The sequence below is a fragment of the Phoenix dactylifera genome, chromosome 3, assembly GCF_009389715.1.
Source record: "Phoenix dactylifera cultivar Barhee BC4 chromosome 3, palm_55x_up_171113_PBpolish2nd_filt_p, whole genome shotgun sequence".
In the NCBI taxonomy this organism is placed as follows: Eukaryota; Viridiplantae; Streptophyta; class Magnoliopsida; order Arecales; family Arecaceae; genus Phoenix; species Phoenix dactylifera.
Window position 1 is genome coordinate 12632396 of NC_052394.1, and position 72089 is coordinate 12704484.

General features: G+C 43.6%; 1 protein-coding gene, 1 long non-coding RNA gene and 1 other non-coding gene across 3 annotated transcripts; 1 reads left to right on the plus strand and 2 right to left on the minus strand.

The window, feature by feature from the left end:
- Positions 1-6082: 6082 nt before the first annotated feature.
- On the minus strand, positions 6083-7379 carry LOC120110081. Its single transcript, XR_005510837.1, has 3 exons — positions 6674-7379; positions 6279-6542; positions 6083-6172 (listed from the first exon to the last, which is right to left on the minus strand). It is a non-coding gene; the product is annotated as an uncharacterized LOC120110081 (long non-coding RNA).
- A 2685-nt stretch (positions 7380-10064) lies between these two features.
- On the plus strand, positions 10065-44092 carry LOC120110105 (serine carboxypeptidase-like 31). Its single transcript, XM_039124042.1, has 10 exons — positions 10065-10361; positions 10416-10523; positions 13957-14068; positions 28859-28951; positions 29031-29113; positions 39453-39743; positions 40300-40430; positions 40522-40617; positions 40714-40819; positions 40971-44092. Exons 1-10 carry the CDS (start codon positions 10065-10067, stop codon positions 41115-41117), a joined length of 1464 nt encoding a protein of 487 aa, XP_038979970.1. The 3' UTR covers positions 41118-44092.
- A 4231-nt stretch (positions 44093-48323) lies between these two features.
- Positions 48324-48433, minus strand: LOC120110346. Its single transcript, XR_005511288.1, has one exon. It is a non-coding gene; the product is annotated as a small nucleolar RNA R71 (small nucleolar RNA).
- Positions 48434-72089: the final 23656 nt, after the last annotated feature.

The window sequence follows — 72089 nt, forward strand, 5'->3', positions numbered from 1 at the left end:
GAAGATGAAGAGAAAAAAGAAGATGATCATAATCCACCACAATCTCAAGACTTGCCAAAGGAATGGAGGTATGCATATGGGCATCCTAAAGATTTAATTATTAGTGATCCATCACAAGGGGTAAGAACTCGGTCCTCTCTAAGAAATTGGAATAATTATCTTGTTTTTGTTGCACAAATAGAACCTAAAACTTATGAAGAAGCAGAACATAACATACATTGGATTAATGCCATGCAAAAAGAATTAAATCAATTGAAAAGAAGCAATGTATGGATACTAACTGAAAGACCAAAGCACAATACAATAATTGGAACCAAATGGGTCTTTAGGAATAAGTTAGATGAAAATGGAGTAGTTACAAGAAATAAAGTTAGACTTGTAGCTAAGGGATACAATCAGAAAGAAGGGATAGATTTTGAAGAAACGTTTGCTCCCGTAGCTAGATTAGAAGCTATTAGACTACTACTAGTATTTGCATGCTTTATTGATTTCAAACTATATCAAATGGATGTAAAAAGTGTCTTTCTAAATGATTATATAGAAGAGAAAGTTTATATAGAGTAACCTCCTAGTTTTGAAAGCTATGAATTTTCTGATCATGTATTTAGATTACATAAGGCACTACATGGGTTGAAACAAGCACCTAGGGCATGGTATGATCGACTAAGTAAATTTCTGTTAAATAATGATTTTAGTAGAGGAAATGTAGATAAAACACTTTTCATTAAAAGAAAAGATAAAAATCTGCTAGTGGTACAAATATACGTAAATGACATCATATTTGGTGCCACTAATGATATTCTTTGTAAAGAATTTGCTAAATTAATGCAAGAAGAATTCGAGATGAGTATGATGGGAGAACTCAATTTTTTTCTCGGATTACAAATCAAGCAAACTAAGGAAAAAAATTCCATCCATCAAACTAAGTATACAAAGGAAACACTAAAGAAGTTTGGAAATGAAAATCACAAGAAAATAGGCACTCCGATGAGCCCCACTAGTAAGCTAAACAAAGATAAAAAAGGGAAGAGCATAGACATGAAACTCTATAGAAGCTTAATTGGATCTTTGCTCTACCTTACTGCTAGTAGGCCTGACATAGTATTTAGTGTAGGGATCTGTGCTAGATATCAGTCAGACCCTAAGGAATCACATCTAGGTGCTGTCAAAAGAATTCTTAGATACCTAAGAGGGACTTCAAATATAGTATTATGGTATCCTAGAGATTCTTGTCTTGATTTGCTTGCATTTTTAGATGCAGATTTTGCTTGATGCAAGTTAGATAGGAAGAGCACTAGTGGGACATGTCAATTCTTAGGAGACAATTTAGTGTTATGGTTTAGTAAAAAGCAGAATTCAGTGACATTGTCGACGGCTGAGACCGAATACATCACAGCCGGAAGTTGTTGTGCCCAAGTACTATGGCTCAAGCAACAACTAGAGGACTATGGAATTAAGCTTGATAAAATTTCTATAAAATGTGATAACACTAGCACAATCAATCTCACTAAAAATTCGGTTCAGCACTCTAAGGCAAAGCACATTAAAATTAGGTATCACTTCATTAGAGATCATGTGTAAAATGGGAATGTAAGTATTGAGCATATGTGTACCGAGAAACAATTAGCTGATATATTTACAAAACCTCTTAGTGAAGATAGATTTTGCATGCTTAGGAAAGAATTAGGCATATATGACCCCTTTGCTTAGAATAGGAAAATTGTCTCTCGATACGCTCCTCTTATTTCGTAAATCCTATGAAACATTGATCAAATTATTGATTTATAAATTCTTCACATGTATATCAAGGTCTCATAAAAATTTGGTAAGGATCAGAAAGAAGAAAGATTAAAAAAAAAAATGGGAACCTGAACTGGGGCCGACCCGAGCCCAGAGTGGGGTCAACCCCACCTTGAGTCGACCCAAGCACAAGCTGGGGTCGACCCGACGGCGGGACCCCCATTTTTAAGGGGGGAGCCGTGAGCGCTTTTATCACTTCTAACCTCCAAAAACCCTATTTCCTCCTCTCCAATCCCCTCTAATCACTTCCAAACAATAGTAGATCCCTCTCCCAAGCCATTAGATCAAGTTCTAGGAAAGGGTTTGGTGAAAATGGGACCCAAACAAGTAGTGGCCAAGCATGCTAAGAGAGTGACACACCCATCTACTGTAGAGGAGCATCCTAGAGAGTCATCTTCAGTGCCTCCACAAGCTGAGCCACATGTAGAGCCTCCTCCACCTCCTTCCCCTTTAGTTCTACTTGCTAGGTATGCGGGGAGACCGGTTACTACAGGTAGAAGAATTCATTCTGAATTTTTGGATCAAGAGGGGTTCAGGTTGGGTGGTTGGATCCGACAATAGGGATAGGAGTATCTTTACTCCCTAGATTTACAGACCTACCCGGGATTAGTTCGTGAGTTTTATGCTTTCCTACGGGTCGGTCCAGGAGGGCTTGTGTTCAAGGTTCGTGAAGTTCGAATCCGTGTTTCTGAGGAGAACCTAGGATAGTTACTTCATCTCCCATGTGAGGGTGCCATATCAGACAGACCAGAGCACAAGATTAGAGCTCTACAGCTGATTATGGAGAGAGATGAGCTAGATTATTCAAATAATTTGGTAGCTAGCTCTTTTCCTGCTGAGATGAGTCTGCTTCATAACTTCACAGGTCGGATATTGTTTCCGAAGAGCGGAAGATTCGACTATATGTCTAAGCATGATCAGGCGATTATGGAGCATGTTATTCAGGCCATGATGATCAGACAGATGTATGAGGCCGTATCTAGAGCGAGAGCCTCTTTACCATATGGTATGGTACTCACACTGATATTTAGACATCATGACATATGTCTGGTTGGAGAGATCTCCAGAGATTTATTATAAACCGACACCTACACTGCACGATCACTTATTCGCATGGGCTACGAGAAGGTAGACGGTCACTGGGTGCGGGGAGGTACAAGGGTACAGGCACCAGAGCCTGGAGACTCTATTCTCGAGCCTGAGGTACCTGTCGACCATCCTTCGGCACATGCAAAGGCAGGACTTTCATCATCCACACCTACTAGATATACAGAGGAGTATTGGAGTAGGATGACTGAATTGTATCAGCTCAGGTGATGAGTCTCTTCGATAGGATGACGAGTCTCTCCGATAGTATGATGAGTCGGATGGACAGTATCACGGCTGAGGTCAGGGGAGTTTCTGCTCAGGTGACGAGTCTCAAGGACCGGATGACAGCTTTAGAGAGAGAGTTTCATGGTCCTCAGGGAGCTCGAGCAGCTGAGTCAGAGGTCTCGGCATAGAGCCAGCCAGTTCATAGGGCTCACAGACCCTCACAGTCATATCAGCCCAGACCTCCTCTCGCCACCTATACTAAGAGATCTAGAGCCAGATCCCAGCCTTTGGATGCCTCTAGGCCTACTGATAGCACTGCAGGAGCTCGTTTAGACTAGTGCATAGAGTTACTCTAGCTATCTATGTATTTTGCTTTTTGTTGATTGTAAATGATGTTATCTTATATGGCATCTTGGCTTATTAGAACATTGTAATTTTGGCTCCTATGAAATGTGATGTCTTATCCTGTTTTATAATCTTTGTCATTGAAATACTTTTCACCCATGCATTACATATCTTTTTGATGATGACAAAAAGGGGGAGAAGTAAGAGAAGGGAGAAGTTGCAATATAGGGGGAGAAGTAAGAGAAGTAGAATAAGTTATAAGAGAAGTTAGAGCAATTCTTCATACCTAAGATATAAAAGGGGAGTATATATATACATCCTTAAGCAAAGCTAAGTTGGAAGAAAATATAAGAAAGCAATTGTATAGAGATATGTGTAACAATAAAAAATTCTGCACTCTAAAACTTCAAAACAAGAAAATCTGGAGTTTAATCAAAAATTCTGAATGTGGCACATACTTCTCCTGTCTTGATACATAACTTGAAACTCTTATTGTGACACAAATTTTTGGAGTCTTATCTTCAATAAAACACAAGAATAAGGGGGAGCAAAACTAGAGTTCAATTGGCATAAATTTAGATTAGATCGAGGAAGATTTTGGTTGGCACACCCTTTAATTTAAAAAATTCTGAATTTTCAGCTTTTAAAGCATTTTCTAAACTTTAAACCTCAATTCAAATATAAACGCCAACTTCGGTATACTCAATGTTTTGTAATCATCAAAAGAGGAAGATTGAGGATGATAATGTTATTTTGATGATTAACACAACCATTGAGGCCATATCAAATTAGAAATGCAAATTAACTCGATACATCATTAAGGAATGGCACACCCTCGATACATTCACGATACATTAGGAAAATACAGTCAAAACAACTCTCAAAGATTAACAACGAGATAAAATTTGTAGTAGAGAATGATAGAAAGCTTTTAAATTCATTTCGGCAAAGTTTCAAGTAGAGTATATTCTAAAGGGCAAAACTATAATTTTCATTATTAAGGGTATGAAACTCTAATGTGCCATATATTCTAATTTACTTGGAATATGTTTTATTGATCCTATATGCTAGTCTAACTCTAATATGCAGACAATCATGATTAGAGTCGACCCCAATTAGTTTCGAGTCAACCCCGATATATTTGGCACGCCTGGGAACGAAGTGGCACGCTTTTGAAACACTTGGCACAAAGTATGAGTCAACCCCAGAAGAGATTGAGTCGACCCGGCACGTTTTGGCACGTTCTGACACATATGGCACAGATGAACAGTAAATGGGGCCGACCCCAAGTTTCCTTGAGCCGACCCCAGATTCAGCCACTGCAAAAAAAATAGCTTTCTGAAAATTACTGAGAGGGTCAACCCTAAGCTTTCTTGAGCCGACCCCAGGTGGAGCCGACCCCAGGAAGCCTTGAGCCAACCCCAGTGGAGCCGACCCCAAGATGAGAACTCAAAATACATGTCTCTGGAATCCCTGAGAGGGCCGACCCCACTGTAGCTTGGGTCGACCCCAAGAAAGCATGAGTCAACCCCAACCTGAAAAGTCGGAAAAACAAGCTTCTTGATTTTCTGAGAGGGCTGACCCCAATATAGCAGGGGCCGACCCTACTGTAACAAGAGCCGACCCCAGAAAAACTTGAGCCGACCTCAGCCTGATGAACAGTGACTTGAGCCGACCCCAGCATGGGTGACAGCCCAACGGCTAGTTCTGCAGAATTATTTTTTAAGTCCCCAAAGGCTATAAATGGCTACTTTCTCCATTCCAACAGTAGGAAAGTGTTCTTTAGAGGTTAGGAAAGTATTTAAGAGGCACTATTCATCAAAGGAAGGCATCTTTTGAAAATCAAGAAGCACATTCAAGAGAAAACCCTAGAAAAGCAAGCCTCATTCAATTGCTTCATCTCAAGAGCCCAAAGAAAGTGGTTGAGCAGTTTTAAAGAGTCATCAATAGCTCCACCAACCCTTGTGAAGTGAAGCAAACTTGACAAAGAAGAGAATAGCTCCTCCAAAGCGATAAACATTCTCTAAACTCTTCTTTGTAGTTTATAATTGCTTTATTTACTTTTTTAGGAGCTTTCATTCTTTGCTTATTACTCACTACAGGAGAACTTACCTTTTCCGATGCTATTTAGGGCCTTTAGCGACGCTTATAAGCGTCGGCTAAACATCCGGCGACGCTAATCAAAGCATCGCAGAAGTGTCGGCGATACCGGAGTGGAAAAATTTTTTGCCGACGCCAATTAAAAGCGTTGGCAAAAATCGGGATTTGCTGACGCTTTTTGCCGACGCTTTAAAGCGTCGGCAAATATTGTTTTCCGACGCTATAAAGCGTCGGAAAAAACCATCATGGCACGCGGGTTACGCCTAGGCCGACGGTTTTTACCGACGCTTTAAAGCGTCGGAAAATGTAATTATTTTAAAAAAAATAAAAATATCAAACTCCATATATTTACATATATCATAAAACACACATTATACAATATGAACCAAACATTCAAATTACATTGATATTGATACAAACATTCAGATCATTCGAAATATTTATATTGTCATATCTGATTAAATTTACATAAAAAGTTATGAATTACAATGTACTTTGAAAATATAAAAAATATATACATATCAAACTCCATAAAAAAATAATCTACAAAGTATCAGGGACGAGATTCAGCTCCATCATCATCATCTCTGCGAGCATTTGAAGTATCAGGAATCTAAAAAAAAAAAAAGAAACCTTAGATATTTGTAAAAATGGGATACATTAACTTATACATCATAATTGATAATATGTAAAGTATTTAAAAATATATAGTTAGTTACCTGAGAAGGGAGAAATCGTTGTAACAAAGATGAAATATTCGTAAGCTGAGACTGCAAATTTTCTTGGTTCGGCACTGGAATTCGACTTATTTATCCAACTTTTGTCCATTCTATTAAAATACTGATTGAGCTGCAACTAATATAAAAAAAAATTGGACAACTGAAAGGAAGAACATGCTCAATAATACATACAATTGCATGTGACCTATACGCAGCCAGCATGCCAACGAAGCTTGGATCAGCATAAGGGTAAGGAACGCAAGCCTGTTACAGAAACACCGCAATAACCATCAAGCATATGCAGAAGCATACACATGAACACAGAAATATGTGGTTACAAATGGTCTAAAGCAGTCAAGACCACTTAAAATTTCAAGAATATGGCATCAACTTACAAAAGGCCGACTATAATCGGGTCTTGGAGGTACAAAGGCAGCTTCTGGAGTCCCCAGAGATAAACCTGAGTTCATGTGACCCTCAACCCGCTTTCCACATGTATTAGCATTACCTAAGTGGGGAAAAAAAAACACCCAACATCAGATGGCTTACATCTGGTGGCACAATGGCAGACCTCATTACATTGCGAAAAAAAGAAAGCCTAAGATATAAGTTTCAAAAAAATATATTTGACAACAATCCACCTTATATATGCACACAAGGTCAAATCAGTGACTTAGAATACCATTCACAATTGAATAAATAATAATGACTGCCAAGCTGCCAGCTTATTGCCAATAAATTGGCCGCAAAACTTCTTTATATCGTGAGAACTCCCCAGATCAAAACTTGAAGAACATATTTTGTACCATTGATCATCTCTAAGATTGCATTAGGCATTTAGTCAGGATTTTGTCAAGTAATGTTCTTCTAAAGTAAGTACATAACAAGAGGAAAAAGTAAAAAATGGTAAAAGAATTGGCTACACAATTATCTACACAATTTGATGCTGAACGGACTAAACTACTCTCTGAATATTTGTTGCTAAAGGGTTGCCTGTCATAAGCCTTTACATTATTAAGAGGCATCTCTCAGTTCCACAGATATTGCAAGTCCTAAGAGATGTTGCACGCTTCTTGCTTTTACTGCAATATCGTTATAATAAAAAACTAAGCTATTTAATAATCATGCACTGAAAGGAACATAAAAAAACTGCAATCCAGAATTTAAATCATCCTAAACCACTGTCACAAAGAACTTGATATACATATTCCAGCACAATTGAATGAATTTTTATAAACAAGAGGGCAGTATCATTGGAAGGCTGAAATAAACATATTAAACCATACATCAAGAGTTACCAAAGTACATTAGCAACTAAATAGAATGGTAAGAAAAGGCCCAATAGATATCAAAGAAAATTTTTGAATTTGAAAGTTAGAATTGAACAAATACACAAAGAGAAACTAATAAATGGCATAAGTACCTAATCTGGGAAAAAACATCAAACTAGATACTAACGATCAAAATCAAAAAAAGAACATATTGCAGGTATTAGTTGTAGTTTTTAAAAGCAGTCCAGTTGGAAGCCTATATAGGCCATATAATTTTTTCTAAAAAAATTAGGAATAAGAATGACTAATACGTTATTTTTTCAAGTTGTATGTTTGAAGCTTTGATATCAAACCTCTTGATTTATTAACTTAGAAATCACATAACAAAAATTAATTATGTGCAAGAGTCCTTTGCTATGAGCAAAAAAAAAATATGGGCTGTATATTCAAAATAAGAGGAAATTAAAGGGGAGTGTGGGCACAAAATATTCATTCATTTAAATCTTAAAGTGTCCCTCTGATGATCAGAGCAACTTAACATCCAACATCCGGACAGAAAAGATTTCAAATAACTTGCAATAAAATCTACAATAAATCTAAACAAATCCAGCGTTGTTCTCCTCGATGAAGCTGATCGTCAAGTTGATCAGAAGCAGAAATGCACCATATGGGTTCCTGCCATATAATTTTTTAATCCCCACGAAATCCTGCCAGTCTGGGGGCTTCGCCTGTTGAACGGAATCAAGAACCCATATGGGTTCGTCACAGAAAAAAAATTAAAAAAGAAGAAGAAATGCACCAGAGAAAACAATCAGATTATCGTGTTTCCAGGACTCACCCCTCCGTTTGCGAGGGCGATGGCCATGATGGCCGCCGCCTCCATCACCCACGACAGCGGATTCCACATGAACCCTAAGAATTTTAGAAACTTGCTCTCCTGCAACCACAAACAAATTCAATAAATAAATAAATAAATCAACAGCTAGATTAAAAAACAAAAAGCACATACAAGAGGGTTGTCTCACAAATCTATATCAGTTGAAGTGGTGTGGGAAAGAACACATCCCCTCCCGCGTGCATCTCAGATTATCAAACACCTCCTTCAAGGGTATGTTGTCGTCGAATCACATCCCGCCCGCCACCACCGCCGTATCCTCAGCTCGGAGGGGTAAAACACCTTTCTCGACGGCATGGGGTCGTCCTCGAAGCTCGAAGGGGGAGGGGAATCCGGAGGGGGAGGGGGATCCGAAGCTCGGTGGGGGGTTTGGGGGGAGATGATCGGGGAGGAAGGAGGGGGGGAATGATGGCGGCTGGGGATGAAAGGGTTAGAGTTTTTTCCTCCGCACGAGAGAGAGAAAGAGACAGAGGGAAAAGGCAGGGGATCGGGAAAAAGGCAGGAGATCCGTGGGTTTGGTGGCCTTTTTCCTCCGACGACGCTTTGAAGCGTCGTCTTATTTTAATTTCATCCAACGCTATAAAAAAGCATCGTAGTATGTCAGCGCTGTTTCGAAATTTGCCGACGCTTTCTGTTAGCGTCGGCAAACAAGAGTCGGCAAAACCCTATTTTGTTGTAGTGACTCTTGTTGTAAGGTTTGTTGGTAAGCCCGTAAAACAACATGTAGGTTGTTCGTGAGCCCGCAAAACCAATATTGAGATTTATTGGTGAGCCCGAAAAACCAATTGTAAAGGTTTTAAATTGTGAGCTCGGAAAACAATCCTACTGTAGTCCGAGGGATTATAGTAAAATTTTCAAGGGGACGGTTGGCGAGTGGACGTAGGTGCCTTGGGGTGCACCGAACCACTATACATCGTGGTGTTTGGGTTGTGGCTTCACTTGTGATAATTCTTGCATTATCTTTCATCTTTGCTATAGTTTAATTCATTAAAGTAATTTAAGAAAGTATCCACCGCACTCAACTAAGAAAGTTTTTTAAAGCACTAAAAATTTAGAAAAATCTAATTCACCTCCCCCCCCCTCTTGGGTTGTCACCTTGGGTAACAGATATGCTCTTTGAATTTATAGTCATATTTCTTTTTAGTTGTAAAAAAGGTAAACAAATATTAATGTTATTTAAAATAGATATGTTATTCAATATTAAAGGTAAATATTTCTTTTCAGTTGCTATTATCTCTCCTGCATGCATTTAACCATGGTGGGCATCAAATTTGGAAAAACTTTATTACCCAATATTTGTGTTATAGTTGCCATCCTCGTCCGTTCAATTTTAGTATACAACATTTATTTATTTTGGCCACCTTAGTTTAGCCATCCTTTCATTGGGAGATAGATCGATAGAGTAACAAACTCAGAGAGAGAGAGAGAGAGAGAGAGAGAGAGAGAGAGAGAGAGAGAGAGAGAAGTCAGACTTGAGATACTGAGCATCCATGTCCAAGACCATTTTCTTGGTATATGTTGAAAGATCTAGTCCCATGCTAAAAGTGCTATAAATACCAGCAGGTTGATGGCAAGTTTCATTTTCATCTCAAGGGTGTTAGTTTGATGCTCTATAAAGAAATGAGATTGTTTAAGGGTTTGGGTCTCTTCATATGGGCTGCTTCAGCCTTTCTTCTTGTTCATGAACTACACCCAGTATCTTGTGGTGGTATAGGAAATAGGTTCGTTGAGAATGGAGACCTTGTCACCGATTTGCCTGGCCAACCAGTAGTCCAGTTCCGGCATTACGCCGGATACGTGACGGTGAACAAGAAGAATGGGAGGGCCCTCTTCTATTGGTTCTTCGAGGCTGCATCTCATGCTGATGAGAAGCCTCTAGTCTTGTGGCTCAATGGAGGTAAGGATCCTTGCTTGTTCGTGATATGATGGGGATCACAACCATCCTACTGAGCTGTTTAAATTTTGGTGTAGGTCCCGGGTGTTCCTCCGTTGGCTATGGTGCAACGCAGGAGATTGGTCCTTTCCTGGTTGAAAAAGATGGGAGTAAGCTCAAGTTCAATCCATTCTTTTGGAACAAAGGTATTGCTTGAAATAAAATGGCATACATATTAATAACATACATATATATACATATATGTAAGAGGTTTTTTGAAATTTAAACTGAAATTTGCCCGTTGAAGAACTTAACGAACGACAATTATAAACTTGAATGATTTGCGTGTTGAAAAAACTTAACGGATGACACAGTTATCAAAACCGTCTTGAATAGGGACCAACGTTTCCTTAGGTGAAGCCTTAAAAAAGGCCGCACCGAGAGGGAGAGAGAGGGTCCTCTCATTTTCATTTCTTTTTTAAAAAAAATACTAAAACGGGCATTTCATACATTACGGGTATGAATATACCCAATAGAATTGGAAAACAAAAGGTTCCGAAGTACTCCGGGTATCTTTCTCTCTCCAGTCCATAAGATACCTCCTGAGTAGCTCGCAACATATGCCGCCACTCAGTCGGCCGCCCCATTGGCATCATGATATGCATACACAACCTGAAATGTGACATCCTCCCTCGCCATCTCCCAAATGTCGCAGAGTAGGGGATGAACTCCTCCATAACTGCTCGAGCCCTTTCGGACCCGGCTGATCACCGTGACCGAATCTCCCTTCAATAGGACTGAACTTGCCTGAAACACTCGCCGCACATAACACATACCCATTCAGGCCGCCCGCAGCTCTGCCCTATGAGCCGAGGTGTCGAAAATCTGACAGCTACCTGCTGCCACCGTACCAGAACTCGGCCCCTTGATAATGAATCTAGCCCCACCTCTCCTACCTCCATCCAATATCACGGTTTTATGCGAAGAAAGAGCCTTTCAAGCCCTGTTTTCTTCCTTTTTTTTTGTTGAAAAAGATGGGAGTAAGCTCAAGTTCAATCCATTCTCTTGGAACACAGGTATTGCTTGAAATAAAATGACATACATATATACATATATGCATGCATGCATATATAATAGTATGCATATGTAATAATTTTGTTCTAACGAGAAGAAAGCAGATTCTTGGTCATAAAGAGAAGTTGATTTGGAGATGAACCAAGATATTGGTTTTTCTAGATACAGAAGGAGGACTACATGAATTCAACGATATATCCTAAGGTCTATTGGCCAAAATATGGTTTAAAAACTAAACATTTATGTCTTGAATTTAATATTTAGTAGTTCTCCATTTTATGTACAGAAAAAGAATATAATAATTAGTGTGTTGAAAATCATTCAGGATGATTTTACAAAAAGAAATCCAAAGGATCTTTGCTACTCTAGCTAGCTTAATTATCTAGTTTTCACAGTAGTTTTCCACTCACCTTGGTTGAGATCTATTTGTATTAACTACCATAAAAAAAGTTTATAGTAGCCAACAACATTTGCTTCTAGGATGAAGTTATAGTATTATACTTATTCAAAACATGTTTAAATTATAACATAAACTTATTCCAATTATATTATGGTATTTTATTTGTTAATAATTAATTGTTCTTGTAAAAATTCAATCCTCTTCCTTTTGGTAAAATAAATAACTCTATTTTCTTCTTTATAATAACTCTATTTTTAAAATATTTAAAAATACTAATAATTTCAATATATTTATATAGTCATTTAATTTTTTTCTAAAGTCCTTTAAAAATAGATAATGCATATGGTTCTTTTTATCCATGTTATAATTAAAAAGTAATGGTATTTAATATAGAATATTTTTAATACGTTATATTACATATTTTATTTAAGTAGTTTTAATTTTTATGTATTTTAATCTGAATTCTTGGTTAGATCGGTCTCCATGCAAGTTTTTAATAATTATATATTGGATCAGTACCCAATTATGGTGCATCATCTGCAATATTGATAGTGAATTTTATACCGAGAACTATTTTTGTCTATTTATTAAACTGACTCGACTCATGTAGTTTGTCCATTAAGTGGTTTTGGTCAAATCAAGTTGCAATAATATATTTAACCCATAAAAAAATTTAGGTGAAAATATAATACATAATCAATTTCTTTAAATTTACTATGCTTCTAATAATCAATAAGCATTAAAGATTACCTATCTTAAAAGTAGGTACATTATGCACCCTCTATATTAATAAATTATTTATAACACATCTTTACTAAATTAATAGTTATGAATGTTTGTAAAATTATTATAAAATAGATTAAAAATCCCAAGCTAAAGCAAACCTACATTTCTCCAACTATTTATCCAACTTGACTGATCATGTAACCCGTTCAGTTAGTAGGTTTGGCCAAATGAAGTTGAAAATAGCATATTTAACCTGCTAAAATTTGTTAAGTACAAATAGAACATATAATAGTTGATCAATATATGTATTTAAAACCTCATTACTTCTAAACATCATTAGGCAAATGTAATATATTTAGTGATGAAATACTATCATCACAAAGAATCCAAATTAGTTTGCAATGATACTAATTTATCATAAAAAATAAATTATAGAAAATTAGCAATCAAAACTATTAGTTATACAATGATGTATGGGGAGCAAAATTTATTTCATCAATAAATAGTCAGTATCGTGCAACAAAATTGTATATAATGCTAATTAAGTTTTATTTAACTAGAAAAAAATTATCCCAACATAAAAAAATTATTGCAATATCTATAAATAGCCATTATAATATTATATAGATCTTTTAAAAAAAAATTATAACTGTTACTATAGAATATGTGCCGATTTTATGGTATATATACCATCATTATATAATAACTTTTCAGTAACACTTCTGACAAACTGCTACAATATTATATATCTTTTGTAATATTTTTTTAAAATCTATTACAAGAAAACTTTCATAGAAACACATTTTGCCGAACATTACTAAAATTCCATCGCTATAGACTATTTTTGGTGTAGCCTCCACTGTTCCGTTAGCTATGCAATGTTTAGCTCTTTGCAATGCATGAAGGTACAAAACATTTGTGGTTGCTCCATAACATAGATCTAATGATTTTAATTCTTGGCCAGCAATCCAATAAAAATATTTTAGGACCACCACTTGCTGTTTGCATCCCATAAGTAGCAGAAGATAAGTGTGTTTTTGTCATCCTTAATTTGAATGACCAACATATCATATAATTCCTAGTTTCCTTCGTTGTTATAAAAAGAGTGGTAAGCCAACTTAATTCTTCAAATTCTAAGAACTTCACATAGGACTTCATTTAAAACATCAATATATAAACTAGATTTGATTACTTTAAATTATGTAATTAACTAATCCAAACCGCTTTTTAACAAAATTACTAACACCATGTAATCTTATACCACCAAAATAAGCATCTACATTCATAAAAATGGATAAAAAGAATGTAAGGATATAAAATATACCAGAATATGTACTTTACCTGCATAACAGTCATTCACATTAACATAACCAAGAGCAGTAACAATTCAATACACATAAACTTTCTTTGGTTAACCAAAATAAATGCGCTAATAATTGTTAACTAATTTTGCAGAGGCCAACTTACTGTTCCTTGAGTCTCCAGTAGGTGTAGGCTTTTCCTACTCAAACACAACCAGCGACTATGAGATTCTTGGAGATTCCTTTACAGGTGAACTATGTGAACTATGCTTATTGAAATACCTACTTAAGCTCTTCTTATACCACAAGCATCTAAGAATTAATACCACTATTCATGTTTGCCTGAGTTTTTTAGTTTGATTTACATATTACTTACATTTTTGTCATGCTTCTTTTATGGAATTTGAAGTATAGCACATTTAGCACCCTTTTTCACAACAAAATATCATCAAATAAAAAAAGTTGCCCACTGAAAGGAAGAGTTATATAATTATAATCTGATGTTGGAGATTGTCATAGGTTGAAGGCGAGAGACAAGCATTGCAGCGAGACAACATGTTCATGCAAATTAGTTTGTGGTTCTATTTAATTTTTGTAGCACTAATGAACTTTTAAAGAAAATGAATGACCTTAGCTTGTTTTACCTTTTACTTAGTAATTTCTTTGATTTTATAGTCATAAATTTTTAATTTTCTGACTTATATCCATATTTATATTCATACTTTTAGTATCGGATTTATATCAGTACCTATATAGAAAAATATTGATACTTTTAGTATCGGATTTATATCAGTACCTATATAGAAAAATATTGATATAAATTTTTGCATCCGACTAACATTCATATTCGTATATGTATTCATCAAATAAAACAAATATGGATATGGATATGCCGGTATCCAATCCGTATCCGATCTGGTTTAGCCTTAGGTCTTAAGTGGAATAGAAAATTTTTCACCTCTAAAAATATAGCAGCCCATTCTTTTGCAGTGATCACCCTCTAGTGGCCATTGTTGTCTAATACCGAAGATGCTTGGTCCTTGAAAATAACAGTCACCTCCCACCAAACCTTCCCATATACAAAGGATATGGCATCAGAAGAGCCCAACATTCAATACTTCAAACAAGGTTACTTCTTTGCATCAACATACCTGTGCAGCGCACGCACATCTCACTGGTTTTTCTAAAAATATTCCACTCTATTTCGAGATTTAAGAAATGATTAAAACATGAGAAATATAGAGAGTAAAATATACTCTTTAATTAAAACATAATATGGGTGTGTAATTTGTCTGATCTATTCATTATAAATATATTCTTAAATAAAACTGTTGGGGGGAATAAAGTTTCCCCCCAAATGACATAAATGCCCCTAAGAAGCCGTACAACCTCCGACCCCGGACAGCCGAAGTCAGCGTCCGACCTCGGAACGATCGGCCACAAGACGACCGACCCCGAAACCTCCGACCTAAGAGAAACTCCGATGTCCGAGGACCATACTCTAACACCCCTCCGGCATTCATTGCACATGGTCGCTGTAATCTTCCGGCACACTCAACAATAAATGCGGATCTCCGGCTTACTCCACCATTAATGCGGATCTCCGGCTTACTCCATAATAAATGCGGATCTCTGGCTTACTCCACAATAAATGTGCATGGCTCCTGACACCTACGGGTCCCCAGCTCTCCACGGCAAATCGACCCAGCAAGGTCTAGTCGACTATGATAAGTCTCTGATCTCAGCCATGCCGCCGACATCAGTGCAATGATTCGCCTGACCGAGCGCCGACCTAAACAACATGCCAAGCCGTACTACGGCCTCGCCCTGTTACATCACAGGTAAACCGACCCCCGCATATAAAAGGGAGCCTTGGCCTCTCAAGAGGGGATGGGAACATTCATACACCTAAAAATCACTGTTTATCTCCTTCTCCCCACTATTTGCCCCCTCCCTGACTTGAGCGTCGGAGGGCCGGCGCCGGAGAACCCGGCCACCGGTTCATGTGCAGGCACCCGGACGGAGGACGCCGCCAGCCAACGGATCGCCGCCCCGCTGCGAGGACCTGCTGTTCCTTCTCTCCGACCGCCCTGGACGGAGGACGCCGCCCGCCGACAGACCGCCGCCCCGCCGTGAGGACTAACAGTCGCTCCCTCTCCTCGATCGAAGATTGCCCCCGGGTCCAATTTCCAGCAACAGTTGGCGCTAGAGGAAGGGCCCGAGTAGCAGTCATGAAGTTGAGAAGTAAGGGAGCCTCTAACGTCTCCCGGCGTCCCCCGCAAAGTCCTGAACACTCCGTCCAGAATTCTCCAACCCCGGCTGACCCAGCTCCTCAGGTCCAGCCGGAACAGTTCAATGCCCTGGTACAGCAAGTCCAGGCCCTGGCCGCCGCCGTTCAGGGCCTGCGGCGCGTGGAGGCTTTACCGGCACTTCCCCCGCAGGCCCAGGCCCCGCCGGAGTGTCTCCCCAACGGCCCGGTTCTCCCCAGCCAAAATTTGCATGGCTCCTCCAGAGCCAACAATGGAGAACGAGCTTCTCCCCGGAGAGAGTTACCGGGAGAAGGTTTCGACCGGAGACCCCAACTTTCTGAGGCGGAGTCAGCCCCGGATCACCGTGAGCTGGCGCAAACCACAGCGACAATCCCACGGGTGGGGGAGCTCGACTGAAAAGTCGAGCATCTGGAGCGCCAGATTGCGGCACTCCACAGCAAGAAGGCAAGACAGGAAGGGGACTTTGAGTTCACTACCAAGTCCCCCTTCTCCCGCCAGATCGAGGACGAGCCAGTTCCCGCGAGGTTCAAAATGCCTCAGGTGGAGCCCTACAGCGGAATCACCGACCCCCTCGACCACTTGGAGAGTTATCGGGCCCTCATGGCCCTACAAGGGTCCTCGGAGGCCATACTCTGCAAGGCCTTCCCAGCAACCCTCCGAGGGACCGCTCGGCTTTGGTTCTCTGGTCTGAAGCCGAAAACGGTGTCCTCTTTTGAGCAGCTCGGCAGGCAGTTCGCCACCAACTTTGCTGCCAGCCGGCGCCAGCAACGGACATCAGACTCCCTCCTAGACGTCAAGCAGAAGGAGGGGGAGCCCCTCAAAGAGTACCTGGACCGCTTTACCGCCGCCACATGGGAGGTTCGCGAGCTAGACCAGTCGATAGCCATGTCGGCTCTGAAGACTGGGGTCCGCTCCTACCGATTCCTCTTCTCCATCGAGAAGAGCTTCCCGGCCGACTTCACCGAAATGCTGGCCCGAGCCCGGAAGTACGCCAAGGCCGAGGAGGCAGTCGCCTCCAGGCGGGGGGCAATCGAGCCCAGCTCGAAGAAGCGGAAGAAGCGCCGCGAGGAGCGCGGTCGACAAAGGAGCCGGTCTCCCCGCCGAGAGAAGAATCTCCCCAGACTGAGGAGCCCGCCCCGTCAGCAGGGGCGACCTCGGCAGAGGACACCTCCTCGTCCGAGGTCTCCACCACGGCCCCGGGCGCACCAGGCGAGGTACGAGAACTATACACCCGTCAATGCTCCTCGGGCCGAGATCCTGATGGAAATTGAGGGCCGGGACTTCTTCCGACCCCCGCCTCCTATGCGAGACACGGGATTTCCCCGAAATTCCAGAAAGTACTGCCGCTTCCACCGAGATCGCGGGCACGACACGGAGGACTGCTTCCAACTCCGGGATGAGATAGAAGCGCTCATCAGACGGGGAGTACTCAACCGGTTCGTGAGGAACCGACATGAGGAAAGGAGGCCGGCGGAGAATGTTGCACCAACCGAAAATCCTGGCGGCAACAGGCCTATCGCCGGCACCATCAACATGATTGGGCGGACCTCGGCAGGAACAGCCGCCCAAGGAGCACCCCCGAAGCGCCCACGCACTGATGAAGTCATCTCGTTCTCAGACGAGGACTTAGAAGGGGTCGAGACCCCTCACGATGACGCTGTGGTCATCTCAATGATTGTAAATAGGTTTGATGTAAAGCGTGTCCTAGTTGACAATGGAAGCTCAGCCAACATTTTGTACTACCATGCCTACCAAAAAATGGGGTTGACAGAAGGACACCTCCGGAGAATCAATGCCCCGCTGGTCGGGTTTACCGGAGATGCGGTCCCGGTTGAAGGTGAGGCTAGCTTCCTTGTCACAGTTGGCCTCGCCCCCCGGGAGAGCACTGTGAGGATGGACTTCCTGGTGGTCCGTCTGCCCTCGGTCTACAACGCCATCCTTGGGCGCCCAGGGTTAAACGCCCTTCGAGCCGTGGTTTCAACTCGCCATTTGCTCATGCGGTTTCCCACCGGCCAAGGAGTGGGCGAGGTCCGCGGAGACCAACTGGTCGCCAAGCAATGCTACATGGCGGCCCACACAGTAAAGCAACCAGCCGAGGCACCAGACCGCCCGATGGGCCCTTCACTGCCCATAGAAACCCTCGATGCGAGGGACACTCTCTAGAAGAAGCAAGTAGAGCCCGGTGAGCTCCTTATTCAAATCCCACTACAAGAAAATTTTCCCGAGCTAACCGTGCAGGTTGGCTCCGGCCTCGGCGCCCATAAGAGAAATCGCCTCGTCAGCTTCCTGCGGGACAACGCTGACGTCTTCGCCTGGTCGCCCGCGGACGTGCCAGGAATTGATCCCGAGGTCATGGTCCACCGACTCCAGGTGAGGCCAACCAGCAGGCCCGTAAAGCAGAAGAAAAGAGGCTCCGCCCCTGAGCGACAACGAGCTGCGGCCGAGGAGGTGGACAAACTCCTCGGAGCCGGCTTCATCCGGGAGGTCTCCTACCCGGATTGGCTCGCCAACGTAGTCCTCGTAAAGAAGGCCAACGGAAAATGGCGTATGTGCGTGGACTACACCGACCTGAACAAGGCCTGTCCAAAAGACAGCTTCCCTCTCCCGAGCATCGACCAGCTCGTCGACTCCACTTCAGGACACCAACTGCTAACTTTTATGGACGCCTTTTCAGGATACAACCAAATCCGAATGGCGCCAGAAGACGGCCTTCATCACCGACAAGGGCACCTACTGCTACAAGGTGATGCCCTTTGGCCTGAAAAACGCTGGGGCCACCTATCAGAGACTGGTCAGCCAAATCTTTAAAGACCAGATCGGCCGGAACATGGAAGTCTATGTGGACGACATGCTGGTAAAGAGCCAAGCGGCGGAACACCACATAGCCGATCTCAACGAGACATTCGCCAAGCTCAGAAAATACCAAATGAAACTCAATCCGGCGAAGTGCGCGTTCGGGGTCACCTCGGGCAAGTTCCTGGGTTTCATAGTGACCCAACGCGGAATTGAAGCCAACCCGGAGAAAATCCGGGCACTGCAAGAGATGTCGCCTCCAAAGACAGTTAAGGAGGTGCAGCGGCTCGCGGGGCGGGTAGCCGCCCTGGGAAGGTTTGTTTCTCGATCAGCCGAGCGTTGCCTCCCCTTCTTCAAGAGCCTCAAACGGCCGAAAAACTTCCGGTGGACAGAAGAATGCCAGCAAGCCTTTGAAGAGCTTCGGAGCCTTCTGGCCTCTCCCCCGCTGCTCACCAAGCCCCAGAAAGGCGAAATTCTTTACTTATATCTGGCCGTCTCCCCAGCTGCAGTAAGCTCGGTCCTCGTCCGGGAAGAAGACAAGCTCCAAAAGCCGGTCTATTACACCAGCCGGGTTCTCAGGGATGCTGAGACCCGATATTCTAAACTTGAGAAGACCATCTTCGCTCTCATCATCTCGGCTCGGAGACTCAGGCCTTACTTTCAAGCCCACACGATAGCTATATTAACCGACCAGCCTATGAAGCAGATATTGCAGAGGTCGGATCGTGCGGGGAGGATCACCAAATGGGCAGTCGAGCTCGGGGAATTCGACCTAGAATATCGGCCCAGGCCGGCTATCAAAGCTCAGATACTCGCTGACTTCATCGTGGAGTGCACCCTTCCGGACGACCCCGAGCCGCCATCTGAGTCCGTGGAGGAGACCCCGAAGCAGCCGTGGGTCCTGCACTCGGATGGGTCTTCGACCCCGGGGGGCAGCGGGGCCGGACTTATCCTCACCAGTCCAGATGGAGTGGTGGCCGAGCAAGCTCTGCGCCTCGAGTTCCCGGCCTCGAACAATGAGGCCGAGTATGAGGCTCTCATCGCCGGGCTCAAGCTGGCGAAAGAACTAAAAGTGGGAGACCTGACGGCCTTCAGCGACTCCCAGCTGGTGGTGAACCAGGTTCAAGGAGATTTTGAAGCTAAAGAGCCATCCATGCAAAAGTATCTCCAAAAGGTGCGGGAATTCACGTCTGCCCTGAATTCTTTCAATATTCAGTATATTCCCAGAGCGGAAAACCTCAGGGCAGACCAGCTATCCAAACTGGCCACCTCCCGCATGAGCGAGCTTCCCAAGGGAACAGCGCTCGAGTATCTTCGGGTCCCCAGCACGGAGGAACCCGAGCCCACTATGTGCATCGACTTCGAGCCAAGCTGGATCGACGGGCTCGTCTGCTATCTTCAGGATGGAACTCTACCTCATGACGAGACGGAGGCTCGCCGAATCAAGCGCCAGGCTCCCCGGTATGTCTTGTACGAGAATAAACTCTATCGACGATCATTTACTTCTCCCCTTCTCAGATGCCTCCGCCCCTCCGAGGCGGACTACGCCCTCCGAGAGGTCCATGAAGGGATCTGCGGAAATCACCTGGGGGGTCGAGCCTTGGCCCATAAGATCCTGCGGCAGGGATACTACTGGCCCACACTCCAGAAGGACGCAACAGATTTCGTCCGCAAGTGCGATCGGTGCCAACGAAACGCCAATATCCAGCGCCGACCTTCAGCTCTGCTGACCTCCATCATCGCCCCCTGGCCGTTTGCCCAATGGGGGATCGACATCCTGGGGCCCTTTTTCCTGGCCACCGGACAGAGAAAGTTCCTGGTCGTCTCCATCGACTACTTCACCAAATGGGTCGAGGCCGAACCTGTTGCCCGGATCACCGAGCAAAAGATGCGGGACTTCGTGTGGAAGTCTATAATCTGCCGATTCGGACTACCCCGTATCCTTATATCTGACAATGGTCGACAATTTGACAATGTTCATTTCAGGGAGTTTTGCTCTGAGCTCGGCATTGATCATCGCTTCACCTCGGTTGCCCATCCCCAGACAAACGGGGAAACTGAGGTAACTAACCGAACTATTTTGCAGGGACTCAAAGCTAGGCTTGATCGGTCCAAAGGACAGTGGGTCGAGGACTTGTACAATGTCCTTTGGGCGTACCGGACCACGTTCCGACTGCCCACGGGAGAGACCCCCTTCAACCTAGCATACGGTACCGAGGCCGTCATCCCATTGGAGATCGGCTTGCCTTCTCCGAGGGTGGAGCATTACGATCCCGATACCAATTCCTCCCAGCTCAGGAGCAATTTGGACCTCGTCGAAGAGACAAGAGAGGTCGCCCGGGTGCGCATGGCGAGATATCAACAGCGAACGGCCCAATACTACAACTCCAGAGTTAAGCCCAAGCTCTTCAAAGTAGGGGACCTCGTCCTCAGGAAAGCCGAGGCTTCTCAACCGACCGAGCAAGGAAAGCTCGCCCCAAACTGGGAAGGACCGTATCAAATCGCCCGGGTACAACGGCCAGGGGCGTACAAATTGAAGTCCCTGGAAGGGACTCTGATCCCACGAAGCTGGAACTCCGAGAATTTACGAATGTACTACCAGTGAAACCCCAAGGGGTTCAAGATAATCAGGATAATGGACTCAGCTCCTTTTTCTGCAAATATTTCTCTCGTTTTGATGACTGTAATCCTCTTCTAATATTGGGTCGTCTGTGATCCTCAGATTCCCCGGCCAAAATCGGGATGCCTCGAGGCTCGACCGTAGAGTCCCAAACTCCCTCGACCTCGGGAAGAATCGCAGGACGGTGAAACGTCGACTGGAGCAAGATTCCTCGACTAAGGTCGAGATGCCCCGAGTGTCGACAGTGCGTGCCCAGACCCCTCGACACTTCGGGAAGACGGGGTAGTACCTTCGCAGTCCCCCGTGGCGCTCAACACCAACAACGGGGTAGTACCTTCGCGGCCCCCCGTAGCGCCTCCTCGACTAAAGGTCGGGATGCCCCGAGGGTCGACCGTAGAGAACCAGACTCCCTCGACCTCGGAAAGGCGCCGTGAGGGGTGGAAAGGGTGGCTCCACCCGGGGCGCCACAAAGTGGACCCCCGGAAGCGGTCGACGATCCCAGATCCCCGAAGCGAGCGATCCCTCGACTAAGGTCGGGATGCCCCGAGAGTCGACCGTAGAGAACCAGACTCCCTCGACCTCGAGAAGCGTCGCCGGTCGGTAGAGCGTGCCCAGACCAGCCGACTTGACGAACGATCCCTCGACTAAGGTCGGGATGCCCCGAGGGTCGACCGTAGAGAACCAGACTCCCTCGACCTCGGGAAGGCGCCGTGAGGGGTGGAAAGGGTGGCTCCACCCGGGGCGCCACAAAGTGGACCTCCGGGAGCGGTCGACGATCCCCGATCTCCGAAGCGAGCGATCCCTCGACTAAGGTCGGGATGCTCCGAGGGTCGACCGTAGAGAACCAGACTCCCTCGACCTCGGAAAGCGTCGCCGGTCGGTAGAGCGTGCCCAGACCAGCCGACCTGACGAACGATCCCTCGACTAAGGTCGGGATGCCCCGAGGGTCGACCGTAGAGAACCAGACTCCCTCGACCTCGGAAAGGCGCCGTGAGGGGTGGAAAGGGTGGCTCCACCCGGGGCGCCACAAAGTGGACCCCCGGGAGCGGTCGACGATCCCCGATCCCCGAAGCGAGCGATCCCTCGACTAAGGTCGGGATGCCCCGAGGGTCGACCGTAGAGAACCAGACTCCCTCGATCTCGGAAAGCGTCGCCGGTCGGTAGAGCGTGCCCAGACCAGCCGACCTGATGAACGATCCCTCGACTAAGGTCGGGATGCCCTGAGGGTCGACCGTAGAGAACCAGACTCCCTCGACCTCGGGAAGGCGCCGTGAGGGGTGGAAAGGGTGGCTCCACCCGGGGCGCCGCAAAGTGGACCCCCGGGAGCGGTCGACGATCCCCGATCCCCAAAGCGAACGACCCCTCGACTAAGGTCGGGATGCCCCGAGGGTCGACCGTAGAGAACCAGACTCCCTCGACCTCGGGAGGTATCACAGGTCAGCAAAGCGTCCACGAACCCGCCGACCTGACGTGAGATCCCTCGACCAAGGTTGAGGCGCTCCGAGGTCCGACCATAGGGTCTTAAGCCCCCTCGATCTCAAAAAGGGCTACAAATCAACAGAGCCTCCCCAGATCCTCTCAACTCCGGCAGGAGTCGCCGGGTCCATGGGAAGCCCGAGCCCCTTTTACAAGTCAAAAATGATGCCGGAGGTCGACGAGGAAGGGAAGCGACCTACTCCACCATGCGAAGCATGACCCCGAGAATGTAAGAGGTACACCCAACTAGACGCCCTCCTTGTCAAATTTTATCTACATATTGCCGAGCGGGATCTTGTCCAATGTTGGAGTCTTATTTTGCCCCAAAGCCGGGCTTCTTCGTTGGGTCGGCTTAAGACCGACCTCCCAACTTCATTATGCCTGCTCTGTTCATCAAGTCTCCGCAATCCGCACTAAGGCCTCATAAAGTAGGGCCCAACTCGGCTCTTCTAAGTAAACTCCGACGTCCAGCTGAGAAAGTGGTCCCGGCCACGAATGTACCAGCCAAGCACAGGTACCAAGGCAATTTTTGGGAATCCCAGCCTTGTTCACCGAAATCTCGGCAGGGTCCGAGAACGATAACTATGAAAACCTTCGGCAATAACTTGTTTATTAGCCCGCGCTCCCTATGAGAGGTTCGGAGTTGAGTTCGGAAACCCGACTAAACTCTCCGAATAGCGGCACGAATAGACCTATTCCGGTCCCACTTGAAGGGCTAAGGCCCGACCTCGGTGCCTTAAGATTTTCCTAAAGGCCAAACGTGGCAACTCCCACGACTCTAAGATCCGAGTTATAGGACTTAGAGAAATTTTCTAGAAACCTAAGCTCGGAGCTCCCTTTGGTCGAGACGGCTGGAATCCGAGAAGGCTAAGATATTGCCAGGGAAAAGGGCAGCTTCGTTAAGCAGCCCAAAGATTAAAATACGAAGTTAGAGGTCGTCGAGGCGGTTAGCTAAGGTTCTAGCCTCATCCACGACAACAGAGGGAAAGATGAACACAGAATGACAAAAACATTTCTTCATTAATAAAGGGCCGGAAGGCCAATTACAAAATTGGAAGTCGGCCACTCAAGGGCCGACCCCGGATACAATGAAAAAGAAAAGAAAAATATGCTAAGTCCTAAGCGGCGGGAGCCACATCTGGGGGGTCATCCGGCATATTGATGACCTCATGATCTTCCTCCGGAACAGGCTCGGGGCCGGGAGCAGGAGCTTCGGGCGCCGCCTCCGGGACAGCGTCGATCTCGGCCGCCGGAGCCGCCTCCATGACACCGCCCGCCTCGGCTACCCCCGTCGAAGGCTCGGCGGGGTCCTGCTCGTATATTCCCGCCTCGGACGTCAGGATGGCAGGAAGGGCTTGCACGTCGGACCCCCAGCCCCGGTCCTCCCTCGGACGGACCGTCGAGAAGTCGTACTGAGGGCAGTACCGGCGCACCTGCTCCCGAAAGTTCTCGAAGCCTCGAAGGAAACCGTCGACCGTCTCCTCCTCCAACATGTCGCGGAACTCTTGCGACTCTTTGAAGAGTTCCACAGCATGCTCGGCTCGTTCGAGGGCCCTCCTCTCCCGGGCCTCAAGTTGCCCGAGTCAGAGGCGCAAGACCCCCTCCTCATACTCGAGGGCCGCGACCCTGGCCTGGACCTCCCCTAAGCGTGCCTCCGTGCCGCGCATGGTTGCCCTGGTCAGGGCATGAGCCGCCTTCTCCTCCTCGAGCGCCCCCACCATGGCAAGGCGCTCAGCCTCGGTGGCTGCCCACCGAGCCTCGGCCGCGGCCAACGCCGCCTCCAGCTCGGCGACTCTTTTCTTGGCCGGCTCCAGTTGCTGGCCGAGCTGTTGAACTTCTTCCCGATACCCATGGGCGATGAACACCATGGTGTCGAGCTCGAGAATATGCTGAAAAGAAAGAAACGAGGGTATTGTGAGTTGAAAAGCACATATGTACGCTAAAAACTCGGGGAAATTAAGAAGAAAGCTTACCCGGGCGGTGTTGCAGTAAGCACTGCCGACGACCTCCTCCAGCGAAATACCCCGGAACACGGCCCGGTCCGCTGGAAGCACCGCACGCCGCAACATGGAGCGTGCGACCTCGGCATCTTGAAAGGCCGAGCGCCCCTCGGGAATAGAAGAGTCCGGCTCGACCGACTCTTCTCGGAAAGCCCGGGAAGAGCTCGGCACGATCGAACCCGAGGTCCCGGAGCCGCTCGCCTCGGTGCCTCGGGTAAGCCCGGGTCCTGGCTGCTGCGGCCGGACCACGGACGGCTCCCCCCGCTGGGCAAGGGGGGTAGGGCAAGGAGAGGCCGACGGGCCCGCATCACCAACAACCCGCTCCCGCCTCGGGTCCGTTGCAGGGGCCCCCGCCTCGGGGCCACTCATCCCGGCCGACGAAGAAGCACCGTCTGTCCTCGCCCTCTTCCGAGGCTGGGGTGCAGCACCCCCGGCCTCGGCCTCTCGCCTCCTCAGGCGAGAGAAAAGTGATGTGTTGCTGGTCGGCATGCGTGGAATATCTGAAATCAAGAATTTTGTTAGGAGTCAGACCAGTGACCGTAAAGACGGAGAACAAGAAATAAATAAATAGAATAATGCAACCGCCCTTACCCTCGGGGCGCGCCGAGCTCAGACCCACGCTCGCCAGGGCGTCCTCCCGCAAGAGCTCGGTCAGGTCGTTGCCCCTCCCGAGGGCTCGCAAAGAGTCCAGGGTCCTCAGCTCCCTCCCCGTGGGCTCGGAGAGTTTGTTGAGGGCCTTCAGCCGAGGGTGTCCCCACCTTGGCTCGAACCCCCAAGGCGCCGCAGACGCCAGAAAGAAAAACTTCCTCTTCCACTCGTGAATCGAGGAAGGGGCGCCCCGGAAGAGTGACATACCGCCCCGAAAGGCGAAATATAACCACCCTACGTCCGCCGGGTTTTTCTTTAACAGAAAATACCGGCGAAAAAGGCCTACCGAAATCGGGATCCCGTGCCCGAGGCACAGGGACAAAAACCCGATTATGGTCCTCCATGAGTTCGGAGCCAACTGCGCCGGGACGAGCTGGTACTCGGCCAGCAAGTTGCTCACGAACTCATGAGCGGGAAAACGCAGGCCCGCCCAAAGTGTCTCGCGGTAAACTGCGATCCGACCTGAGGGCGGCTGCGTCACCCTGTCTTCCGGCCCTGCGGTTTCAAGGCGAAACCCGGGCTGGAAGAAGAAACGGGAGCGGATTAACTCCAGCTCCTCTTCCGACAGACCGACCCAACCTCTTCGGGACCGGAACCCATTCTCACAGAAGAGTGGAGTAAAAGTTAAGAGTAGAAAATGGAAGTTGACGAGGAGGAGAAAAGAGGAAACCCTAGTGAAAACAGGAAGAAAACCTACTGGACATTGCCGGAAATCGCTCCGGGCACCACCAGCAAGATTCAGCTGAGGGAGGAAGCAGGGGGGAAAGACGACGAAAATAAGAGGCAGCCAAACAAGACCTTTAGGGCAGACTCGTGGGGTTTATATAGACCCCCCTGACGGCCCAGATCGACGGGATCGGTTCCCATCCCCCCGACCGGGTTGCGCCGCGTGTCGACCTCGGAAGCCGAGGCACCGTATTCACTCCGGTTTAATAAATCGGCTACGAAATCGAAGCGTTGTCCCATCGGATCTCGGGGCCTCATCATGGGTCCACAGAGTCAAATCGTCTTGAGGAACGAGCGGACATAACCCCCGCTCCCCTCGTTTAATAAGATCTGGGACACGTGGAGCTCCGATAAGGCCTCCACTTCTTCGGAATTATGGTCCAGTAACATGAAATCGAAAGCGTCCGACCTCGGGTCGCGCCGCATGTCCGTTTCAAACCCCGTAACGGCACACTCATTAATGAGCCAGAAACGTCGATTACGGAATCGAGACACCGCCTCGACGAGCTCGAGGTCCCCCATCATTAATCCGCCGTAAAATGATCCTGGTAATTCAAGAAGCATGACGATACGAGCTCCATCATTAGCTCACCGAATAAAGCAGCCTCGAGACGCCAAAGGGCGCATATCTCACCATGAAAGCTCCGGAAAGCACAAGGGGGCGGGCGAGACCTTCCCCCCAACCTTAGTGACAGACTTTACTTCCCACGTCCGAGCCCCACAAGCCGCTCGAACTCGGAAGTCGGGGGGTAGTGTTGGGGGGAATAAAGTTTCCCCCCAAATGACATAAATGCCCCTAAGAAGCCGTACAACCTCCGACCCCGGACAGCCGAAGTCAGCGTCCGACCTCGGAACGATCGGCCACAAGACGACCGACCCCGAAACCTCCGACCTAAGAGAAACCCCGATGTCCGAGGACCATACTCTAACACCCCTCCGGCATTCATTGCACATGGTCGCTGTAATCTTCCGGCACACTCAACAATAAATGCGGATCTCCGGCTTACTCCACCATTAATGCGGATCTCCGGCTTACTCCATAATAAATGCGGATCTCCGGCTTACTCCACAATAAATGCGCATGGCTCCTGACACCTACGGGTCCCCAGCTCTCCACGGCAAATCGACCCAGCAAGGTCTAGTCGACTATGATAAGTCTCTGATCTCAGCCATGCCGCCGACATCAGTGCAATGATTCGCCTGACCGAGCGCCGACCTGAACAACATGCCAAGCCGTACTACGGCCTCGCCCTGTTACATCACAGGTAAACCGACCCCCGCATATAAAAGGGAGCCTTGGCCTCTCAAGAGGGGATGGGAACATTCATACACCCAAAAATCACTGTTTATCTCCTTCTCCCCACTATTTGCCCCCTCCCTGACTTGAGCGTCGGAGGGCCGGCGCCGGAGAACCCGGCCACCGGTTCATGTGCAGGCACCCGGACGGAGGACGCCGCCAGCCAACGGATCGCCGCCCCGCTGCAAGGACCTGCTGTTCCTTCTCTCCGACCGCCCTGGACGGAGAACGCCGCCCGCCGACAGACCGCCGCCCCGCCGTGAGGACTAACAGTCGCTCCCTCTCCTCGACCGAAGATTGCCCCCGGGTCCAATTTCCAGCAACAAAAACATACATATTATTTTAATAATTTTAACAAATTATCATGAAAGCATTATGGAAATACGCTAACATAGTTAATTTCTTTAATGTTTACAAATTTACTAGGCATATGCAGCAATACAGGTGATCTATGATAAATTTTAATTTTTTGTTCTTTGTTAAACTGCAGAAAAATATAGCATGTTTCAAATTTCTTGGGAGTTTCCTTTCTGTGCCAAGATTTGTTGATTTAAACAAAGTTTTGTTTATTTTCTTCGTATCCAATTTTAAAAATGTGCAGTTGTAATTTGAATTCGTACCCATCACATCTTCATTTGCTCTATTATATAGACTTCATCATCCATGTGATGGATGAGGTAGAAGTCTCTATAACTAGGTAACTTTTGCATGCCTTAGAGTCACAAGTTTGGTATAACAACAATTTGGTTTGGGGAAAGATTCAGAATTTGGATGTTAATGTTGTAACTTCAGCAATATCTGGAAGGAATTGGGATACTTAAAGTTTAGAAAAACAAAGTAGAAGAAGACAAGGTACATGTAATATGAACATTAAATGTTTTGCTCGTGCAAGAAAAAAAAAAGGGAGAACTAAGAGTACCAAACAGTTGCAAACAAAATCAGCACTAACAGCAACGAGTAATATCATTAAGTTGTAATCAGTAAGCTTTTAGTGAAAAATATGTACAGAAATCATGAGTAATTCGAGAACATGTCAATAATTACGAGAATATTATTAGTAGTATATGTTGGGTGAGCGTGTGCATGTGTACTCACTAGCTAGAGATGCACTTAATTTGTCAATATGACTTCACCTAGTTATAATCATTTTTAGCTTTTTGGAGTTCTTACCTTGCTTCGTTGTTATTTCTATGGAACCATTGTTGATTAGCAAATGATACATACACTTTTCTGCACAACTGGTTCGAAAAGTTCCCATCCTACAGAAACCGAACCTTTTACATGGCAGGAGAGAGCTATGCAGGTATGCTTCAGCTCTGGACTCTTTTGGTGTTTAATTTGTTGCTTCATAAGTCTAATATTCTCTGGTACTGCACTGCCAGGAAAGTATGTTCCGGAGTTGGCTGAGCTCATCTATGACATGAACAAGAATCCTTCATTGTTTATAGACCTCAAGGGTTTCTTGGTATTCCTCCCTCGTGTTTTATTATCTATAATCTCCAGTCTGATTTCAGCCCATAACAGCAATTAAAATTCCTTTATTTCTTCTATGGATGTTGATTAGTGGACAACATCGGTTTACTGCTTAAATAAGTTAATCATATGTTCAACAAGCATCTGTCATTAGTCCTGCAAGACTGAGCAGTGACATGTCTTGCTTACCAAATTTTTATGAAGCATACATAGCTTGACTGATAAGAGTCAATGGCGCATGTTTCTCATAGTCAAGGATACCGAAACTAACAAGGCTGTAAGGTTTTCTTGATTGTCTCTGTAATGTCCGGGCCCACAACCTACTAGGCCCAATAAGAAATGGGCCCAGTTAAGGGTTTGGGCCCAAATTTCACTGTGGGCAGTGCTGTTATAATGTTTAAAAAAAAAAAAAAACGAAGGGATAAGACCGACAGGGAAGGGTGACCCTCACCCCTGCTGGCAGCCGATGCCGGCGCACCGAAGACAGGGGGCGGCGGCGGCCAGTCCCGGAGAGGGGAGGAATGGAGCGGATGGGACCTCTCAGAGGGGGGTCTCATCCTCTAAACAATTATTAAGCCTCTGCCGGCAACCCCAAGTCACAGACCCCCAAGAACACTGAACGAGAGAGAGAGCCGAAGCCTTGGAGCCGAAGGCAAAGGAGCCTGAAGCCCCAAGAGGAAGGAGGGACTACCAGGAGGAGGTACTGCCCGACTGCAGCTGACCAAGGTAAGGAGTTTTTAGGGTTAGGGTTTAACAGAAGTAAAGAAACCCCTCTGTGGGGTGCTCTCCCCCTCTGTGTCAACAGTGAAACAGAGGGGAGGAGGCCGGCACAGGAGAGGGAGAAAAACCCACAAGCCCCGGGTCGGGCCGGACTCACAGACCGCGTACTCGACGACCACCCGGGCCGAACCCAACCGGGATCGGCCCGCGAACGAACCAGACACCGCGGCCTCGGCCGCAGGTACCCTGGGGTTCGGGGGGCAACCCGGGCCGCCGGATCTGGCCGGGACGGCAACAGAGGCAGCCACAGGGCCGCCAGCCCCGGCCGGACCACCACCTCTTCTCCGGCAAGGGGTGGTGGTGCCGGAAGGAAGGACCAAGGAAAAGAAGAGAAAAGAAAAGAAAAAGAGAAAGAAAGAGAGAGGAAAAATTAGAATGAACTCACCGGAGGAGATCCAGCCGTAACCCCACCTCCCGGCGCTTCTCCCCTTCTCCGGCATCGCTTCGGAGAAGAGGAAGGGCAGACCTTCCTTCCGCCGGCCCTCCGGGGGGGAAACTCCGCCTCGGTCTGTGGATCGGGAGGAGCCTCGCCTCCCCGGCCGCCTGCAAAAGAAAAAAAAAAGGGAGAAGGTGGAGGGTTACGAAAGGGACAAAGGGGTCGGAGGCTAGGGTTTTCGGCGGAAAACAAAGAAGAAAGAAAGATAGAGGGAGAAAGAGAGGAAGAAAGACCGGAGCCGGAGAAAGCCGAGGGCTCGGCCGGAGGCTAGGGTCTCGGCGAAAACAAAGAAGAAAGAAAGAGAAAGAGAGAGAGAAAGAGAGGGAGCGACGGAGGAAGAGAGGCCGTGGATTCGGCCGGAGAAGAAGAAGAAGGCCGAGGAATCGGCCGAAACATCCACGATTCCGGCGAGGGCGAAGAAGAGAAGAGAGAGGAAGAGCGTCGGAGGAGAGAGGGGTCGCGGAAGGTGAAGAGGCGGAAGCCTCTGGAAGGGGGGAGAAGGAAAAACATGAGCACGGGTTCGCGGGTCGGATCCGAACCCGCAACCCGTTAAGCCTAAAAAAAAAAAATTGAAATGGGTTAAGTAAACCCAATTAAACCGGACCCAATCTAGTTGGGTGAACCCGGATGAGGGATTGAGTGGGATCTGAACCCAATTGAACCTGAACCCGAGCCCAATTTAATTGGGCTAAGTCTGGACGAGCCCAAACTGCAAATTGGGTCAAATCCGAACCAAATTAGGCCCAAATTGATTTGGGTCCGAACCCAGTTGAGTGGAGTTAATCCCAGCAGGCCCAATTAATACTAAATTAGGCCCAGTAAATTGACAGAGGACCCAATTGGCTAGAAAAGGTTGGACCCAATTATAAACGAGGCCCAATCTGGTTTCAAACTGAGCCCCAAAGGCTCTAAATTGGGTAAATTGGACTTGGCTAGATCCTTGGATGGGATCCAAGCAAGTAAGTTCATAGTATGATGAACTAAGAGATTTTATAATAAATAAATGGGGAATAATGTAAACCCTATTATGTTGTTTTAGGTGATTAAGGATTTGTCACCTAGGCTTGAGCAATTTGGAAAGCGAATTGAGGTAAGTAATCTATCTTAATCTTATCGTAGATCCTGTATTATGTTTTATAAGATGAACCAGTGCTTTTCATACAACTTGAATTGTATACATGATTGGTGAGAAAGGTAAGTAATCTGCCCTAATCTTTATGGATCATACATGAAATTTAACATGTTATGCATGTACTGTAGGCTAAGAATGATATGTGTACCCGACATGCTCTAGTTACACAAGATGTGATGATATATGTTTTATATTCCGTTATGCCTACAAAATATTGGGATTACGTTACATGCTAAGATATGAGTTATGAAACATGAACATGAGTGGTACATGTCAGTCACATAATTCATAGTTGTGCACATATTATGTTTTCATAGCTCTTGTGATACATGCAAAATGAATGGAGTTCCATGTTATGATTTTTCTTAGCATGAGTGTAAAGAGTAATAATGATTTGCTCTAGCTGCATATTGCTTGTAAGGGGGTACCTAAGAACTACTAATGCTACGGGCCGAATGCAACTGAGCCGGCCTTGCCAGTGGCCGATAATGACTGAGCCAGCCCCGCCAGTGGCCGACTAATAACTGAGCAGGCCCCGCCAGTGACCATTAAAGAATTCGCCGTAGCATCTATGAGGTACTACCTATACGGAGCATTATTTATGAACTCTTAAGAGCTACTGACCCAATGTAACTGAGCCGGCCTTGCCAGTGGCCGAGAATGACTGAGCCAGCCCCGCCAGTGGCCGCCTAATAACTGAGCCGGTCCCGCCAGTGGCCAAGAATGACTTCGCAGTAGCATTTAAGAGCATGACCACGGTATGCCGGGGGCACGGTTTTATGTGCATGTTTTATGAAAATTTTGTGATTTGCAATACTGCTTTGTTTAAATTGCATACTTTATGAAAATGATATTTGAAGCATGATCATGAGGCTCGTTTCAGAGATTGGGTATATGAGGCGGGTGCTTCCAAATCCTGCAGATGTGTTTTTGGGGAGAAGCAAAAATCGGTGAGGGGTGAAGGACGCTTGCGTGAAGCCCCGGAACCGGCCAACATCTGGCAGGGGAGCCCCGTGTTTCCCCCTCATGTGGGCCCGATAGTCACGTGCCCTGCGCAGGCGGGCCGTGACATTTATGAACGTGCTTCGCCAAAGCATATATTGTTTTACAACGGGTTTTTCTTGAATATATCGTTATGAAATGTTGTATTTTGCTATAACCGCTATCTCCTTTAAATTGCATACATATTATGCCATGAAGATGATTAGATAAATATGCATGTCAGCTTCTCAAACCCTGTATAAACATGGTTACCGTTATGTTCGATCCGGTAAGATTATGTATGATTACTTACTGAGCCGTGTAGCTCATATCCGTTCATTTACTTTTCTTTCAGATCTTCACCACTGATAGCTGCCAGAGACACGTTAATTTGGTATCAGGGCTTCTGGGGTAAAGCAAGTATACTTTTGTGTACATAAACTATGTAGAAGCTCTGTATTTGGGTACTGACCAGCATGTTGTACTAAGAATGCTTTCATATGAAAAGATTCGGTTGGTTTGACTACCCTATTACCCAGGTATGAGGCTGCGTGCTATTGCGAGTAGTAGTCGGCAATAGCACGGCCGTGTCACGGATCCGGGTCCGGGGCGTGACAATTCTAGTGGTATCAGAGCAACAAAAAGAGAGAAGTTAGGGCTAATACACAACCATTCTAGGGGCATGATTGTGACTGGTATGGTATTAGAATTCAAGACTTAAGACTACTAAGGATTTTGGTATTTTGAATCAGAATGCTAGCAAGCCATGCCAAAATAAGAATAAGCTAGTTTGGAGATTTCTCGATGGAGTAATTTGTATTTGGATTATGATTAAAGTATATTTTGACGAATATTAAGTGGAGTATTAAAGTACATTGCGTATCAGTATATATGTGATTTTGGAAGTTTAACTTGATACTGAGTACTGTGGATATTATTTCTAGTTTGAAGTTGATTATTTTGATACCAAGATAGTGTTCATTCATAAGTTGTTTAAGGCTTGGACAAGGAAAGATATTTTTATTCTTCGAAGATGAATCTTCGAAATCTGTATGATAATTATGCATGAAACTGTTATATAAGAAGAAAATATATTTGAGGATGAGATTTAAGAGTTTCTCCTTTGTTTACTTGGAATGTGAAATATTAGATCTTTTCAAATTACAATGCAAGATTGGTATTTTGATTGGAAGTCATTTAGTAAATTCTGAGATAATTTTCAATCTTGAAGAATATTTTAGGCTCAAATGTTCTACTATGGATAAAGTGCAGTAGTTTGTGATCCTGTGATAAATCAATTAAACGAATATTAGTTGATGTTTTGACAGAAAAAAAAAAAAAGAGAGAGAATGATGATGACATGGGGTCATTAGGAAATGCAAGTGGAATCAGCAATAGAGTTGATACGGGAACATGCCCAATAGCACATGATGTTGCAGGAGTTTGTATTTAGTGATCATGCTTGTAAGATTTGAAATAAATTATTTTATCTATAATAGAGGGGCAATTATTAAATGCTTTCATTTATCACTAAGAAGCAAGTCTAAATTGTTTTATGAGGAAGGTGAAAAAATTATGGATGATAATTCCACATATCATCGTCTAGTGGAAAGAGTATAATAGAAGAAGATTTTTTTAAATAGAGATCTTACAACAAAAGTATACATCCTTTTCTTTTAACGGAGATGTGAGATCCAGAATCACCTTCTAGCAATGCTAAAGTAGGGCAGATTATTGTTCATGCAATTTAAAGATACCTAATATAAGATTGGGATATTGAGAAATAATTTTCAGAAGTTTACACAATTTCGAGCTTAAAATGTCCTAAGATGACTTGAGAGCTTATCTCGTATTAGGAAAGAAGGCTTATTTTCAATGAATGAAGTTGTTGAAAATGTAAAATTCATTTTAAAGCGTTGTCGCTTATTTAAGAGGATCTTATGTTGGGATACCCTTTCTTTGCTCGCTCATGGAAAAGTAAAAAGAAGTTTTGGCTAAGTAACATTCGATCAAGATGGAGGAAAGATTTGAAATGCAAATACAGATGAGGAATTAAATAGTTCTGTTTGTAGGCAAATAGTATGTTGATCAAAAGTTATTTGTGAATTCAAAGGAATTTGATCAGAATGCGCAGCGAAAACATAGTGGGCTGAATTAGTTCTCTAAGTTGGTCTGTAGTATTATTCCATTGATTCGGAAAGTTGTAATAATAAAAGATTTGATCTGTTTTCTTCTGTAGTAGGATTTTCCTTGATAAATGAAAAGAAAATGATCGGATTTTTTGGGATATCGCTGTGCTACCTTAGATTCTCCAGTTTTATGTCATGCTAAGAAATTCTTAGCATCTCGAGACTAGAATTAACGAATCATCAATTTTGATCTCAGACCTGGAATATGCTGATATAAACCTCCGTCCTCCTAAACTTGAAGCTTGAGCTTCTTTAATTAATATCAACCCTCCATCTGATTGAAAGAAATTGAGGTTGTCAGTAGACTACGAGGAATTTCTATCCAGAGTGGATTAGAGTTGTTTATGATCTAATCTTGTGATAGATCGGTTAATCAAGAGAAGTTGATATTTTGACAAAGAAACTTGATCTTCTTATTCAGAATTAAGATGTTGATTCTATGAATAATCTGGAGAGAGAGAGCTGTATAATTTTCACCAGTGAGTTTTTCTATTATTGGCAACTCCCGGGAGAATCTTGGCATCTTAAATTTAGTATTAACGAATCGATGGTGCCTTGGTTGGGCTTAGACCTGAAATGTTCCCTACTCCTAGCTATGACATCTTCGATCTACCTATCTAAAAGGGGTTTGAAGTTTTGCTAGGATAAAAGTTGATCATAAAATTGTAGGCAGGGTTAAGAGAAGAAAGAAGATTATAGATTATGAAAAGTGTTTCATGTTAATGCTCTCACCTATTTCTATTAACCCGATTACGACCGTTGTGTGGACTTAATCGAGAGCAATTAATTTCTTGGGCCAAGAATCATAGCATTTAAAATCTAAGGTTGGAAGATTAGTCTTCTTTTGGGAGAGATCAAAAGAACTCCTATATCATAAATAGAAGGGATCAAGTTTTGAGATGCCATGATTTTGCCAAAATCTTATCAGCAAGCATTTTAAGAGGGAGACTAACCGAGAACTAGAGGGTGACTCGATGGTTGAATACTTTTAAAGCCTGAACCTTAAGGTATGACTAATTTCGAGGACGAAATTTATTTTAAGGGGGGTAGGATGTAATGTCCGGGCCCACAACCTACTAGGCCCAATAAGAAATGGGCCCAGTTAAGGGTTTGGGCCCAAATTTCACTGTGGGCAGTGCTGTTATAATGTTTAAAAAAAAAAAAAAACGAAGGGATAAGACCGACAGGGAAGGGTGACCCTCACCCCTGCTGGCAGCCGATGCCGGCGCACCGGAGACAGGGGGCGGCGGCGGCCAGTCCCGGAGAGGGGAGGAATGGAGCGGATGGGACCTCTCAGAGGGGGGTCTCATCCTCTAAACAATTATTAAGCCTCTGCCGGCAACCCCAAGTCACAGACCCCCAAGAACACTGAACGAGAGAGAGAGCCGAAGCCTTGGAGCCGAAGGCAAAGGAGCCTGAAGCCCCAAGAGGAAGGAGGGACTACCAGGAGGAGGTACTGCCCGACTGCAGCTGACCAAGGTAAGGAGTTTTTAGGGTTAGGGTTTAACAGAAGTAAAGAAACCCCTCTGTGGGGTGCTCTCCCCCTCTGTGTCAACAGTGAAACAGAGGGGAGGAGGCCGGCACAGGAGAGGGAGAAAAACCCACAAGCCCCGGGTCGGGCCGGACTCACAGACCGCGTACTCGACGACCACCCGGGCCGAACCCAACCGGGATCGGCCCGCGAACGAACCAGACACCGCGGCCTCGGCCGCGGGTACCCTGGGGTTCGGGGGGCAACCCGGGCCGCCGGATCTGGCCGGGACGGCAACAGAGGCAGCCACAGGGCCGCCAGCCCCGGCCGGACCACCACCTCTTCTCCGGCAAGGGGTGGTGGTGCCGGAAGGAAGGACCAAGGAAAAGAAGAGAAAAGAAAAGAAAAAGAGAAAGAAAGAGAGAGGAAAAATTAGAATGAACTCACCGGAGGAGATCCAGCCGTAACCCCACCTCCCGGCGCTTCTCCCCTTCTCCGGCATCGCTTCGGAGAAGAGGAAGGGCAGACCTTCCTTCCGCCGGCCCTCCGGGGGGGAAACTCCGCCTCGGTCTGTGGATCGGGAGGAGCCTCGCCTCCCCGGCCGCCTGCAAAAGAAAAAAAAAAAGGGAGAAGGTGGAGGGTTACGAAAGGGACAAAGGGGTCGGAGGCTAGGGTTTTCGGCGGAAAACAAAGAAGAAAGAAAGATAGAGGGAGAAAGAGAGGAAGAAAGACCGGAGCCGGAGAAAGCCGAGGGCTCGGCCGGAGGCTAGGGTCTCGGCGAAAACAAAGAAGAAAGAAAGAGAAAGAGAGAGAGAAAGAGAGGGAGTGACGGAGGAAGAGAGGCCGTGGATTCGGCCGGAGAAGAAGAAGAAGGCCGAGGAATCGGCCGAAACACCCACGATTCCGGCGAGGGCGAAGAAGAGAAGAGAGAGGAAGAGCGTCGGAGGAGAGAGGGGTCGCGGAAGGTGAAGAGGCGGAAGCCTCTGGAAGGGGGGAGAAGGAAAAACATGAGCACGGGTTCGCGGGTCGGATCCGAACCCGCAACCCGTTAAGCCTAAAAAAAAAAAAATTGAAATGGGTTAAGTAAACCCAATTAAACCGGACCCAATCTAGTTGGGTGAACCCGGATGAGGGATTGAGTGGGATCTGAACCCAATTGAACCTGAACCCGAGCCCAATTTAATTGGGCTAAGTCTGGACGAGCCCAAACTGCAAATTGGGTCAAATCCGAACCAAATTAGGCCCAAATTGATTTGGGTCCGAACCCAGTTGAGTGGAGTTAATCCCAGCAGGCCCAATTAATACTAAATTAGGCCCAGTAAATTGACAGAGGACCCAATTGGCTAGAAAAGGTTAGACCCAATTATAAACGAGGCCCAATCTGGTTTCAAACTGAGCCCCAAAGGCTCTAAATTGGGTAAATTGGACTTGGCTAGATCCTTGGATGGGATCCAAGCAAGTAAGTTCATAGTATGATGAACTAAGAGATTTTATAATAAATAAATGGGGAATAATGTAAACCCTATTATGTTGTTTTAGGTGATTAAGGATTTGTCACCTGGGCTTGAGCAATTTGGAAAGCGAATTGAGGTAAGTAATCTATCTTAATCTTATCGTAGATCCTGTATTATGTTTTATAAGATGAACCAGTGCTTTTCATACAACTTGAATTGTATACATGATTGGTGAGAAAGGTAAGTAATCTGCCCTAATCTTTATGGATCATACATGAAATTTAACATGTTATGCATGTACTGTAGGCTAAGAATGATATGTGTACCCGACATGCTCTAGTTACACAAGATGTGATGATATATGTTTTATATTCCGTTATGCCTACAAAATATTGGGATTACGTTACATGCTAAGATATGAGTTATGAAACATGAACATGAGTGGTACATGTCAGTCACATAATTCATAGTTGTGCACATATTATGTTTTCATAGCTCTTGTGATACATGCAAAATGAATGGAGTTCCATGTTATGATTTTTCTTAGCATGAGTGTAAAGAGTAATAATGATTTGCTCTAGCTGCATATTGCTTGTAAGGGGGTACCTAAGAACTACTAATGCTACGGGCCGAATGCAACTGAGCCGGCCTTGCCAGTGGCCGATAATGACTGAGCCAGCCCCGCCAGTGGCCGACTAATAACTGAGCAGGCCCCGCCAGTGACCATTAAAGAATTCGCCATAGCATCTATGAGGTACTACCTATACGGAGCATTATTTATGAACTCTTAAGAGCTACTGACCCAATGTAACTAAGCCGGCCTTGCCAGTGGCCGAGAATGACTGAGCCAGCCCCGCCAGTGGCCGCCTAATAACTGAGCCGGTCCCGCCAGTGGCCAAGAATGACTTCGCAGTAGCATTTAAGAGCATGACCACGGTATGCCGGGGGCACGGTTTCATGTGCATGTTTTATGAAAATTTTGTGATTTGCAATACTGCTTTGTTTAAATTGCATACTTTATGAAAATGATATTTGAAGCATGATCATGAGGCTCGTTTCAGAGATTGGGTATATGAGGCGGGTGCTTCCAAATCCTGCAGATGTGTTTTTGGGGAGAAGCAAAAATCGGTGAGGGGTGAAGGACGCTTGCGTGAAGCCCCGGAACCGGCCAACATCTGGCAGGGGAGCCCCGTGTTTCCCCCTCATGTGGGCCCGATAGTCACGTGCCCTGCGCAGGCGGGCCGTGACATTTATGAACGTGCTTCGCCAAAGCATACATTGTTTTACAACGGGTTTTTTTTGAATATATCGTTATGAAATGTTGTATTTTGCTATAACCGCTATCTCCTTTAAATTGCATACATATTATGCCATGAAGATGATTAGATAAATATGCATGTCAGCTTCTCAAACCCTGCATAAACATGGTTACCGTTATGTTCGATCCGGTAAGATTATGTATGATTACTTACTGAGCCGTGTAGCTCATATCCGTTCATTTACTTTTCTTTCAGATCTTCACCACTGATAGCTGCCAGAGACACGTTAATTTGGTATCAGGGCTTCTGGGGTAAAGCAAGTATACTTTTGTGTACATAAACTATGTAGAAGCTCTGTATTTGGGTACTGACCAGCATGTTGTACTAAGAATGCTTTCATATGAAAAGATTCGGTTGGTTTGACTACCCTATTACCCAGGTATGAGGCTGCGTGCTATTGCGGGTAGTAGTCGGCAATAGCACGGCCGTGTCACGGATCCGGATCCGGGGCGTGACAGTCTCCTTGTATGTTATGTCTGCGGTAATTTTCACACACAAGTAGTCTGATGGATGGATGTCTCATGATCTCATTAACTCGAGTTCACTATTCTTGTTCCTGTTTTTTGTAGTTGGGTAATCCTGAAACCTCTGATAGTCATGACTGGCAAGGTTTGGTGGATTATGCTTGGAGCCATGCCATCGTCTCGGATGCAACACATGACATCACCAGAGATAACTGCAAATTTGACAGTGATGACCCATGGAACAACACTAAATGTCGGGATGCTGTCGATGAGGTCCTTAAACAATATGGTGAAATTGATATCTACAGTCTATACACTCCAACCTGCATCCAGAACTCATCAGGTTCCAACAATGGTGGAAGAAGACTACTCATGTTCAAGTCCACCTCCAAGATGGTAAGAGACTTGTTGATTGCAGTTTTAGTTGCCACCACCAATTACCTATAAATATTGCAACAGACCACTCCGTTTTCCACAAGGATCTGACATTTTTCTGAGAGTTCACAAAAAAGACTAATGCCTGAGCAATATTGATAATTATTTTGAAGGGAAAATTTCCAAATAAGAATGATTATTTGAAATTACCTACCAAAACAAGATTATTTTTAGTCATATAAAATATATAATTCTTCTTCATTATGAAGTGCGGACACATTATGGTGATCAAATAAACAGTATCAATTTCAATAATAAATACCAAGTTATCATAATGATTTTATGGAAATATATGCAAAGTGCTTGATCATTTCAATGTTTATCGAGATTTTTAAATTTTTATGAGCTATGATACTAGGTATCCTATACAATTTTAATTCAAGAATTTCCCATATAAAATGTGAGAGAAGCAAAATTGTTTTAAATATCTCAGGAGTTTACTGCATAATAATAACCCAAAAATCGGATTTTTTTACTGCGCCTACAATGATTGACTATGATTAACATGATTGATTAGATACCGAGGATCATGGGTAGCTACGATCCATGCCTTGATGGTTACACAACATCTTTCTACAACAGACCAGATGTTCAGAAGGCCCTCCATGCTAGTGATGGCCACAACATCAGGAACTGGAGCATCTGCAAGTAACTCTCTCTCTCTCTCTCTTTCTATGTGTGAGTGTGTTTTTCTTATTTTTGGTGATTGTGCTTATAGAAATGTTTAAACTGAGCACAGCAAACAAATTTTTAACGAGTGGAAGGACTCGATGCCCTCTGTTCTCCCCATATACAAGAAGCTGATTGCAGGAGGGCTCAGGATATGGGTCTATAGGTATGATCTCGAAGCTGACATCCCATGATCCATCAGCTTACTATGTTAATATTTCCATGATCATGACATCCATGAAATCCTTGTTTGCTTGTCCAGTGGTGACACAGATGGAAGAGTCCCAGTGCTGTCAACAAGATACTGTTTGGACACCCTAGGATTGCCTACAGTTGGTCCCTGGAGGCCATGGTACCATAAGAAACAGGTGCTGCAGTGAATCATACATCACTTGATTTATGATGCACTGACATATTCATGCATACGAGTGCCGACAGGTGCACGCATGCATGAAACCACATACTTCGATTCTACGTAAACCGATGTGCTAACAAAAATCTGGTACATTTCGTCCCCAGGTGGCTGGATGGCTACAAGAGTACGAGGGGCTAACTTTTGCAACATTTAGAGGAGCTGGCCATGATGTGCCAACGTTCAAACCAAGCAGTTCCTTGGCTTTCTTCACTGCCTTTCTTGCTGGCAAAGCTCCGTCGTCTACCCGTTGAGTAAAACATTTCTCTGAAGGTCTAAAATCAATGGCTTCGTTGCAAGCTACTCAGCTCAAGAATGTAGTTTGATGGTGAATAAACTGGACACAATTTAAAAACAAAAAATAATGTAGAATTGTTGATCTAATCCAAAGTCATTATCTTAGTGAACAACTTGTTTGAACTAATTGTGATTGCGTCAAGAAATAATGTAGCATTTCTTGACTTCGTGCATTTTTATTTTCAGGCCCCAGTCAAAATGAGTTCTCATTTAGTCACACCTCTGATCTTAGATCATATGTTACAATTGATTATAATCTCAAGCCATGAACATTCTTGCATGCATCCACTTTATCTTCATTTACTTCTCCATTTTATCCTATAATATTGTATCATATTGTAATGAAAATATGAACAGTTCGTCATTTCTCAAGAGGTAATATTATTACCTCAATAACAGGGTAAGGGTATCTCTTTCGAGAGCTATTATTGCATATGCAGTTTTCAATTATAGTCAACTAAACAAAGCCCATTTCTATGGCTGCAATTCTAATTATAATTTAATTTTAGGCAATTGAATCACTGGCAATGAAATGGTGCCTTACTATAAACCCAAATTACAGGTACAGTAACCAATCCACAATAACTTTACACTTGACACAATTGGCACCTCTTAATGTTTAATAGACCAAGATTTAATGAAATAGAAAAATCTTGATAAAAAAAAAAACTATTTTCAGATTTTCTAGAACAAAATTGAGTTCAATTATTCCAAATCTAATATTTCTAGTTACCATGCATGTATCATAACTGATTCTTAACAAATGCCCCAGGTCATTCATTAACAAGACCCTATCTTCAGAAATGGAAACTTATATTGAGAACGAAGTCTTGCAACATAGGCATAATGTTCTCGACAGACTCAAGCAAGCAAATTTATGTCTATCATAAAAGACACAGAGCAACAACTATAAAAAATTATTTGTATCAAAGCACCCCCTCAAATCCAACTTGCATCTTGATAGATGGAGAAATTGCTGATTGTTGATTTTCTTTTTCCCAATAAATTATGAACCAGATCAACAGTTCTCTTCCAAAGAATATTGTCTCCATTAGTTAGCTGCGACAGACTCTGATTGTAGTTTTGATTTTTCTAAGAAACCTTAATAAGAAATCGAAGGACGTATCTGAAAAGTAATGACTATAGAAAGACTAGGCATCCTTACCATCCCACCCACCACCACTCCAGAAGCGAAGCTCCTTTGCCGAAGTAGTCAAAAAGCCATCACGAAGACACTGCCACCTCCCTGGGCATGTCGCATTGAAATCTGAGAAACTGCTCAGGTATGGCCGCGGACTGCTTGCTGCAACCCCAACCATACCGACCACCATCTCATCCTACAACCTCTCGGGTCCTCCAAAACCTCACCTCCATCTATTCAAAGCAAGGGTTTGGCTTCGCTGTGGAGGAGGAGACCACTACAAGGCCTCATGCAGGATGTGGCCATGAATTGTATATTTATTGACATGAAAAGATAAACTAGGTGAACAAAGTGAAACACATCCTTGTTGGCTACAATAACGAGGAATATGAATAGATAAGTCATACAATACTAAAGTTTAGTAGTAATCTGATTTTAGTCCTGGCGAGGAGGCGTTCAATATTCAAAAGAAAATCAGTTGTACATCTCCGATGAGCAAAGAACCATCACCATTATATCCACCAACAGGGTAGAACTCCCCACAGGCCACACTTCTTCAAGAGGGAAAATAACCTTGAAGGGGAGAAGTTGGCTATAACATCACTTACAAATCCCAATACTTTTCAACAAGGTAATATTTTCCAATAAAAACACATTAATTATGTAACTATAAAGATATGATGGGAGAAGATTGTGCCAAAGAAGTACCCAAAAGAGGAACAAGTTATTTAATCAATTGCAGGCAATCAAAAAAGCCGCAAGGGTCCACAAACCAATTTACAAGGTGAAATGCAATGTTGTGCCAAAAATACAAGGCATGAGATAATGCTATGTAGTATTTAGGTCGTATAAATGGAGGCTAGTTCAGATCTTTTTAAGCAATCACATGAACTATTGATCAGTCTGCTAATATAGAAATCCGCACTTAACCAAAAATCCCGGGTGCTTGGTAAACCAATCTTAGATAACAGCATAGCCATAAGAGGGATCATCCCCACTACATATTTTTCATGATATGTAAATGTGCAAATAAGCATATCCGATATACATTTGCTTGCATGCAACATCAAAACTAGACAACTAGAGACATCCATTAATCTCAGATTTTCTAGGATGGTCCGTTACAACACATGTTCAATGAATGGACATGCTGTGTTCATCATTCGTGCTACAAATATTCATTGGAACAGCAAGAACATACCAAATTTTTCTGCTAATACTAATAAGCTTGCCTCGTCATCCAACACTCATTGATTCTTTGAGAAAAGACAGTTCATTGATTAGTTGGTTTTCCCAAACAGACCCGTCAATGTAATCAATCCGAGCAAATTTGGCATTTGACAAATCAACCTCACGTGTGTTCATATGCTTACAACAAAGAAAATGTTACATAAATTGCAGTATAAAAAAACTTTGCAGGTCATTTGAGAATTGGAAATAGCAGTGCATCAGAAACCTTGGGATGAACATGTATTCACTAATATAGTCCTCATCCATACATCCAACTAAACCATTATTGAGTACAGGATCATAGAGAATTCAAAACTGATGATAATTGGCGCCTCACAAATCAAACACATGCATATAAGTGTTGGTGGAGGCCGGTGTGGGCCAAGTCAGCAAGGCTCGCCCGCGGCGGAGGCCGGTGTGGGCTAAGTCGCAATCGAACACCGGGGGGGCGCTTGGAATGGTCGGTTTAAAGACCATGGTTAAGCCTTCACTATTACCTACGGGTTTTAGTGAGATGGCAGCGCCTACGGTCCTAACAGTGGTATCAGAGCCAGTGGCACGGGTTCAATTTCCAGGATATGCGATTAAAAGAAAAAAAACTCCCTTGCTGGGGGGAGATTGTTGGCGGAGGCCGGTGTGGGCCAAGTCAGCAGGGCTCGTTTGCTGGGGGAGAGATTGTTGGTAGAGGCCGGTGTGGGCAAAGTCAGCAAGGCTCGCCCGCGGGGGAGGCCGATGTGGGCCAAGTCGCAATCGAACGCCGGGGGGCGCTTGGAATGGTCGATTTAAAGACCATGGTTAAGCCTTCACTATCACCTGCGGGTTTTAGTGAGATGGCAGCACCTACGATCCTAACAGATACCAATTGTAGGCTCATGTGTGGCGCATTCAAAGGAAAACCAGCTCAAAATTCAGTTTCTGCAAGGCTGGGGTCGACTCATGGAAAGCTGGGGTCGACTCATGAAGAGCTGGGGTCTGTTAGATGTATGCCCTAGAAGCCAATCTGGCTGACACATTGTTAATTCTAGGGACATAATTTTGTACTTGACTATTTATTATTGAATAAATAAAAGGCATCTTTTCATTCATATTAATTATGTGTCTATGAATCGTCCAAGAAATTAATAAAATGATGATGCATATTCTCAAAAGTTGAGAATTTGAGCCATGTATCATTGGTGATTAATTTCTAAATGCTCCTGATCAATGGATCATCACGAGGACGGTGATCGATCCGATCAGTGCACAGATCACTTTCCTTCTGGATAGACGAGACTTGAGTCCACAGTGTAGGGACACTGAAGTGTGATGAGAGCACAAAAGTGCGATCTATATATCACTTAAATTAGTCTTATAGTTAACAGATGATGATAATTTCGTCGAGTTAATATTATACTTTTGTTTCATATAGGTTATCGTAAATCAGAAATAAAATGCATATTTGATACAAATTTGGTTCAGGAAGATGCATAGCCCAAGCTGTGCGACCCGATCTCGCCATGGCCTAGTCGAGCCCATCATCTCGCAAGCATCTCCACATGCAAGCCGCATCCCCTCAACCAGATTTCACCCACCTCAACCATTCACGAGTCCAAAGAACTGTGATCTTTCCCCCAAATCAGGATATGTGATCTGATCTCCCGCACCCAATCTCCAGCTCCTCTCACGCGTGCATCCCCTGTTTCCGCTCACCCAAATTTCGTCCGCCCGCGATCGCCTCCCAGCAGCCCGTGAACAGCTCCCGTGCACAATCACAGCGTCCGTCCGAGCTTCTCCCCAGCGATGCAACCATTTCCATCTCCAGCCCGCGATCAACGCTCCCATGCTTCAGCCCGTAATCATCTCCTCCTTTCACCAGCGTCGGATCCAGCCGTCCCCAGCATCCCGTGAATGGTCCCAGCGTCCGCGAAGCACCCGCGATCAACTCCCGTCTTCGTCCGCGGCTTCCAGCAATTTTCTCAGATCCACATCGTCCGCCCGCCTCTTCCGCCCGTCCAACTTCCGTTTCAACATTCTCCCAGCATCATAACCGGAAACAGCATCCGAGCAACCCGCGGCCAGCCGGGATCCACCTCCCTGATGACCGTTTTCTCCCAGATTTCATGATCCCTTCCCGCATCTCCTCCATCGTCCGACTGATCCTCCCACGTCTTCTCCGCGTGCGCCTCCTTCCAGCTCCGCATCAGTCCTCCCAAGCATCCGCCTCCTCCACAGCGGTTCACGATCATCTCCCGGACCTCCACAGCTCCCGCGAGCCCGCGATCACCGCCCGGCCGTCCGCCTCCGCCCGCAATCACCTCCACAGCTTCCTCCCGTCAATCCCGTGGCGACCTCCAACGTTCACGGATCTACCTCCCGAGATCCTGCACCCGCTTCCCCTCCACTCCATGCTCCGGCAATCTATAAGAAGGGGTGGAGGAAGAACAAGGGAGGGGGCTCTCATTGACGAAAACAGAGGAGGCGGCCCCCTTGGTTGCAAACGAAAAAAAAAAGAGAGAAAGGGAAACAGGGGATGCCCTGTTTCCGAAAATAAAAAGAGAGAAAAAAAAATAGAGAGAGAGAAAGGGAAGGATGTTGATGTTTGTGATGGCTGGCTAATCCCTTAGGTGAAGGGTGATGGAGGAACCCTTGATGTATTGCTATCATTGAAGTAAATTCTAAACCTTTAATTCTTATAGATTTATATTTCGAATATATTATAGATTCTTGCATAATTATTTTATAGATAGTTCTTTAATGGTTTATGTTGATCGACATGTGGACCGCTTTAGTATTTGATTTGTCGTTGATTTAATAGGCACGATAAATGCTTAGAAATAGAGTTCATATGTCCCTAAAATATATCCCATGCTTTGATCTATCTTACATTGATATCTTTAATCAAGAATCGAAGATTTATTTCTTGAATGCAAAATTATCAAGGGGGATTCCAGATCCCTACTCCATCTTAATCTATCCATACTTTGATTCTCTGTGCATTGATTTGTTTTCTATTTGCAAAACACCATCTTAATCAACAAATTATTAATCTGAGATTACGCTAATAATCCATATTTCGTTCCCTGAGGAATCGACCTCGGACTCCCGAGTTATATTACTTGTGCGATTCTCCTGCACTTGGGAGAACAGTTTTATTTTAGCACCAAGTTTTTGGCGCCGTTGCCGGGGAACGGCTGAGTTATTAGCATAATTTTAGATTTAATTTTTACCTTAGTAGTTAGTATTTTTCTTTTGAAAAAAAAAAAAATTGCATCTTTACTACTATTTTTAATTCCCCGCACAGTTTGCATCAAACTCTGATATCATAGCAATTAGCCGTCTGATTTGACTCAAATTTGGTCAGCTAGTGCAAGACACATTGTTGAATAATCTGAACGGTCTGATTGACATTCTGAGACTTTTAAGACCATTAGATTAATATAAAATCTTGCTGATTTCTGTTTTGAATTTTCTGCATTTAATTTTTTTTTTTAGAATCAGAATTTTATTGTTATTATATCTCATTAACCCTTGTTGCTAATTGAAAATTAAAAAAAAAAAAAAGGAAAGAGGAAAAACCTAAAATTTCAAATTTCAAATTTCAAATTTCAACTCATAAAATTTAAAAAAAAAAAAGAAATAATTTGCTTGATCACCTATTCAATGAAATTTAATGTCATGCCATAAAACATTAAAAAAAAAAAAAAATCTCTTGATTGTTGCATATAGTATAAGGCATCTGCATAAAATATTTTAAGGGCAGAACCCATTTAAAAAGATAAGGTCGGGATTTCATCACTCGTCCTTAGCCCAAAAATCACCCCAGTGCATAAATATCCTAAGCTTAACTAAAATCAACTAGACGTTGGCCCCTAAGGACATTCGAGCTCAATAGGACGAAGACTACCGAAAGTTGCACCAATTTCGCTCTGTGGCTTAGTTGATGTCTAGGCAAGCTTTGTCCCTATAAGGGAGACAGTTCATCTGTTCGAGGCAAGTGGGTTTTAAGTGGGACCTTTGCGAACGCATCGTGACCCCTCCACTTACCTGGGAGCTTACCTGGTCAACTAGGTTCATTAGACCGGATTGGAGGCTTAGGTGTCCTCTTCAAACCAGTTAGGAGCTGTCTAGAAATTTAAGAAAAACATTAGAAATTGAGGTGTAATGTTTTGTTGCATGATTGATTGAGAGTAAATTTTTGAATTAAGGTGTCGTTTTAGGGTATCTTTAGTTGGTACTTATATTTATTTTTTTTATTTAAAAAAAATATAAAAAAAAAGAGAGGGAAATATTTTGCATGCTAAAGTGGAATAGGGACGACACCGGTCGATTAAGTCGTACAACTTTAGATCATCCCTTAGGACATACTTCTAAAATTCCTTCGCAATATCTCACACCTTGTGAGATGGCTGATCTAAATGAAGATGCTGGGAGTCACCACAATAGAGAACGAGAACCCCATGTTATGACTCTAAGACAATACCTACAACCGGCTAGGACTAGTCAGCCTTCATGCATAATTTTTCCTGATAATGTAGGACATTTTGACATCAAACCAGGGGTAATCCAATTGCTGCCCAAGTTTCATGGGTTAGAGTCCGAAAGTCCGTATCTTCATTTAAAGGATTTTGAAGAATTGAGCATTACATTTAGAGTGCCAAATGTCACCGAGGATGTCCTCAAGTTGACATTGTTCCCTTTCTCTCTAAAGGATAAGGCCAAAACATGGCTAAACTCTTTGCGACCTAGATCAATAAGAAATTGGCAAGATATGCAGAGAGAATTTCTAAAGAAGTTCTTCCCCACACAAAGGACCAACTTTTTAAAAAGACATATTAGCAATTTCCAACAAAAAGATAATGAAACATTTTATGAATGTTGGGAAAGATTTAAAGACCTTCTTCTCTCATGCCCTCATCACGGGTTCGAAACTTGGAGAACCATTAGCTTCTTTTATGAAGGTTTATCTCCACAGTTAAAACAATTTGTAGAAACCATGTGCAATGGTAGATTTTTAGAAAAACACCCTGATGAGGCGTGGGAATATTTGGATTCTCTTGCTGAGACTGCCCAACTTTGGGATAACGGGGATAGAAACACCAAGTCTTTACCTAAGCCTACTAACTCTGTACAGGGAGGCCTTTACAACCTCAGAACTGAGGATGATCTTCATGCTAAAATGGCAGCCCTCACTAGGAAGGTAGAAGAAATTGAGCTTAGGAAGGTTGAGCCTGTCAAGACTATAGAGCTTAGAAACGAATGTTGTGGTATCTGCGATATGTCGGGTCATACTACTACAGATTGTCCCACCATACCAGCATTCAAAGAAGTCTTGCACGATCAAGCAAATGCGATGAACTCCTACCAAAAGCCTTATAACGATCCATACTCGAATACCTATAACCCTGGTTGGAAGAATCATCCAAATTTTAGGTGGAGAAACGATCACTCTCAACAGTCACATCATTTAGCTCCTCCACCTGCACATCCTACTTATGCACCATCACCTTCTCAAAAGCCAAATATTGAGGATACCTTGCAATCCATACAAACTTTTCTACAAGGTCAAGCTAATATCAATGCTCAAAATACTCGAAATTTTGAAGACATAAGGAACCAATTGTCAATGTTGACTACCGTCCTAAGTACCCAAGAGAAGGGTAAGCTTCCAGCTCAACCCCAACCTAACCCACAAGTGCACGGTAGTAATAATACGGATCTTTCTAGTTCGCATACAGAACATGCAAAGAGTATCATGACTTTGCGTAATGGAAAAGTCATTGATCATACCGTCCCATTAAAACCGCAGGCCACTTCTAATTCTGATGCTCCTAAAGTTGATGAAAGGGACAAAGAAGAAATTGAGGTTCCAACTTCTACCGAGAAAGTTGAATGCCCTTTTCCTCCACCTTTTCCACAACAATTAAAGCCGTTGCAAAAGCTCGAACCTAATTCTGAAATTCTTGAGCTTTTTAAGCAAGTAAAAATCAACATACCTCTTCTTGATGCAATCAAACAAGTACCTTCATATGCCAAATTTTTGAAGGACTTGTGTACCGTCAAACGCCGATTAAATGTTAAGAAGAAGGCATTTTTAACTGAAAATGTGAGTGCTATTTTGCAGCACAATATTCTCCCTAAGTATAAAGATCCAGGTTGCCCAACCATCTCATGCATCATAGGCGACTTTAGGATAGAGCGAGCATTGTTAGATTTAGGAGCGAGTGTGAATTTGTTGCCATATTCTGTATATGAGCAACTTGGTTTAGGTGAGTTGAAGCCAACCTCCGTCACTTTGCAATTAGCTGACAGATCAGTTAAAATTCCAAGAGGGATTATCGAGGATGTATTAGTCCAAGTAGACAAGTTCTACTTTCCTGTAGATTTTATTGTATTGGACACACATCCGGCTTCGAACTCACAATCTCAGATTCCGGTCATTTTAGGACGTCCATTCCTTGCGACTTCTAATGCATTAATTAATTGTAGGAATGGTGTCATGAAGCTTTCTTTTGGTAATATGACCTTAGAACTGAACATTTTTAATGTGTGCAAACAACCCAATGATTCCGAAGAGAGTAAGGAGGTTGATTGGGTTGAAACCATCGCAGAAGAATATTTGTTAGCTAAAGCAATTAACGACCCATCCAATGATAGCTTAATTGATTGGTGTCCTAATGGAACTGATGACGATGATTTGTCAGTCACACCTATTGTGGATAATCTGGATATCAAGATGGTCAATGGGTGGAGACCAAAAGAAGGAGAATTTGAGAGATTGTTGCCTCGAGAGGTAAAAATAATTCCATCCCATGAGCAAGCACCCAAGCTCGAATTGAAACCCTTACCAAAGGAACTTAAGTATGCATTTCTTGGACCCGAGGATACTTTTCCTGTAATCATCTCGTCTGGACTTGATCATACCCAAGAAAGAAAATTAATTGATGTTTTAAAGAATCATAAAGGAGCCTTAGGATGGTCTATTGCCGACTTGAAGGGAATTAGCCCCTTAATTTGCACGCACCGGATATATTTGGAGGACAATGCCAAAACCACAAGGCAAATGCAACGAAGGTTAAATCCTACGATGAGAGATGTGGTTAAGGCAGAAGTCCTCAAGTTGCTTGATGTGGGTATTATTTACCCAATTTCCGATAGCAAGTGGGTAAGCCCTACTCAAGTTGTTCCTAAGAAGTCGGGTTTGACGGTAGTAGAAAATGAACAAGGTGAACTAGTTCCAACTCGTGTCCCGACGAGTTGGCGCATGTGTGTTGACTACCGAAAGCTTAATTTGGTCACACGAAAGGATCACTTTCCTCTACCCTTCCTAGACCAAGTATTGGAGAGAGTTGCAGGGCATGCTTTCTATTGTTTTCTTGATGGCTATTCGGGATATTATCAAATTAAAATTTCACCAGAAGATCAAGAGAAGACCACCTTCACTTGTCCTTTTGGCACATTTGCTTTCCGACGAATGCCATTTGGGTTGTGTAATGCACCCGCAACATTTCAAAGATGCATGCTCAGCATTTTTGAAGACATGAACGAAAAATTTTTGGAAGTGTTCATGGATGACTTCTCCATTTTTGGTGACTCATTTGATGATTGCTTGTCACATTTACAAGCAGTCTTAGCTCGATGTATAGAAAAGAATTTGATATTGAATTGGGAGAAATGCCACTTCATGGTGCCAAAAGGAATTGTCTTAGGACATATTGTTTCATCGAAGGGCATGGAAGTAGATAGAGCTAAGACTGATTTAATTGCTAAGCTACCTGCACCCAAGACAGTTAGAGATGTCAGATCATTTTTGGGTCATGCCGGATTCTATAGGAGGTTCATCAAGGACTTTAGTGTCATAGCTCGACCATTATGTAACCTCCTATCCCTTGATACACCGTTCAATTGGACTGAAACCTGTCAGGAGGCATTTGAAAAGTTGAAGTCTATGCTTAGCACTGCACCCATCGTGCGACCACCCGATTGGTCATTACCATTTGAGATTATGTGCGACGCTAGCGACTATGCGATAGGAGCTGTCTTAGGACAATGCAAGGATAATAAGCCATATGTAATTTACTATGCAAGCAAAACCTTAAACGATGCTCAAATGCATTACACCACCACCGAGAAGGAATTGCTTGCAGTAGTATTTGCCTTAGATAAATTTCGCTCTTATATCCTTGGTGCTCCTATTGTTATCTTCACGGACCATGCGGCACTAAAATATTTGTTGGATAAGAAAGAGGCCAAACCACGCTTAATACGATGGATACTTCTACTCCAAGAATTTGACATCACTATCAAAGATAAAAAAGGAGTAGAAAATGTGGTTGCTGACCATTTATCACGATTAGTTTTTCATGATTCAGTGCCACAGTTTTCCATCAAGGACTCATTCCCTGAAGAGCAGTTGTTTGCACTTTCTAGTATACCATGGTATGCAGATATTGTAAATTTTCTTGTTACAAACCGGATGCCAGAGCATTGGGGGTCGACAGATAGAAAAATTTTCTTGCGCGAAGTAAAAAATTATTACTATGACGATCCCTATTTATTTAAATATTGCAACGATCAAATCCTTAGACGATGCATACCGGATCATGATATACAAAGCGTACTTTCTTTCTGCCACACTGATGCTTGCGGTGGACATTTTGCCTCTAAGAAAACTGTTGCAAAGGTCTTGCAATGTGGTTTCTATTGGCCTACTATGTTCAAAGATGCCCACGAGTTCTGCAGGACATGTGATCCATGTCAATGTATTGGAAGCCTAACTCGTAGGCAAATGATGCCTCTTCAACCCATTACTATTATCGAAATTTTCGATTGTTGGGGCATCGATTTTATGGGCCCATTCCCACCATCTTTTGGATATGAGTACATTTTAGTTGGGGTCGAGTATGTGTCCAAATGGGTAGAAGCTGTCGCTTGTAAGACCAATGATCACAAACCTGTCCTAAAGTTTTTAAAAGAAAATATTTTTTCACGATTTGAGATGCCTAAGGTCATAATTAGTGACGGTGGAAAACACTTTTGTAATAAGCCTTTTGAGACATTATTAAAAAAGTATGGTGTCACCCACAGAGTTGCTACCCCATATCACCCGCAAACTAGTGGCCAAGTAGAATTAGCCAATAGGGAAATCAAGCGTATTTTAGAAAAAACGGTAAATCCATCACGAAAAGATTGGTCCTTAAAACTATCAGATGCATTATGGGCCTATCGTACTGCATACAAAACCAATCTTGGCATGTCTCCCTACCGGCTAGTCTACGGAAAAGCGTGTCATTTGCCCGTAGAAATAGAACATAAATCGTATTGGGCAATTAGAAAATTGAATTTTGATTTACAAGATGCCGGTCTAGCTAGAAAATTGCAATTAAACGAGCTTAATGAGATTCGCAGAGATGCTTATGACAATGCTAAAATTTGCAAAGAACGAATGAAGATCTTACATGATAAATCAATTTTAAAAAAATCTTTTGAACCTTTGCAAAAAGTTCTTTTATATGATTTCCGCTTACATCTGTTTCCTGGTAAGTTACGATCAAGGTGGACAGGTCCTTTCATTGTAAAAACTGTTTTTCCACATGGGGCGATAGAGATTGAGAATCCACGGGATGGTAGAATTTTTAAGGTAAATGGACATAGGTTAAAACCTTTTCTTGAGAATTTTGCAGATGAAGAGGACTCCTTTTTCTTGGGGGAGCCTTCTTATGACTGAGCATGAAGGCAAAGGTACGTGTATATTAGTTAGGATTATTTTTCTAGTTTTGTAGGTTTTATTTTCTGGATATCAACAGCTCAAGGTATTCCTCTTCTCTTCAATATTATTTTCTCTACTGTCTTTCATTATAGCTTTCTTGTATCTATTACATTGAGGACAATGCAATGTTTAAGTTGGGGGGAGGGAAGTATTTTGAAAAAAAAAAAATTGCATTCTTTTCTAAGCAAATGCACATGTATTTTCATATTGAGTTTGTGCAACTATTACGGCAAGGAACACATGCATATTATGACTGATCAGAGACCTATTATTAGATCCCCGCACATGTACTTAATGATTATAGGAAGGCCTCAGGAGTTCATATTTGTTTAATGCATTTTTATTAAGCCGTATCTATAAAAGAAGTACGAGTATCCTTGTCCATACTATAAGGTTCATGATTTGGTTTTCACATAAAGATAGAGGTTGAATACCCTGGCTAGATCACCTAAGTGCCTTATGTTCCGACCTTGGTTGACCTATAGTCACGATGCAGTCACGTTATATGGTTCAGTTTACCTTCTCTATTTTGAAAAAAAAAAATAATAAATAAATAAATAAATAAATAAATGAGGAGATGACAAGTCTAACCTCGTGGTGTAGTCTGGTTCGAGTAATTAAGCCCGAGGGGTGTTTCACCTAATGCCTTGAGCCAACTGGATCAGGAGTCATTGGCCGAAAACTCGTTACATGGATCTTACTAGAGCCTAAGGGGGTTGGACTATTGTAATCGTCATATTTGTTTAAAAATAAAAATAAGCATGAATAAGGTTGGTTGGACTGAACCCAGTGACATGTGGTAATGGCTGGTTTGACTCCATTAACTTGGAACTCTGTGTACTTTGGATATTTAGTTGGGATTGATAGCTCCTTCTTTTTATGCGAACCATTCTTGACAATTTTAGACAACATGAGATATTCCGAAAATTTGATGGATCAGGTCCTAATAAACTGTAGTAAACACTTGTGAACTTGAGTAGTACACCTAAAATTCAAGCGGTACCATGTTGTGGTGGAGGTATTAGTACTCTGAGAAAGTCATATTATTTTATGCACACTACACTTTCATATTTCCCCTTGCTTTGATAGTTGCCATGCTTGAAAATATATATTAATTACATGGGTATTAGCTTAGAATTTAGGACCGCATGTCATATCATTCATGATGTTTGTGGGTAACATCCCTGAAAACCCTCACGAGACAACACTCGTCCACTAGGGTAACCTAGGGGTTTAACGGCTTGTTGCACATGCTAAGTGCAATCGTGATGCCCTACGAAATGGGTACATATCTTAGTTTTATGTCTTTAGCTTTAATAAAAAGTCAAAGAATTGACCAACACTTTTTGTACTCTCATGTTATTATTTACTCTGAATTGCTAGAGACTAGCAATAAGCTAGTTGGGGGGTGTGATGAGAGCACAAAAGTGCGATCTATATATCACTTAAATTAGTCTTATTGTTAACAGATGATGATAATTTCGTCGAGTTAATATTATACTTTTGTTTCATATAGGTTATCGTAAATCAGAAATAAAATGCATATTTGATACAAATTTGGTTCAGGAAGATGCATAGCCCAAGCTGTGCGACCCGATCTCGCCATGGCCTAGTCGAGCCCATCATCTCGCAAGCATCTCCACGTGCAAGCCGCATCCCCTCAACCAGATTTCACCCACCTCAACCATTCACGAGTCCAAAGAACTGTGATCTTTCCCCCAAATCAGGATATGTGATCTGATCTCCCGCACCCAATCTCCAGCTCCTCTCACGCGTGCATCCCCTGTTTCCGCTCACCCAAATTTCGTCCGCCCGCGATCGCCTCCCAGCAGCCCGTGAACAGCTCCCGTGCACAATCACAGCGTCCGTCCGAGCTTCTCCCCAGCGATGCAACCATTTCCATCTCCAGCCCGCGATCAACGCTCCCATGCTTCAGCCCGTAATCATCTCCTCCTTTCACCAGCGTCGGATCCAGCCGTCCCCAGCATCCCGTGAATGGTCCCAGCGTCCGCGAAGCACCCGCGATCAACTCCCGTCTTCGTCCGCGGCTTCCAGCAATTTTCTCAGATCCACATCGTCCGCCCGCCTCTTCCGCCCGTCCAACTTCCGTTTCAACATTCTCCCAGCATCATAACCGGAAACAGCATCCGAGCAACCCGCGGCCAGCCGGGATCCACCTCCCTGATGACCGTTTTCTCCCAGATTTCATGATCCCTTCCCGCATCTCCTCCATCGTCCGACTGATCCTCCCACGTCTTCTCCGCGTGCGCCTCCTTCCAGCTCCGCATCAGTCCTCCCAAGCATCCGCCTCCTCCACAGCGGTTCACGATCATCTCCCGGACCTCCACAGCTCCCGCGAGCCCGCGATCACCGCCCGGCCGTCCGCCTCCGCCCGCAATCACCTCCACAGCTTCCTCCCGTCAATCCCGTGGCGACCTCCAACGTTCACGGATCTACCTCCCGAGATCCTGCACCCGCTTCCCTCCACTCCATGCTCCGGCAATCTATAAGAAGGGGTGGAGGAAGAACAAGGGAGGGGGCTCTCATTGACGAAAACAGAGGAGGCGGCCCCCTTGGTTGCAAACGAAAAAAAAAAAGAGAGAAAGGGAAACAGGGGATGCCCTGTTTCCGAAAATAAAAAGAGAGAAAAAAAAATAGAGAGAGAGAAAGGGAAGGATGTTGATGTTTGTGATGGCTGGCTAATCCCTTAGGTGAAGGGTGATGGAGGAACCCTTGATGTATTGCTATCATTGAAGTAAATTCTAAACCTTTAATTCTTATAGATTTATATTTCCAATATATTATAGATTCTTGCATAATTATTTTATAGATAGTTCTTTAATGGTTTATGTTGATCGACATGTGGACCGCTTTAGTATTTGATTTGTCGTTGATTTAATAGGCACGATAAATGCTTAGAAATAGAGTTCATATGTCCCTAAAATATATCCCATGCTTTGATCTATCTTACATTGATATCTTTAATCAAGAATCGAAGATTTATTTCTTGAATGCAAAATTATCAAGGGGGATTCCAGATCCCTACTCCATCTTAATCTATCCATACTTTGATTCTCTGTGCATTGATTTGTTTTCTATTTGCAAAACACCATCTTAATCAACAAATTATTAATCTGAGATTACGCTAATAATCCATATTTCGTTCCCTGAGGAATCGACCTCGGACTCCCGAGTTATATTACTTGTGCGATTCTCCTGCACTTGGGAGAACAGTTTTATTTTAGCACCAAAGTGATAGTGCAGGTGCTTGTTAGAGAACAAGGGTACTGAGCGTGACCAAGACAAGAAGTTACTTGGACGTCTATCCACTCGTCAGTGACTTGCTTGATGTTGCAGTAGTATGACTGGTCCTTTGACCTGTGGTGCTTCGGCTACTCACAGTGAGGTTATTGTAGTTTGACTACACGTATACATGGTCTCTAGTCATATGGGTCCTTGTAGTGTAGATTGGCTGCAGTAAGTTCACTGTAGGAGTAGGGTATGCACTTACATGGAATCTATCGACCTTGATAGAAGAGGAGTGATCCTATGTGATTTGTTAGACTGAGTTCTAAGACCTTGGCCAGGGCAGTAATATAAAGTGGAGAAAGAGTTTTTCACTATCGAACTCGAGTCAAATAAATCTTGACATATGACAGACGAAGGGGTTTGACGAGTTATCCATGACCTCCGTCCTGTAGGGATCCACGATAGAAGGACTGTATCACATGATAACTGCACCTAGAGGTTCATCATTCTATTCTGCTGGGTAGCCACTACATGCTGCTAGGTGTCACTAGTGGATGGTGGTACTCATAGGGATTATCTCGATGATCGATAAGCCCTAATGAGTAGAGTTGGAATCGTTCCGACCCATTGAAAGGAGTTTTCAATGATATTGTGATAGAGATCACAATATATCTCACTACCAGTCAGAGTAGAACCTATGGGGTCACACACACTAGAGGCATTGACCGATCCGATGGTTGAATCGTGATTAGGAATCACAAGTAATCAATTCGATTGATAATAAGCTGAAGAAGGAACAAAGAGAATTAATTAATTAGACTTAAAACAAGAGTCCTACTTGGAGTAGGATTCCTAGAGTCCTAATTGGATTAGGACTAGGAATCCTACTTGGACTGAGATTCCAACTTGGACTGGGATTCCTACTTGGACTGGAAATCCTATTTGGAGTAGGACTGGGATTCCTACTTGGAGTAGGATTCCTACAATCCTAATTAGATTAGGAGTTTTGAATTAAATTTGGATTCCTAGAGTCCTAATCGGATTAGGACTTCGAATTCAAATTAGAGTCCTAATTGGATTAGGACTAGAATTAAACAAGTCCTAATTGGATTAGGATTTCTTAAGTCCTAATTAATTATTAATCTAATGAATCAACATGACTCCTAATTGGATTAGGATTGAAGAGTTCAATTGAGTCATGGTTCATTCAAGTTCTAATTGGATTAGGACTAGCATAGATTGAACCCAATTGATTCATGATTTGGACTAAACCAAATAGGAGCCCTAGATGCCTTTATAAGGCTTTGAAAGGAGGTGCCCTAATGATAAGTGAAGCCCTCCTCCTCTCCATCACGTGGCCACCCTCCTCTCCTCTCTTTTCAGCCACCAACAACAAAGGGAAGAAAAGGATCTTGGTGGCCTCCTTCTTCCTCCACCGTTTGGTTCCAACGCAAGGAAGAAAAAGAAGGCTGCAGGGCTTCGTTCCTCTTCTTCTCTTCATCCTTCTTCTTCCTCCTTCCAAGCACAATCAAGGATTGATTGAAAGGGAGGATATCAGCCATCAAAGTTATCTCTGCAAGGGAGCTAGCACCCCGGAGAGATAGAAAGCTTGGATCGGTTTTCTGCTTCGTGTGGATACCCGTAGAGGCCGGGCACTTGAACGGCTTCAAGCGAACCTTCATCCTAAACCACGATCATCAGTTTGCGGTGATCATCTACCCGCACAAAGGTGAAGATCTGATCTTGCTAATGCTATTTAAAAGTTTTTAATCCTTATCTATCTACGAACGGTTTTTAAACAACGTTCATTGCGATAAACGGTTGATCCCGCACATGCCTCTTCCGCTGCATCTGAATTTTTTGAATTTTCTGCGGCATGGGCGGGTTCCCAACAGTGGTATCAGAGCCTAGGCATCGTAGATTAAGATAAGGATTAATTATTAATAGGCTTATTAGATCTGAAAATTGAAAGATTATGCATGCTGAAAATTTTCTGCATGCAGATTTTTTCTAGGGTGCTGATTTTTGCATGCTGATTTTTATGTGATAAGATGATGATTCTAATTACATTATTAATGAGATTACAAAGTTTAGAATTATGATTAGCATGATCAGCAACCTATGTCATGAGATAATCAATTAGTTTTCAGATCTGAAAATTATAATTGCTGCATGTGGTGATGATCATAGGATTAAAACCCTTTTGGTATTAAATGTAAAGACCTGCGATGTGATCTGCAATGTCATGTAATTTTTTAGATGCTTGCTTGCATCTTATTTGATGTTTTGAGAGGCCTGCGTGCCTCCTAAAAGAAGATGTAATTTATTATTATTTTTATTTTACATCTGGTTGTATTTCTGTGATGTGATGTACGTCAACGATCAAGTTGAAGACAAGGCATGAGATGAACAGGGGTCTAAGCGGTTGATGGCGATTGGATCAAGAGTTGGTCAAGGATCGAATCAAGGAGGCTTGGAACCAATTCAAGAGTTGAAGACCAATTGATCGATTGACGTGCATGTGCTTGTAATACGACCTAATTAGAATCCATGATCATCACCTATTTAAAGTTTAGCTTTATTTTGATGCTGCGATTATAACTGCCTGTGATGTGCCGTTTGCATATGATGTGAATGAGAGCGGGGTAGATAGGTTTACATGTGATGTAGCAAACCCAATTGAGACCTAAATTAAAACCTCCTCAATCAAGTCGAGAGTGAACCGACATGAGCGAGTCATATTAGATTAATTGATCTAATTGGTGTCTAGGAAAGCATGAAAGGAGGTTACTTAATTAGGACCTTACTCTCTGAGTAAGGGGAGCCTCCCACCTGCTTACCTGGCCAATTGTTCGATTACCTCTTATGAAAAGCTCAAGTTGCAAACACTAAGACCTGATTAACCAATATTAAGTCAATAGGTCTTCCACTGTAGTAGAGCTGCTAAGGCCTTTCTGATGTTGATTTGTCTCGGCTGGATACAGTGGTCAAGTTGCATCGGGGGGGTGGACCTCTCTATAGACATGAGATGTTGTAGGGTAAAGGTGGGGTTGGGCACCAATAACTGTTAGGTGAGGACCCAATGACGACTTTATTCCTACGGTTATACGGTGGGTCTGACTTAACTAAGAAATGAGACCAATAACTGTTAGGTGAGGTTTTCATGGCTTAGAGACCAAGTTACACTGCAACATGCTTGAGAAGCATTGTACAAGAGTTGTACATTCATCAATCTATGTGTCACCAATAACTGTTAGGTGAGGTGGCATGTAAATCGGTGGGACCGCAGTACCCACTAGAAATCCTAGTCGTGTGGAATTTTCGTTTTCCTACCAGGGGAGTGTGAGGAATTCGAGAAAATAGTGGGAGTTACATTTGTTCTAAAAGACCTTAGAACAGATTAGGATCAAGTACAAAAGTCTAACTAGAATCTTTACTCTCTGAGGATTATAAAATCAGCTTCTAAACTCTTAACTCATATCCTATAGAACAACCGTTTGACCAAACCCAATTATAAAGATTGGCTCAGCAAATTTCAAAAATTATTTTGAATTATGAGAAATTCGGGTACATGCTAGACCATGGAATCCCTATGTTACCAATCCGTCCGATCACTGATCGGCGTAAGACACTTGTTAAGTGGACGAACAATGACAATAAAGTTAGGTGCTGCACAATGGTATCCATGTCCAATGCATTACAATGCCAGCATGAGAACATGAAGACTGCCAGAGACATATTAAATCACCTGCAAGAGTTGTATAATGATCAGAGTCACGCAGCTCGGTTTGAAGTGTCCAAGAGGCTCTTCAAAGCCAAGATACACGATGGGCAGTATGTCCATGATCATGGTTTGACCATGATAAAGGACTTAAAGAAGCTTGAGAAGCTCGGCATGACCATGCACAAAGAACTGCAAATAGATTTGATCCCGTAATCCCTTCTAGCTTCATATGAACAATTTATAGTAAATTACCATATGAACAAGATTGTATGCACCAAAACAGAATTGTTAAAAAAATTGGTAACTACCTTAGGGACGCTGAAGAGTTCAAGGGGCATCGTTCTCACTGTTGAGTTGATTTCTACTTCCAAGAGAGAGTCTATTTGGAAGAAGAAAAAGCCTGTGAAGAAACAGAAGACCGAGAAAATGCCAAATGAGGAAGTTCCAAGAAAAGGCCAATTGTAAGGAAAAATGTTTCCATTGCATCATGGACGGCCATTGAAAGAGGAACTGTCCTACATACATGGGAAAGCATAAAGAACATAAAGGGTGACAGACCTTCAGAAGATATGTCAGAAATGCTCAGGATACTTAGGGACTGTTACCTATTGCTAGCAGAAATTTGATTTCTGTATTTTATTTAGCACAGAAAAATTTTTATTTGAAAAATAAATTGATTCAACATGGTTTTATGATTGACAGTCTCTATCACATATATATGGATGTATCTGTGAATATATCTGAGCAAATAGTGAATACCATAGGATCTAATAGATCCAAAAATGAGATAAATCTAAAGTATTTGTGGCCCCTCAGGCTTGGCAATATAGGAGAAGACAGAATAAATAAATTGGAGAAACATGAGCTTTTGGGCTCATTGACTTTCGAGTCATATTTGATTTGTGAATTCTGCCTTCAAGGAAAGATGGCCAAATTATCCTTTGTAGGACACAGGGAGGTCCACTAAAATACTTACCCTAGTACACACTGATGTGTGTGGCCCATTCGATGTGCAGGCTAGGGGTTGTAATTTTTACTTCATTTTACCGATGATTACTCACGGTATGGATATGTGTATGAGACACAAATATGAAACTTTTGAAAGGTTCAAAAAGCTTAGATATGAAGTAGAAAAATAAGCACAAAAACTCATTAAGGTTCTTCGATCAGATCGAGGAAGTGAATACCTTAATGGAGAGTTCCGTGATTATCTCAAGGAGAATGGTATAGTTTCATAATGGACTCCTCCTGGTACACCTCAAGCTCAATGGAGTGTCAGAGAGGAGGAATCGGACTCTATTGATATGGTCCAGTCCATGATGAGCTTCACTGATTTACCCTTGTTTCTTTAGATAGATGCCCTATTTTCAGCTATTTACTTGTTGAATAGAGTTTCCTCTAAATCCGTTCCTACCACACCGTATGAGATATAGCATGGTAAGAAACCAAGTCTTGGTCATCTCAAGATTTGGGGATGTCCGGCCCACATCAAAAGACTACAGGCGGACAAACTAGAGGCTAGGACCATAAGTGCTCGTCTTATAGGATATCCTAAAGAGTCATTAGGATACAATTTTTACGTCTCAGAGGATCACAATGTGTTTGTGAGCCGTCATGCCATCTTCTTGAAAAACCAGTTTATCCTTGATAGAGGCAGTGGGAGGAAAATTGAGCTTGAAGAGAAAGTCTCTGAAAAGCAACGAGTCATGGATCCTATCGAACCCATTAATATAGAGCCAGTACACGATGTCCCTCAACCACCTCGCAGATCAAGTAGGGTCTCCCATCCTCCCGATAGATACTTAGGCATACTAGAAGAGGACACCGAGGAAATGTTCCTAGTGGGAGATAGGGATCACACGCAGGATCCCAAAACCTACGACGAGGCGATATCTGATATCGATTCCGAGAAATAATTGGAGTTAGACTCCATGCATTCCAACCAAGTTTGGACCTTAGTAGATCCACCAGAAGGTATTGTACCTATTGGATGCAAATGGATCTACAAAAGGAAGATAGGTTCGGATGGAGAGGTAGAGACCTATAAGGCAAAGCTTGTGGTGAAAGGGTATAGTCAGCACGAGGGCATTGACTATCAGGAGACCTTTTCACCTGTAGCCATGCTGAAATCCATCCGAACATTGCTTGCCATTGCAGCATTTCATGATTATGAAATCTGGCAGATGGATGTGAAAACAGCTTTCCTGAATGGATATCTTGATGAAGACATCTATATGGAACAGCCTTTGGGTTTCACTTCCAGTGATGGAGATCACAAGGTCTGCAAGCTGCAAAAGTCCATCTATGGACTAAAGCAAGCATCTCGGAGTTGGAACACTCGTTTCGATGACGCAATCAAAACGTTTGATTTCATCAAAAACGAAGAGGAACCATGTGTTTACAAAAGGGTTAGTGGGAGTGCTGTTGTATTTCTCGTACTGTACGTGGACGACATCCTCCTGATAGGGAATGATATTCCCATGCTAACCTCGGTCAAGGTCAGGTTGTCAAAAAGGTTCTCCATGAAAGACCTTGGGGAAGCATCCTATATTTTGGGAATAAAGGTCTATAGAGATAGATCTAAAAGGATGCTTGGCCTATCACAGAAGATGTACATAGAGGAAGTGCTGAAAAGGTTCAGCATGAAAAACTCTAAAAGGGGTCTCTTACCCCTAAGGCATGGAATTAATCTCTCCAAGAAGATGTGCCCCAACACATCTGAAGAGATTCAACGCATGAGCAAGATCCCCTATGCATCAGCAATAGGGAGCCTCATGTATGCCATGCTATGTACATGACTTGATATAGTACATGCTGTGAGTGTCACGAGCATATGTCAATCAGATCCAGGCAAAAAGCATTGGATAGCTGTGAAGAACAGTCTTAAGTACTTGAGAAGAACTAAGGACATGTTCTTGGTCTTTAGGAGAAGATCAGAGTTGAAGGTAGAAGGATGCACACATATTGATGATAGAAAGTCTACATCAATGTTAGATGTATGCCCTAGAAGCCAATTTGGCTGACACATTGTTGATTCTAGGGACATAATTTTGTACTTGACTATTTATCATTGAATAAATAAAAGGCATCTTTTTCATTCATATTGTTTATGTGTCTATGAATCGTCCAAGAAATTAATAAGATGATGATACATATTCTCAAGAGTTGAGAATTTGAGCCATGTATCATTGGTGATTAATTTCTAAATGCTCCTGATCAAAGGATCATCACGAGGACGGTGATCGATCTGATCAGTGCACAGATCACTCTCCTTCTGGATGGACGAGACTTGAGTCCACAGTGTAGGGACACTGAAGTGATAGTGCAGGTGCTTGTTAGAGAACAAGGGTACTGAGCGTGACCAATACAAGAAGTCACTTGGATGTCTATCCACTCGTCAGTGACTTGCTTGATGTTGCAGTAGTGTGACTGGTCCTTTGACCTGCGGCGCTTCGGCTACTCACAGTGAGGTTATTGTAGTTTGACTGCACACATACATGGTCTCTAGCCATATGGGTCCATGCAGTGTAGATTGGCTGCAGTAAGTTCACTGTAGGAGTAAGGGTATGCACCTATATGGAATCTATCGACCTTGATAGATAAGGAGAGATCCTATGTGATTTATAAGACTGAGTTCGTAAGACCTCGGCCGGGGCAGTATGCACAGTGGAGAAAGAGTTTTTCACTATCGAACTCGAGTCGAATAAATCTTGACATATGACAGACGATGGGGTTTGACGAGTTGTCCATGACCTCCGTCCTGTAGGGATCCACGATAGTAGGACTGTATCACATGTTTAACTGCACCTAGAGGTTCATCATTCTATTCTGCTGGGTAGCCACTACATGCTGCTAGGTGTCACTGGTGGATGGTGGGACTCATAGGGATTATCTTGATGATCGATAAACCCTAATGAGTTGAGTTGGAATCGTTCCAACCCATTGAAAGGAGTTTTCAATGATATAGTGATAGAGATCACAATATATCTCACTACCAGTCAGAATAGAACCTATGGGGTCACACACACTAGAAGTATTGACCGATCCGATGGTTGAAATCGTGATTAGGAATCACAAGAAATCAATTTGATTGATAAGAAGTTGAAGAAGGAACAAAAGGAATTAATTAATTGGACTTGAAACAAGAATCCTACCTTGGAGTAGGATTCCTAGGAATCCTAATTGGATTAGGACTTCGGATTCAAATCTAATCCTAATTGGATTAGGACTAAATACATCCTAATATGGATTAGGGTTTCTTAAGTCACAATTAATTATTAATCTAATGAATCAATAAGACTCCTAATTGGATTAGGATTGAAGAGTTCAATTGAGTCAAAATTGATTCAAGTTCTAATTGGATTAGGACTTACCTAGATTGGATCCATTGGTTCACCCTTGGGCTAAACCTAATAGGATTAGGGCTTGACCACATTAGGGCAATGCAAACCCTAATGTGGACTAGGGTTTACCAAGAGGGAGGGGCGCAAGCCCCTCCCCCTTGATCCATTGGTGCGGCACAAGAGAGGGGGCCGGCGCCCCCTCTTTGGAAAGATGTCTAGGGCTCCTACTTAGTAGGAACCCTAGATGGCTATAAAAGGAGGTGTGAGGCCGGCGCCCTAAGCATAGAAGAACTCCTCCTTCTCCTTGCCGTGAGCCTCCCTCTCCTCTCTTCTTGTGATCAGCCGCAAGCAAGGAAGACCAAGGCCAAAGGTTGGCGGCATCCTCTTCCTCCCTTCTTCCTTCCAACGCAGGGAAAAGAAAGAAGGCTGCGTGGGGATTCTTCTTCTTCCTCTTCTTCAACCTTCTTCTTCCTCCTCTCAAGCACTTTCAAGAGTTGAAAGAAAGAGAAAAGATCAGCCATCAAAGGAGTCTTTGCAAGGGAGCTAGCACCCCGGGAAGACAAGAAAGCTTTGATCGGTTCTCTACTTCGTGTGGATACCCGTAGAGGCCGGACGTTTGAACGGCTTCAAACGAACCCTCTTCCAAAACCACGAATTCAGATTCGCGGTGATCATCTACCCGCGCAAGGTGAAGATTTGATCTTCCTATTATTTCTAAAAGTTTTAATTCTTACCTAATTACGAAAGGTCTCGAAACAAGCGTTCATGCGATGAACGTCGAACCCGTGCATGCCGATTCCGCTGCCATCTGAAAAATTTTTGAAATATCAGCGGCATGGGCGGGTTCCCAACAGTGGTATCAGAGCCTAGGCTTCGTAGATTAAGGTAAGAATTAAATATCTAAAGGCATATTAGATCTGAAAATTAAATGATCATGCATGCTGAAAAATTCTGCATGCAGATTTTTTCAGGGGTGCTGATTTTTACATGCTGATTTTTATGTGATAAAAAGATGATTCTAATTGCATTGTTAATGGGATTACAAAGTTTAGAATCATGATTAGCATGATCAGCGACCTATGTCATGATATAATCAGTTAAGTTTCAGATCTGAAAATTATAATTGTAGCATACGGTGATGATCATAGGATTCAACCCCTTTTGGTATCAAATGTAATGACCTGCGATGTGATCTGCGATGTCATGTAATTTTTCAGATGCTTGCATGCATCTTATTTGATGTTTTGAGAGGCCTGCGTGCCTCCTAAAAGGAGATGTAAATTATTTTTATTTTTATTTTACATCTGGTTGTATTTCTGTGATGTGATGTACATCAACGATCAAGTCGAAGACGATGCATGAGATGAACAGGGGTCTAAGCGGTTGATGGCGATGGGATCAAGAGTTGATCAAGGATCGAATCAAGGAAGCTTGGATCCAATTCAAGAGTTGAAGACCACTTGATCGATTGATGTGCATGTGCTTGTAATACGACCTAATTAGAATCCATGATCATCACCTAGTTAAAGTTTAGCTTTAATTATTGCCGCGATTATAACTGCCTGCAATGCGCCGTTTGCATGTGATGTGAATGAGAGTCGGGTAGATAGGTCTACATGTGATGTAGCAAACCCAATTGAGACCTAAATCAAAACCTCCTCAATCAAGTCGAGAGTGAACCGACATGAGCAAGTCATATTAGATTAATTGATCTAATTGGTGTCTAGAAAAGCATGAAAGGTGGTTACTTAATTAGGACCTTACTCTCTGAGTAAGGGGAGCCTCCCACCTGCTTACCTGGCCAATTGTTCGATTACCTCTTATGAAAGGCTCAAGTTGCAAACACTAAGACCTGATTAACCAATATTAAGTCAATAGGTCTTCCACTGTAGTAGAGCTGCTAAGGCCTTTCTGATGTTGACTTGTCTCGGCTGGATACAGTGGTCAAGTTGCATTGGGGGGCTGGACCTCTCTATAGACATGAGATGTTGTAGGGTAAAGGTGGGGTTGGGCACCAATAACTGTTAGGTGAGGACCCAATGACGACTTTATTCCTACGGTTATACAGTGGGTCTGACTTAACTAAGAAATGAGACCAATAACTGTTAGGTGAGGTCTTCATGGCTTAGAGACCAAGTTGCACTGCAACATGCTTGAGAAGCATTGTACAAGAGTTGTACACTCATCCATCTATGTGTCACCAATAACTGTTAGGTGAGGTGGCATGTAAATTGGTGGGACCGCAGTACCCACTAGAAACCCTAGTCGTGTGGGATTTCCGTTTTCCTACCAGGGGAGTGTGAGGAATTCGAGAAAATAGTGGGAGTCACAATTTGTTCTAAAAGACCTTAGGACAGATTAGGATCAAGTACAAAAGTCTAACTAGAATCTTTACTCTCTGCAGATACAATGTCGGCTTCAAACCCTTTGACCCGTATTCTTGAGACCAACCGACTGACCGGAACCAATTACAAGGACTGGCTTAGAAATCTCAAAATAGTTTTGGACTGTGAGAAGATAGGCTATATACTCGATTCAGATATCCCCACATTACCAGCACGTCCCACTGATGTTCAGCGTGAGATGCATAAAAAGTGGTTGGACGATGACATTAGAGTAAAATGCTATATGATGGCATCTATGTCTAATGAACTCCAATGCCAGCATGAAAATATAAAGACTGCTAGGGACATACTGGCACACCTACAAGAGTTGTATGGTGAGCAGAGTCGCACAGCTCGTTTTGAAGTGTCCAAGAGGCTTTTCAAAGCGAAGATGCGCGAAGGGCAGTCTGTCCATGATCACGGTCTGACCATGATCAAGGACCTAGAGGAGCTTGAGAAGCTCGGTATGGACATGCACAAGGAATTGCAAGTGGATTTGATCCTACAGTCACTTCCTGATTCATTTGGTCAGTTTATAGTAAACTACCACATGAATAAGATTGAATGCACTAAGACTGAACTAATCAACATGTTGGTAACTGCTGAGGGAGCCTTGAAAGGTTCAAGGGGCAATGTCCTCGCTGCTGAGTTGACTTCTGGTTCCAAGAGAAAGTCTACTTGGAAGAAAAAGAAGCCTGCTAAGAAGCAGAAGAAAGACAAGAAGCCAAAGAAGGAAGTTCAAAAGAAAAAGGCTAACGACAAAAGAAAATGTTTCCACTGTAATGTCGAATGCCACTGGAAGAGAAACTGTCCTTCATACCTCGAGAGCCTGAATAACAAGAAAGGTGACACACCTTCAGAAGGTATAGACTTGCTCATAATTGAAACTAATCTAACGGTTTCTTCTACTTCCAGTTGGGTTATAGATTCTGGTTCTAGTGCTCATTTGTGCACTACCATGCAGGGTCTAAAGGAAAGTAGAAGGCTGGCAGAAGGTGCGGTAACCCTTCGGGTTGGCAACGGGGCAAAAGTTGCTGCTGTGGCTGTGGGCACCTACCATCTGCGACTACCGTCTGGATTTAGTTTAATACTTAGAGACTGCTATTATGTACCTGTTGCTAGCAGAAATTTGATTTCTGTTTCATGTCTAGCACAGGAAGGTCATGTTTTTACATTTGACAAAGACTGCTGTTCTATTTATTTGAGAAATAAAATAGTCGCACGTGGTTTTATGATTGACAGTCTCTATCATTTACATATGGATGTATCTGTGAATGTTACCGAGCAAGATGTGAGTGCCAAAGGATCCAAAAGATCCAGAGATGAGATAAACCAAAGATATTTGTGGCACCTCAGACTTGGCCATATTGGAGAAGATAGAATGAACAAAATGGATAAAGATGGGCTCTTAGGCTCATTGACTTCCGAGTCATATCCAGTTTGCGAGTCCTGTCTTCAAGGAAAAATGGCTAGACTGCCCTTTGTAGGACATGGGGAGAGGACCACTGAAATACTTACCCTAGTACATACAGATGTATGTGGCCCATTCGATGTGCTAGCCAGGGGACGTTATTCTTACTTCATTACCTTTACCGATGATTATTCACGGTATGGGTATGTGTATCTTATGAGACACAAGTCTGAATCCTTTGAAAAGTTCAAAGAGTTCAAGAATGAAGTAGAAAAACAAACTGGAAAACCTCTTAAGGCTCTTCGATCAGATCGAGGAGGAGAATACCTTAGTGGGGAATTCCGGGACTATCTCAAAGAAAACGGCATAGTCTCACAATGGACACCTCCGGAAACACCTCAACTCAACGGGGTGTCAGAGAGGAGAAATCGGACCCTATTGGATATGGTCAGGTCCATGATGAGCTTCACTGATTTACCTATGTTCCTTTGGGGAGATGCCTTACTCACAGCGATTTATTTATTGAATAGAGTTCCCTCTAAATCCATTCCTACCACACCGTATGAGATATGGCATGGTAAGAAACCAAGTCTGGGTCATCTCAAGATTTGGGGATGTCCGGCCCACGTCAAGCGACTACAGGCGGACAAGTTAGAGGCTAGGACCATAAGTGCTCGTTTTATAAGATATCCTAAAGAGTTATTAGGATACAATTTTTACGTCTCAGAGGATCACAATGTGTTTGTGAGCCGTCATGCCATCTTCTTGGAAAATCAGTTTATCCTTGATAGAGGCAGTGGGAGGAAAATTGAGCTTGAAGAGAAAGTCTCTGAAAAGCAACGAGTCATGGATCCTATAGAACCTATTCATAAGGAGCCAGTACACGATGTCCCTCAACCACCTCGTAGATCTAGTAGAGTCTCCCATCCTCCCGATAGATACTTAGGTATACTTGAAGAGGATACTGAGGAAATGTTCCTAGTGGGAGATAGGGATCACATACAGGATCCCAAAACATACAACGAGGCGATATCTGATATCGATTCCGAGAAATGGCTGGAAGCTATGAAGTCAGATATAGACTCCATGCATTCCAACCAAGTCTGGACCTTAGTAGATCCACCAGAAGGTATTGTACCTATTGGATGCAAATGGATCTACAAAAGGAAGATAGGTTCGGATGGAGAGGTAGAGACCTATAAGGCAAGGCTTGTGGCGAAAGGGTATAGTCAGCGCGAAGGCATTGACTATCAGGAGACCTTTTCACCTGTAGCCATGCTAAAATCCATCCGAGCATTGCTTGCCATTGCAGCATTTCATGATTATGAAATCTGGCAGATGGATGTGAAAACTGCTTTCCTGAATGGATATCTTGATGAAGATATCTATATGAAACAACCTTTGGGTTTCACTTCTAGTGATGGAGATCACAAGGTCTGCAAGCTGCAAAGGTCCATCTATGGACTAAAGCAAGCCTCTCGGAGTTGGAACACTCGTTTCGATGATGCAATCAAAACGTTTGATTTCATCAAAAACGAGGAGGAACCATGTGTTTATAAAAAGGTTAGTGGGAGTGCTGTCGTTTTTCTCGTACTGTACGTAGATGACATTCTCCTGATTGGGAATGATATTCCCATGCTAACCTCGGTCAAGGTCTGGTTGTCAAAAGAATTCTCCATGAAAGACCTTGGGGAAGCATCCTATATTTTGGGAATAAAGGTCTATAGAGATAGATCTAAAAGGATGCTTGGCCTGTCACAGAAAATGTACATAGAGGAGGTGCTGAAGAGGTTCAGCATGGAAAACTCCAAGAGGGGTCTCTTACCCCTAAGGCATGGAATTCATCTCTCCAAGAAGATGTGCCCCAACACATCTGAGGAAATTCAACGCATGAGCAAGATTCCTTATGCATCGGCAATAGGAAGCCTCATGTATGCCATGTTATGTACACGACCTGATATAGCTCTTGCTGTGAGTGTCACAAGCAGATATCAGTCGAATCCAGGTGAAGAACACTGGACAGCTGTGAAGAATATTCTTAAGTACTTGAGAAGAACTAAAGATTTATTCTTGGTTTTTGGAGGATCATCAGAGTTAAAGGTAGAAGGGTACACAGATTCAGACTTCATGACTGATGTCGATGACAGGAAGTCAACATCTGGATATGTGTTCTTGTGCAATGGTGGTGCGGTAAATTGGAAGAGTTCTAAACAACCGATCATTGCTGATTCTACTATGGAAGCCGAATACATCGCCGCCTCTGAAGCTGCTAAGGAAGGCTTCTGGTTCAAGAAATTCATTGCAGAGTTGGATGTGATGACATCAGATGCCATAACACTCTACTGCGATAATAATGGCGCCATAGCCCTTGCTAAGGAGCCAAGGTCTCATCAGAAGTCTAAGCATATAGAGCGGCGCTTTCACCTCATACGCGACTATGTGGAGAAGAAATATGTAGAGGTGCAGAGAGTAGACTCCGCGGATAACGTGGCAGACCCGTTCACTAAGCAGCTGAGTCAGCAAAAGACTGAAGCCCACCTTGAGAAGATGGGCCTAAGATATATGACCAATTGGCTTTAGTGCAAGTGGGAGATTGTTAGATGTATGCCCTAGAAGCCAATTTGGCTGACACATTGTTGATTCTAGGGACATAATTTTGTACTTGACTATTTATCATTGAATAAATAAAAGGCATCTTTTTCATTCATATTGTTTATGTGTCTATGAATCGTCCAAGAAATTAATAAGATGATGATACATATTCTCAAGAGTTGAGAATTTGAGCCATGTATCATTGGTGATTAATTTCTAAATGCTCCTGATCAAAGGATCATCACGAGGACGGTGATCGATCTGATCAGTGCACAGATCACTCTCCTTCTGGATGGACGAGACTTGAGTCCACAGTGTAGGGACACTGAAGTGATAGTGCAGGTGCTTGTTAGAGAACAAGGGTACTGAGCGTGACCAATACAAGAAGTCACTTGGATGTCTATCCACTCGTCAGTGACTTGCTTGATGTTGCAGTAGTGTGACTGGTCCTTTGACCTGCGGCGCTTCGGCTACTCACAGTGAGGTTATTGTAGTTTGACTGCACACATACATGGTCTCTAGCCATATGGGTCCATGCAGTGTAGATTGGCTGCAGTAAGTTCACTGTAGGAGTAAGGGTATGCACCTATATGGAATCTATCGACCTTGATAGATAAGGAGAGATCCTATGTGATTTATAAGACTGAGTTCGTAAGACCTCGGCCGGGGCAGTATGCACAGTGGAGAAAGAGTTTTTCACTATCGAACTCGAGTCGAATAAATCTTGACATATGACAGACGATGGGGTTTGACGAGTTGTCCATGACCTCCGTCCTGTAGGGATCCACGATAGTAGGACTGTATCACATGTTTAACTGCACCTAGAGGTTCATCATTCTATTCTGCTGGGTAGCCACTACATGCTGCTAGGTGTCACTGGTGGATGGTGGGACTCATAGGGATTATCTTGATGATCGATAAACCCCAATGAGTTGAGTTGGAATCGTTCCAACCCATTGAAAGGAGTTTTCAATGATATAGTGATAGAGATCACAATATATCTCACTACCAGTCAGAATAGAACCTATGGGGTCACACACACTAGAAGTATTGACCGATCCGATGGTTGAAATCGTGATTAGGAATCACAAGAAATCAATTTGATTGATA

Coding starts and splice junctions, on each gene's coding strand:
- LOC120110105 (XM_039124042.1), top strand. CDS start 10,065: ATGAGATTGTTTAAGGGTTTGGGTCTCTTCATATGGGCTGCTTCAGCC. Junction 14,069..28,858: donor TCTTGGAGATTCCTTTACAG/GTGAACTATGTG, acceptor ATTGTTGATTAG/CAAATGATACATACACTTTT. Junction 40,820..40,970: donor CATGGTACCATAAGAAACAG/GTGCTGCAGTGA, acceptor TTTCGTCCCCAG/GTGGCTGGATGGCTACAAGA.